A 69,697-nucleotide genomic window follows, 5' to 3' on the forward strand; every position below is an offset into this window, starting at 1 on the left:
TCGTGCCACGCATGATCTTCGTTACAGCTCCTGGGCTTAGCTGCCCCACAGCCCGTGGGATCTTAGTTCCCCGACCAGGGATTGAACCAGTGCCCCATGCACCAAAAGGTGGATTCTAACCACGACCACGAGGGAAGTCCCTCCACCCCTCTGTATGTTGCACAAATCCTCCTGCTAGCTCTGGGTTGGAGGGGGGCACTGCCATTTGTCATCCCAGCTGAGGAAGCCAGGGTCCAGAGGGCCCAGGCCTCAAGACCCCAAGCCCATGGCCCCTCCCCAGACCCACCATGCTGGGCCTCCCTGCCGGGAGGCTCTGACCCACCGCATCCTGCCAGGCAAGCCTGCCCTCTTGTTGCCTGCAAAGGGTGCCCAGAGCCCAAGTGGGGCCAGGAAGATGGGACACAGGCCTGAGGGCGAGGGGGAAAAAGGTGAGGGGCAGAAGAGTGAGGAGGAGGAGACTCGAGCACAAGCGTTGTCTTTTATTTCCTTCCTCGGGTAGTGGCGGCTTCCCACCACCACCACCTGGAAGTGCGGGGAGGAGACAGAGGGGTGGGCATGGGGATGACCCTCGCAGCTCCAGGGCTGGGTCCATCCTGAGAGGTCGGGGCTGCAGGAGGCAGGGGGCTCCCGGTGCGGGGTGGGGGAAAGGAGTCATCCTCTCCCCAGCAGTGAGAGCAAATCACGGTGGCTATGTGGGCCCAGAGCTCAGCCAGGGAGGAAGGTGGAGATGAGGAGACAAGACACCGGCTCCACGACTCAGCTGGCTGGGAGAGGTGGGGCTGGATGCGGACTCCGACCCCTGGCAGCACCCACAGCGAACAGGCCTGCGCCAGAGAGCCTGTGTGTCGGGGTGGAGAAGGGCAGCTCTGGGGGCTTAAATAAAGGGCAGGGGGCGAGGGATGCAGCGAGAACAGAGGGTGACCGTCTGGCCAGTGCGCCTGGCCTCAGGGGCCCCGGAAGCAGTGCTGAGCCTGCGGGGTGGCTGCAGAGTCCTCGGTGGGAGGAAGGAAGGTCTCGCAGCCAGGGTCTCGGGCCCCCTTCTCTCTGGGCTCACACGGCGATCCTTGCTGGAGGGCCTGGCCGGGGGAGAGCGGACGGGGCAGGGAGACGGGCGCCGGGGGCCCCGCGGGGCTTAGCGCAGGTCTTCCTCATCACCCTGGATGGTCTTCTTGATGCGCAAGAGCATGGTGGTGAGCCACTGGTCCAGCCGGGAGATGGAGTCGTACTCCTTCACCTGCGCACCAGCCAACAGGCTCGGGGTGAGTGGCCGCCCTGAGCCTGGCCTCACCTTCCACCCTGTCCCCGGTCCCAGCCCAACGGGCTCTGTTCAGGATCCTCTAGACGGTCCTGTCAGCAGCCCCTCCCTGAACAGGGGTGAGGGGATGCATAGCCCTGACCCTGGACAGAGCCTCTCCCTCCTGTCTTTACTGGCTGACGCATGAGGGCTCCCGCGGGGGGAATAAAGATTTACAGCTGGAAAAACAAAAGCTCCAGCTTTCTTGTTTTAAGGATGGGAAACTGAGGCCTGGAAATGTGGCGCAGGCCTGTTCTGAGCGCTGTGGGCAGGTGGGAGGGGGGTGGGCAGAGAGAACCCCCGCCTGGCGGGCCCCCTCCTCTCCCATCTCCTGTGCTCTGCTGCTGAGCTTCCTGCCATCCACCCCCGGCCAGCTGTCTGGGGAGGGATGGACTGGCCAAACTTGGTCCCTGACATCATTCAGGGGTCCATGATTCGTGAGGGGTGCCTGGGGAGAGTCACACTGGACAGATCCAGATCCACCTGGGCTGCGTTTAACAATTCCAGAATGCCTCACAACAGGGTAAGGACAGGGAGAGCATCTCTGTGGGGAGATTGTTATCAGAGAAGCTGCTGGAAGGGGGCCTCCCAAGGCCACCTCTCCTGCACCCCTAGTGGCACCTGCCTCCAGCTTTCCGGGAGGTGAGGGAAGGGGGACGACATGACTCCCTCCCTGTACCCCCAGGATCACCCAGAGTGCCCGATGTGAGACTCCCTGCACTGCTCATCCGGGGGACTCTGAGGGGTGCAGAGACCTTGGCCTTCAGGAGCACAAAGACACGGGTTTGAATCCCAGCTCATCTCTAAGATGGGGAGACCACTCCCTGCACCTCTTGGGGCTACTTGTGAGGATTCTGGGGTGACGGGAGAAAAGAATCCACAGCCAGGGCCTGGGGCCAGAGACAAAAAGGAGGAAATTCACAGGACTACGTCTGACGGGGGCCGCCAGCCCCGCGGCCACTCACCGCCTCGGTGTAGCTGTCCACGTTCTGCTCCTCGTGGGCTTCTAACAGCTTCTGCAAAACAACAGGGGGTGGGGCTCAGGAGCCAGGCAGGCTGAGGCCTGACCTGGAGGAGCTCCACACACAGTATCTGGGTGGGTGAGCGTCAGGGGTGCCCAGGCTGAGCGGGAGGAAGGGGCTGTGCTCCAGCCTGCCCTCAGCTTGGAAGGTCACCGACACGGAGCATCACCCATGCATGCGTGCCCGTGTGTGGGTGAGAACCCACAGCCTCCCCGCTCTGCCCTGGCTCCATCAACGCTTGAGTCTTGTCTCAGCCAGAAAATGGGGACCCAGATGGCAGATGAGATTGGCAGGGGGTTAAAAAAAGGCCCCTGAGAAACACTGTACAGGTCTCAGTGGCTGTGCTAACCGGAGCCCAAGCCCCCGATATGGGAGAGGAGCGGCCCAAGGCCCCCGCAACATACACTCACTTTCATCAGCTTGCACTCCCGAGAGTCCGAGAATGCGGGGAACAGCTCCTCATACTTCTGAACGGCGAGCTGAGGGTCAGCGAGGACAGAGGAAAGGAAAAAGGGAACAAGCTGATGAAGATCCCCTGGCAGCTGCAGGGACCTGGGGCTGCTCCAGCCCTAAGTCAGCTGTCTGCATCCCCACCCCAACCTCCAGAGACACAGGGCTCTGTGCCTGGTGGAGAGGCTCCCCAGAGCTAAGCTCAGCGCCAGCCTGGCTGCAGACAGCTGTGGTGGGGAGTGGCGGGCAAGGGACAGGGGCCCAGGGAGGGAGGAGGCTTTCTCAGGCCGGTGCTCGGGGCCTCTCCCTGCACCCAGCCCCACCGGGGTAGGTGCACATGCTTTGTGCCACGCCTGACGCCTCTTGTCTAACCCTCATGAGGACCCAAGGAGGGTCAAACGACGGTGACTTCATTCTGCAAGTGGGAACCAGACCCAGAGATGGCGGTGACCCGCACAGGGCTCAGGACACGGGGATCTGAACCGGCCTGACCTCAAAGCCCAAGCTCTCACCTGCCCCAGCAGGCACCCGCAGAGGGAGGGAGGGTGGGGCTCAGGCGCACGATGTGGGTGAGGGCAGACAGCTGGAGACCCCAGGAAACCCCAGATTCCAGCAAAACCCAGCTCCTCTCCAAGCCCTGACCAGGCTTGTGCTGAGAGGCCCTGAGGATGGGTGGGGTGGGCAGGTAGGCTCTGGTTCAAACATCAGCAGTCAGAAAGGTCTGGACTCCCGGGGCAATTTACTAGCCATGTGGCCTTGAACGAGAGACTCTGTGTCTCAGCCTCAGTATCTTCCTCTGTGAAGTGGGATGACCATGGTGCCAACCTCATGGGTTGCAGTAAGGACTCCAAAAATGCTCCCACAAAAGAAAATGTCTGGCACCAAGCAAGCCGGGAGTTGGAAACGCAAAGGGTGCAAGGGTGGAGTGAGTGACATCACGGATAGAAACGCAGTGAGAACAAGAATTTCCTGCTCGAAGGCACTGCCAGGGCCAGAGAGGAGCAAGGGACCTGCCCCTCCCGAGAGGCAGAGAGGTGACTTGGCATAGTGACAGACATGGTGCTCCAGGGGTGGTCACCCCATGTGGGGTAACTCTGGGGGGCCCCGGGGCCTGCCGTTCACCCTGTGTGTATGTGGGGTAACTCTGGGAGGCCCAGGGTCCTGGGCTCACCTTGGCCTTTTACCCTGTGTGGGGGTAACCCTGGGGGGCCCCGTGGCCTGAGCTTACCTTGGCATTGAGCATGTCGATGCAGAAGTGGCAAAGGGCAGCCTTGAAAAAGTAGTCCTTGGCACTATACTTGAGGAGCGGGCTGTCCATGGCGTTGGTCCCCACCTGCAGGCACAAGGCGGTGGGCAGCCAGAGGGCCGGGTCACTGCCAGGCACTTGGGGGCAGCTGGGAACTAGGTCCATGCCCAGTGACGCCCTGTGAACCCAGGACCCCGAGGGCAAGGAAGCCAGAGACCAGCCCCGGTAAAGTCTGGGTCGGGTCTGAGAGACCCAGGACCTGCGTGTGCCGGGGGTGGGCGTGTGGCCCCAGGGCCAAGGCCAGCAGTCTGTGGGCTCCCGGAGATGCCTGAGCGGGTGATGGGGGCGGCAGCCCCGCTGTCGGGCTGACAGGAGGCTGGCACGCTGGTGGGTAGAGGGGCGGCAGACTGCGGAACATGAGAGGCGGCGCCCGCCCCGCGCTCCTCCGAGGCCAGCTGCCTGCCTGTCTCCCAGACAGGCTGAGCCCACCAGGGGGCGAGGCCTCACCCGGGAGGGAGCATGCACATCCAGGGGACGCCCCCTCCTGCCCTCTCTGCAGGCTCCGCAGCTGCCACCGGCCATCCTGGGCTTCGCGATTCTTTCCGCTCTCTCCCCATTTGGGAGTTGGCCTCGCTCTACCCACGGAGGCCCTGGTGAGCAGCGTGGGAAGGACGTGTCTAGGGAGAGCACGATGACACCACACGGGGTCGTGCGTGGAGAGTGCTCAGCCAGGCCGAGTCCAAGCTAAGGGCGTGGGGATGACCGAGGGCGCTGCAGATAAGTCGGGGGAGGGTGGGAGGTGGGGAGAAGGGGCGCCGGCCAGCAGGGTGGGGCGCAGTGCCCGCCCGAGAGCGGGGCTCAGGCCCTGCTGTCCCCACCTGCTCGTAGATGTCGATGGCCTTCTGGTACTGCTCCAGCTGCGCCGCGTAGCCGGCCACCTTCAGGAGACACTTGTTGGCCGAGCTGAGAGGGGCAGAGAGGGGCAGGGGGTCAGTGGTGGCGGGGCCCAGGGCCCTCGCCGGGGGCGGGGACAGGCAGGGGGCGCCTGGGTACCTGTTGGACTCCTCGCCTTTGTAGTAGTCTGCGGACTGCTCGTAGTGGGCGATGGCCTGGGGCACACGGGGCGGGGGAGAGGGCGAGGGGCTCAGGCGGCCTTCGTCGCTGGCGGGCCCAGCAGCTCTGCCACGCCCCAGGCCCCCAGACTGGTCCCAGAGGACTGGCCGCAGCAGCCCTCCCCACCACTGGCCAGGCTGGGCCCCCCGCCGCCCACCTTCTCGATGTCCACCAGCTCCGTCTCGTAGATCTCGGCGATGGAGATGTGGTGCTTGGCTGCAATGGTGAAGCGGCCCTGGGTGAGACGTAAGAAGGGACTGTCAGCGACGAAGGGGTCCCGAGTTCTCTGCCTGGCTCAACCACGTGCCCCTCACCTTGGCCCCCAGTCCCCTGAAACTGGATTCTCAGCCCTTGGCCACCCGTGGGAGGGGGGCCCGCCAAGGAGGGTCCTGAGAGGCACAAGGCTTGCGAGGGAGGCTCCTGCCTGACAGGCCTGCGTCTGAGTGCTGCCCCGACCAGGTGACCACGGGCACGCCCCCCCACACCCAGCCTCCATGGGGACACAGCAGATGGGGCAACATGGGAAATACGGGCACTGGGACTGGCCAGAGGCCACATGGCCCAGGGGGGGCACATGTGACTGGTCCAGAGAGGCGGGAGGAATAGCCCTGGACTCTGGGCCAAATGTCAAGAGTCCCCACAGCCCCAGAGAGGGCCTGCCTCCCGACCTCCCCTCCCCTGTGTGGTCAGATGGCCCTTCTCCCCACCCACGCTGCAGCTTCCCCCGCAGGCGCCCAGGGCCTTCCCCAAGGCGGCCCGGCTCCCAGAGCGGCTGAGCACCTCCTGCCCGCCTCCACCCAGCGGCGGTCCCTGTGCCTGCCGCTCCGGAGACCGAACTGCCCAGCGCAGTGTCTCCTGCAGCGCCCAGCGGGGGTGCTACACGGCGACAGCATCGCAGGGCCCGCAGGGCAGGACGGGCGATCGGCCCCGGGTGGACGTGATGCGATGGGGCCTGGCTTGGAGCCTCAGGCTGGCTCTCTGGGCTCGGACCAGCAGCCAGGGCTCATCTGTCGATGAGGACGCTCCCTGGGGCAGGCGGGGCTGAGCTCACTCTGGGCTGGGGGAGGCTGGGGAAGGGGAAACTCCATGGACACGTGAGGGCCCCAACAGCGGTAATGCCTTTGAGTGAGGACAATGGTGGCCTGTGGGGGGCTGGAGACAGGACCTGGGGAGGGGCCTTCCGCCCCTCTCACGTGCTGGGAGCTGCCACCAGGAGCCAGGCTGGCATGGACCTGTGTGAGGACCCAGCCAGCCCAGCCCGGCTCGGCTCCTGTGGCAGTTCCCTGCCCGCCTCCCCTCCCGTCTCTCGGGGGCAGGGGATGGGAGGGAGGGCGGGGAGGCAATAAGGCAGGGCTTGAAGCGGGGTAAGGGGAGGGAGGGAGCCAGGACACGCGGCGGCCCTTACCATGTCTGTGTAGATCTCAATCGCTCGCATCAAGCAGTTGATGGCCTCTGGAGAGAGAACAAGGGAGGCGAGGAGGAGGAACGAGAAGGTGAAGTCGTTTCAGCAGAGACCGAGGAGAGAAGGGAGGCGCCGGGCCGCTGCGGAGGGCTCAGCGCGCGTGGGGTGCAGGAGACCCCCGAGCCCCAGGAACCTTGGCCTGACTCATTCATGCTGCTGGCTGTGACCTGCTGGGCACGTGCTTTCAGGGGAGCCCTGCCAATACAGCTGCCCTCTGCCCCGGGGTCACCGCGATGTCACCACCTTCCCAGTGACTGTGGGACAGGGTGCAGCTGGCACCGTGTCAGACTTCCTGGGGGTCTGAAGCCAGACCTGCTGAGGGCCTGCACTCGGGGATGAACTGCTGGCAGCCGCAGCCAAGCCTGACACTGGAGGAACAGCCAGGTCCTTCCGCCACCCTTCCACGGCGGGACCCTGAACCAGCCGTGTGCCCTGCCCCTGCCTGGCCTCCACCGTGGCAGGAGGCGGCAGGGTGCTGTGACCCCGAGGCCCCCGCCGTGGGGTCTCTGTCATATCCCCGTGCGCCCATCAGCCCGGCATCGCCACCCACCAGCTCCTCAGACCACGGGTGTCTCCGACCACACACACCCCGGGGTGGCGCTCGGAAGGAAGCACTGGGGCACCTCTGTTGGACTCTCGCACGCGACGTTTTAAATTTGGAACTTTGAGAAAGATTGTTTTTTGTTTTTTTTTGACAACTTATTTGGAGAAGAGAGAAGCATGAGTGGGAGGCATTTTCTAGCAGATAGAGATGAGCTCTCGGGTGGATGTTTTTTTAAACGTCATTTTAATGCATCTTGGAAGGACAGTGTGTTGGGGTAGGTGGGAAGAGGAAGACAGAGAGCCTGGACAGACCACAGCGGGTGGGCTCTGAGCTGGGGCACATCTGAGCGTTCACACAGCCTGGGGCATTGGGAAGGCTCCTGGCCTGCCGCTAGGGCTTCAACGTCAGCAGGGCCCACAGGGCTGAGATGCCACCAGGAAGGCCCAGGCCCAGTGTCTGCTTTCAAGGGGGGCTCAAGGTCTCATCACCCAGGGAGATGCATCAACAGAGGCTCTTAGCCTCAGACCTGTGGTTGGTCCTCCAGGGAGTCCACAAGCCCCACTCCCCCAACTCATAGGCCAAAAGGGGGTGTCTGAGAGCTATTTTGGGGGATGGAGGCTTGGGAGGTTGGGTGCAAAGCCTCAGGGGACCCCCCCCAAAAGATTCAGAGAATGTACACCACGGGGTGAAGGTCATGAGGCTGGGGCAGTGGGGAAGAGGAAAAAGGGGCAGGAGAGAAGGAGAAAAAGGAGAGAACGCCGCGGACAAATACAGCGGAGGAAGCAGTGTTGCTGTCTCTCACGCACACACTCTCTCACATGCTCTGTGACAGAGCATTTCCCGAAGCAACTGATGAGCTAACAGCGCAGTGGTAAGGATGCTCAAAAGCCAGGCGCCAGGGCTGTAGCGCATGGGCTCTGCACACCGCATCCTGCCCTGTCCCCCACCCCGGGGGACTGGATGCGACTGGGGGGCTTCCTCTCCCAGAACACTGCGGCGCATAGCTTGGTCTCCGCAGGCCGAGGGGGCAAAGGCTGCCCCTGGTGAGGTCAGCCCTGGATGCAGAGAGGCTGGAAGCTCCCAGGCAAGACAGGAACCCTCGCCCCACTGCCACCACAGCAGCCGCCCAGGGCCCGCTGGCGCTGGCCTGAGTGCTGTCGGCCAGAGGGCCCCTGCAGCGGGGGAGGACAGCTTAGGTGCAGCCAGCAGCGTGGATTCACACAGGGTTGAGGCCCCTCGCTCCAGGACAGCTGTCTCTGGAAATGCAGGCTGCCAGCTGACACCCCAGCTGGCGCGCTAGCAGACAAGCTGCTGACACGCAGCTGCAACCAGCTTATCTCCAGTCTCTGGGACCCCAGCCGTGGACAGCCCCAGACAAGCATGGCAAACCCAGCAACCTGACCCCCACCATCCACGTGCGGAAACCTGGAACCCGGGGAGGCAGGTGGGGTGAGGGTGGTGCTCAGGCCCAGACGGGGGAAAGCACTGGCCTTAGGTCAGGGTGGACTCTAGAGGGACAGCGAAGGCAGGCGCCAAATCCCGCCGTCCGCCCTGGTGGCCCTGAGGCGCAGGCTCAGCTGCCTGTCCAGGGGCGGGTGGGGGGCTTCCAGGACTCCTGCAGGAAGCACTGACACAGCTGGAGGTGTCTGAGGCAGGTGAGGCCAGCAAGGCCCCAGGGAGCCGGCCACCTGCGTGGGGAAACCCGGCAGGGATCCACGTGGGCCCTCTGGCTCTGACTGACAAGGCAAGTGGCCAGGCCAGACCCCCACCTGACAAAGGCTGGGGGCCACCCCTTCTAGACATTTACCTCACGCTGGTGTAGGGCTGGGCCCGTCTGTGCTTTAGCTCACATGTGATCTCCGCTTTCCTTGACCAGGAAGTGGAGACCCAAAAGACGTTGTTGATGGCCCCAGGTCACGGAGAACAGGCTCCCATGGGCCTCGGAGAGCAGTGAGCCCCACCCTCCTTGAGTGGGGGTTGGTCAGTTATGACGCAGGGGTGCTGGGAGCCCCTTCAACACCTCCCCCTGCTCAGCAACAAGAACCTCTGGCCCCGGCCCTGCCCATGAGGCTCTCCCCTGCGCCACGGGACCTTCCGCTCCCCGAGCCCCGCCTCTAGCGCCAAACCTCCTCCCTCCTGGCCTCTACATCCAGGGCAGAGAAGCGGGCTGGCTGATGCTGAGACAAACCAAGTTGCCCTCTGTGCCCCAAGACGGGCACGTCACACGCAACCACCGCCGCCTGCTCACCAGACACCTCAGCCATCCTCCGTGCTTCTGGAGGCCAGGCACGGGTCACACCCCCACATGGGCCCTAGTGCCCCCCATACACGCTGCAGAGCCCGCTGCCAGCTGAAAAGCCTCAGCTCAAAAGCTGGGAAAGGATGCCACATGCTAGTACCCGCTGGGGCCTGTCCACCAGAAGTGCTGGGGATTGTTTAAACGGCAAATCTGCCCTATGCACTTGCTGAGAAGCCCAGCCTCAGCTTCCACCCCAGGAACCAGTCCTTCCAGTCACTCGGGTGCGGTGGCCCAATGTCTGTCACGGGTGCCTGGGCAGCATCTCCAGGTCGACCAGTTCCCCAGAGAGAAGGCAGGCTGGGGGCAGGGGCGGGACCCTCTGAGGTGGATGCACAGTCTTTCCGGGGTGATTCAAGCTGAAAACCAACCCACGGTCATTCATGGTGTGACCCAAACCCTGGCTCATGGCCACATCACCAGTGGCCTGCTGCACCTCAGCGCCAACCAGCCAGGTGCGCTGAGCTTTGGGCAGTCACCAGGACACACCTGGTCATGAGGTCTCCCCTCGGTTCAAGCCGCGCTGAGTGCGCCACGTGACCACCGAGGCCAACGTCTGAGCGACACCCAGCTACAGAGGAGAGGCCCAGCAAGATTGGGGACAGAGAACAGGTACTTGGCCCTCACAGACATCAAACCCTCGACTGGGAACCAAAATGTGGCGGTGGCGATGATGAATTCGCCACCAATGTCCCCAGAGCTGGCATGTGAACTGGGACTTACAGATCCTTGGAAAGACCCCGGGCACTGGTGCAAACTGCCCTCTCTTGGGAAGGACAAGCCTTTATTCAAGATGATGCGTCTCCTTTTTAAATTAATATTCGCGTATTTCCCATTCTCTTGTGAGTGGACAGTGACAATAGATGGTCATTAGAAAAAAAAGCCTTTTGCTTGTTAAAATTAAAAGTTGGCAACCCATGTCTGGCACCAACATTAAAAAAAAAGCAAAAAACTAAAATTCCAGCCCCCCCAGATCCAACAGCCTGGTACCCGCTGGGCCGTGCACCTACTTTAGATGAGCCCAGCGGGGGACAGACATGGTTTCCTCACAGTGAGTCAGCCCCAAACTGGGCTTCGGTCCCCAACACGCTCTCATCTAAAGGAACTTACTCTCTGGCAACCGCATCTCCGCTCGGTTCTCTCCAATCCCCCCACCCTGGGGGTAAGGGAAGCCAGGTCAGGGGAACTTCCGCTCCTTTTTCGGCAGAGACTCCTACCTGGCTGGTCTCAGAACCCCCTCCCGCCCCCTCCGCATGTTAATTCTGACAGCAGAACAGATTTTCCTCTCTCCTGGGCACGCGGTGGGCCTGAGATGTAACTCCCACTCCCACATGCTCCCGGGCTCCGGGAGGGGCGCCACCAGCTGCAGGCACAGAGCGGGAGGGGGAGGCGGAGGCTGGGAGCCAGAGAGAGGCAGACGGACGCCAGGCAGAAGGCAGCCAACACGCGAGTCACAGCGCGAGCGCCACCGGCGTGGCGGAGAACCTGCGGCCCTCTCTGGACGGCTCAGCGAGGGCGCGGGTCCACCAGGCCCTCACCTTGGGGGTCGGCTTTCTTGAACGCGTTGCCGGCGTCCACGAAGCAGGTGGCTGCGTCGTGCTTGCTCTGCAGCTGCAGGTGCAGCTGGGCCGCCTGGCAGAAAGCGCTTCCGGCAGCTGGAACACAAGACGGTGCACCCTGCCTCAGAGCGGGGCTCCAGGCTCTGGAAGCCGCTCAGATGATGCCTGCGGAGGGGGCTGAGCTCTCCTGAGTCTCTGAGAGAGGAGGAGACTGGCCTGGGGGAACCGAGGTGCAGGCCTGGACCTCAGGCCACCTGATCCCAGCGGTGCCCCCCACCCCTACCCGGAAGCTGTCCTCCAGCCCCGGGGAGCCTGGAACCAGCATTCCAGACAGCATCACGGGCTGGGGCCAGGTGGGGGTGCTGGGGGGGAGAGGGGCAATCAAGACCCAGCTGCACCACACTCCCACCACCTCCCCTTTCCAAGCCTGACTTCATCTCCCCCCACGGCTCCCAGCCCTTCCGGTCTAACTCCCCAGCTCCCAGTCTCCCCTGGGGAGAACTCACAGGGTCCAGGCCCCCAGGAGGTTCACATCCAGAAAGGGAAAGGGGATGTGGATGCCATGAACTTGAGTGTGTACATGGGTTCTCAGTTCCTCAGTCGTGTCTGACTCTTTGCCAACCCATGGACGGTTGCCCACCAGGCTCATCCATCCATGGGATTCTCCAGGAAAGAATACTGGAGTGGGTTGTTACTTCCTTCTCCAGGAAGATCTTCCCGACCCAGAGATCGAACCCACATGTCCTGCGTCTCCTGCACTGGCAGGTGGATTCAGCCACCTGGGAAGCCCCTATGAACTTGAGTGCGTGGGGACAATGCCCACGGGCGAAGGGCAGCTGCAGCGACCACACCTGAAGCCCAGGCTGTGCTGTACTCAGCCGCCCCGTCACCTTCCACAGGTCTGCTCCCGCGTCTCTATCTTCTAATTTGACTTGAGGGAGACAGAGGGAGCCCTCCTCTTCCAGGGGTGGGAGCTGTGCTAACTGGGAGCTCCAATGGCCACATCCAGCTCCGTCCTGAAGCCCCTGCCCTTCCTCTTTCTCCAGCTGAACCCGAACCATGGAATTTCTGAGTTGGAGGAGGACAAGAGGGCCTGGCCCTATACTCTACCTTTAGAGCAGGAAACTAAACTCAGCCACCCAGATTTTCACTGTGTCTGATTTCTTTCCTATTTTTAAGGGCTTCAAACTTGAGCGCAGAATTTCCAGAAAGGTAGTATCATTGGGGGGGGAAAAATGGTTTAAGATTTTTGTTTGACTATTTGGGGGAGGGAGAGAGGTGACGAATGTTAAAAGTAAAGCAACATCCACGTGATTGAAAAAGAAATCTTTCTTTTAACGGTATTGTTTTTGGGGTGAGCATAAAAATACACACAGAATCTGGCTCCAGGCACAGTGTATGCTGTGAAAGCTCAGGAGAAACTCTTCTGATTTTCAGGAAACCAAAAATACTCTCGGAGGAGGAGAGCCCATTTTGCCCACTGCCTCCACACCCGCCTCTGTAGCCCCGTCCCAGGCTTCATTTCCTTTGTGGTCTGAAGTCACAAGTTCCTCCTGGGTTTCAGCACTGTCTCTGCCTGATTTTCTTGACCCAATCTTGCTGTTTCTTTTTAAACTGGAGTATAGTTGATTTACGATGTTGTGATGTTATATGTTAGTTTCAGGAGTACAGCACAGTGGACCAGTGGACCAGTGACGCGTATTATGTATACATATTATTGTTTTTCAGGCGCTCAGTTGTGTCCGACTCTTTGCCACCCCGTGGACTTCAGCACGCAAGGCTTCCCTGTCCTTCACTATCTCCCGAAGTCTGTTCAAATTCACATCCGTTGAATTGATGATGCTACCTAACCATCTCATTCTGTTGCTCCCTTCTCCTCCTGCCCACAATCCTTCCCAGCATCAGGGTCTTTTCCAGTGAGTTGGCTCTTCACATCAGGTGGCCAAAGTATTGGAGCTTCAGCGTATACATACACATACACACTTTTTTTAGATTCTTTTCCCATATAGACCATTAGAGTACTGTGTAGAGTTCCCTGTGCTATACAGTAGGTCCTTACTAGTTACAATCTTTCTGATGTTTGAAGCCTTGTTATGACATCAGCCCCGGAAGGGCTCAAGTACTGGCTTTCTGAACCTCTCCTCCATGCCCTCAGGTAGTTCCCAAACAGATCTCTGGCCCCTCAGACCTCAAGGAGCCCCTCCCCGCCTGCCCGCCTCTCCTCGGGGGACACAGCTCAAGCCGCAGCCTTGCCAGGGTCTGACCTAATCTTCCTGGCCGAATCAGAAGGACTACTCCGCCCACCAACACGGGCCTGAGAGTCTCTGGAGCCACGGGACCTGGGATGCCCTCTTCTGGGTAGAGGCCCTTATGACGCTGTCCGTGTGGGCGGGCATCCTGCTCCAGCTGGAGTGAGCGCACAGATGGCCGGGGACCTGGTCAGCGCTCCTGCAGTTTGCCAATCTGCTGACCGGAGTCCTCAAAGGGCTCTCCTGCCCCCTCCAGAGGGACAGGTGCTGCTGACATGAGTGAGGAGTGGAGTTGCCGCCGTGCCGCGCTTACCGCCCCGCGTGGGGACAGCTGAGCCTGCATCACGGCCCCGCGGGGTCAGGACTGTTACCTCCCCTGCTGTCCTGAGGAGAGTCCAGCAACTTCCCCAAGGTCACGAAGCCCCAGTCTGAGCTGGGACACAAATGCCAGTCACTCTGGATTCCAAAGGTCAGGAAGCCACCGGGAGCTGTTCAGGCTCCAGAGCTGGAGTTCTGGCTTCTGAATTGCTTCAGCCACTCACTCGTGTTGGTGTGCTGGGCAAAGGACTGGGCTGAGCCTCAGTTTTCAAGTCTGTGAAATGGGGATATTAACGATACTGACCCTCATGGTGCTGCTGTGATGGCTGAATTAAACACTGCCTGCTTGGTGCTCAGGGGAGTGCTCAGTTATTGCTGGACCACTTGAATGTCCCTCAGCCCAGATTTCAGACTCTGATGGAAGAATTAGAGAACTGCTTCCGGGGAAACCTGAAATTCTTTTCTATTTTTAAGTAGATGGTGTGTGATTTATAATACTGTCTTAGTTTCAGGTGTACAGCAATGTGGCTCACTTATGTATGTATGCCTTTTCTGATGCTTTTCCATTATATGCTATTATGAGATCATGAGTATAGATCCCTGTGCTACCCAGTCAATCCTTGTTGGAAATCTGACATTCTGAATTTAAGGAGAAACCCCTTAAAGAGTTCACCAATCCACATGGGTCTATCTGAATTCAATAATCTATTACTGATCCTTATCATCTAAGTCTGCTCTCCCGGGTCCTGGGACCCAAGCTGTAAAATGACCCAGCTCAAAACGACCAGACAGCAGGCCAGTGGGTCTGTAGAGCCGGTAATGGCTTTAGAGAATGAGGCCTGCAAGGCTGACCCCTCAGCCAGGCCTTTGGGATGGGGAGCCGAGGGGAAGGAGGAGACAGAGCCACAGATGGGCTCTAGTAGGGATCACGTACCACTCCAGTTTTTGGCCATTTTGAACATGTTCGCTGCCCTGGCGTAGATTTCACATGCTTCCTCTATTTTGGACGAGCCTCTGGGAAAAAGGAAAGGAAAAAAGGGTAAGGAAAAGATCTTATCTGGAACCAAAGAGAAAGCATGCCTTCTGCCCCAGCAACAGTGGAGATGTGCCCTTATGTGTCTGGATGGCGGCCCCCAATTCCCTGTGAAGTCAGCTTTGCGAGTCCAGCTGCAGCTCAGGGCTCTGTGCGGGCTCAAGGGAGATAGAGCCGGCAGCCCCCAGCCCCTCCCACCGTTTGTCCAGGCCCTCCATGGGCCAGTCCGGGCTGCACCCTCATGGTGGGGACCCTTCCTGACCACCCCCAAAAGCCCTGCCTCCGACAGTCTCCTCCACTTTCTGCTCGGGATGCTCGGGGGCTCCCATGCTTTCTGCAAATCCCTTTCCCCATGAGACTGCAAAGCATTCTGGAAGAGCAGTCCAGCCGTGGACGCTGGGTCCCTTCCTCAGTCTCAACCCTGTGCCTTGCACCCTGCAGCTGTTCAGTGAAGGCCTCTCAACCCTAAAAGCATGTCACCACCCATTCATGACTTGGCAGGTATGTAATAATACACACACAGAAAGAAAGACTGTTTTTAAGTAAGTACACAGAAAACTCCCACTTGTGTTAAAACAAAAAAGTGAGACCAGAAACATACGTGTAAACAGCTTATTACTGGGAAAATACACACAGAAAATAATTACTGTATTTTTCTATAAGGTGGGGTCTGTAGAACTGGGTGCCAGGTGTGGGGGACAAACTTATATTCCTTTTTAGTACTGTCTGAATTTTAAAAGCATCTACATATTTCACCTATTTGAGAAAAAAAGTGCATGTATTTAAGTACTAAGGTTTGCATTGGGTCCCGTGGTCCAGGCGTGAATTACAATCCTAGCAACTTATCCTACGAAACTAAGTACAAGGATGCTCAAAACAAGACTGTTAAAAGTGGCAAAATCACGGGGATTCCCTGGCGGCCCGGTAGTCCGGGCCCGGTGCTTCACTGCTGTGGCCAGGATTCAGTTTCTGGTTGGGGAACTAAGATCCTGTATGCCATGTGGCGAGGTCATAAGTAAATAAATAAAATGGGCAAGTAATAACCTTCAAAAAACTTACTGTGAAACAGTAGGAACCTGGAGGGTTCAGGGGAGGTACATTTTTTCAAAAAATAAAGCTCCTCGTATGGGCAGCTTTACCCAGCTTTCTGATTTCCAAGCAGTACAGATGAACCTCTTCCTGAACTGGGGGGCCCTCTGTTAGTACCTCATCCGCAAGGCCCCGCCTTGTCCTTCTGTTGTTTCAGCTTCAATAATCCAGCCAGGCTGAGCCCACGAGCTGTGAGTGTCCATGTTTGAACGCCCACCACCCATATAACTCAGGAGAATGAAACGCACAGGCTCAGGAGTTCCAACAAATGTATTTTACATCTCTCCTCCCTGACATCAAGCAGTGTTGCGTTTTGAAGAGAAGAGGTGGGTATTTTCTGATGAGACGACACAAAATCGTCTTCACTCTCCCATCCCTCATCTCTGTTGCCAACCAGCCCTGGAACCTTGCTGACCCCAGCCACAGAGGGCGAGGGTGTCTGGGGTGATCCTGGGTCCTGTGCGGGGAGCATCCCTGCCCTCCGCACTACCAGTGCGGTGGGGCCAGGCCGCCCATACCTTGGACTCATGTTGGATGTCTGCTGCAATAATCAAGCTGGAGCCGCCCTCCCTGGAGACTCCACTCAGTAGGCCTGGGCTGGGGCCTGGTCCCAGGATTTGCCAGGGTGGCCCCAGATGACTCAGCCAATCGGGCGAGTCTGGGAGGGAAGAAGCTGACCCAGACCCACCACCTGGGAAGCAGTCACCAGTGGCCTGTCCCATCAGCTGATGTCGGAAGGCGACAGCTCCAGGGCGGGCTGGCTGGGACTGGTATCCTGGCCTCCTGGATCCAAGTCGCACCAGCTAAGGGTCTTCTTTAGCTGAAATGTGTCCCCTCTGCCCTCTGGGGCTGGGCAGACACTGCCTCCACCCTCTGCGGTCCCCAGGACGCGCTCCCCCCACTCGCCCTGCTGGGTCCCACTGTCTTCCCCCCTCAGCTGCACCACACACTGGGCCTGGGGCCCGTGTGGAGCGACGTCCTCAGAACCCACTTCTGGGCTTGGAGAGGCGAGAAACTTTGACCAGCTTTGGGTGGAAGAGATTTCAGAATGGTCTCCTGGGGGACCATCCCTGGAAGGTACTCTTGGAAGAACCAGGTGCATTCCCTGAAGTGCTCTCAGGCCTGGCCCCCTCCCATGGATCCCCAAGGGCATCCTTTCCTTCTCAGTGAAGTCCCGTCCAGATCCCACTGTCCTCGGAGAAACCTCAGGCTCCCAGATGAGTAGGAATGGCCCGTCCCACCCTAGCGAGGCCCGAAGCCGGATGATCAGCCACGAGCACAGTCAGCCCGGGCCGGCTCCCCGTGGCTCAGTGAGACGGAGCCGACTCAGACAGAGCCTGTCGGCTGCTGGGCTGAAATTCTATGATCCCAGGCTAAGCTGGGCTGATCCCGTGCTGGGTCAGTCATTCTAACTGTGGGGTGGAAAAGCCAGAGGGATTAACATCTGCTCAGGCCTCTGGGCCGGCCTCCTCAATGCTTGGGTCCCGGCCAGGTCCCTGGCTAGGTGATGACAGGAGACTCTCTGGAGCGCCGGCCTCTTGGAAGTGGAGACGCTGAAGGCAAAAGTCGTTTTGCCTCGGGTCCCTGAGACCCCGGAGAAGCCGTTCGTTCACCGGGGGGACAAACATCTCTGTGTTGAGGATGTGCCAGGCACAGCAGGGGACAGTAGCACACGAAGGGGAAGGCCCTGACCTTGGTGAACAGAACATCAGCAAGACCCTTCCAGGGGGACCGGGGGCGAGGGCTTCTTTGAATGGGCAGGTCAGAGAAAGGCTCGGTGACTGTTGAGATTTTCAGCTTAGTCCTCAAAGATGACTCAGGAGCACCCATATGAAGAGGGAGTGCATGGCAGGCAGAAGTCACGGCATGTGCAAAGGCCCTGAGACACGAACAACCAACCCCGACCAGGTCAAGGAAGAGAAGAGGGTCGGGACGCCTGTGCTGCAGGCAGTGGCAGGCCACAAGGCTGAAGAGGCAGGCGGGGAACCCCAGGCTGGCAGCCAGGAGAAGGGTCCAGGCCCTGCAACAAGGAGGGTTCTGGAAAGGAAAGGAGGGGCAGAAGAAGACCCCAGCTCCTCTGCTTTTCCAAGTTGTCTTCCCACGTGACAAATCTGCATGGCTCACTATAGGACTTCTCTCCTGAGAAGCTAGGCTGTCAAGAGTTAGGTCAGGCCACTTCATGTCACTCATCCAAGGGCAGCCTTCCCAACAAAACCTGCCAATTCCCTGAGGGAAGGAAAGCAGGCCTCCCTCGGACCCCTGCCCAACTACCAGAGAAGCTGGCCGGTCCTGCGTCACTGACGAGCCCGGGGGGGGTGCCTGTGACAGCTGGCTGTCTCTCCCCCTCTGATCCCCCCAAGCTGCCTGTGATCCACGCCTCCCATCCCACGGCTTCTCTGAGCCATGCCGGGAATAGACAGAACCGGTTTGGGCCGGCCTGGAGCAGGGCGGTCTATAATTACCCCCGCTCAGCTTTGCCTTCTCCCCCTTTCCAAGGCGGAGGAAGCGGTCTCAGGTCTCCCAGGCACGGACACCAGCCTCCAGTGACCGCCATATGGAAGGAGGGAACCATGCCAGGAATGCACAGACGGCCGGTGGGACCCGGGCCAGGGGGTCCGCAGGGCAGCATCTCAGCCTCCCTCCTTCTTTCCTCGGTCCCCTGGGCACTTCCTGGAGCCCAGAAACACGTCACACGTCACAACCCACCCACCGCAGTCTCTGGGGGTCCTAAGAAGGCATGCAGATGGAGTCACTCCCACTTGAAGTCCTCACTCAGTCGCGTCCAACTCTTTGTGATTCCATGGAATTCTCCAGGGCAGGATACTGGAGTAGGTAGCCATTCCCTTCTCCAGGTGATCTTCCCAACCCAGGGATCAAACCCAGGTCTCCCGCATTGCAGGAGGAATCTTTACCAGCTGAGGCACAGGGAAGACTTGTCCTTCTGTGGTGCCCAAGCCACCTGCCCTGGGCCCTCTCCTCAGCCTGGAGGTCCCCACCTTGATTCTCAGCCACTGTCCGGGTGGATCATTCTGGCCCTCCCCTCCTTCTCCACTGTCCATCCTCACGACTCCGTACAGCGGCCAGCTGGGCACTGCCTGAAACAGCACAGCGATCCCCACAGTCACGCTCCAGGTCTGAGCCCGGAGACAGAGGCAGCGGAGCTCACAGAAGCTCAGGGGCTGGCCCAAGGCCCAAGCCTCTTGCTCATTCGGCGATCCGGGGGCCTCCTTTCCGTGTCTGAGAGTCTTTTGAAAGAGCAGGGAGCAAGGCCCCTACCTGCTCTGGCCTCGCCTCTTGATTAAACAGCCAGCACTGCTCAGCCTCCCCTCACCTGAGGAGTAGATGCTGCTGTCGGCTGGGGTTGTTCAGTTGCTCCGTCGTGTCCAACTCTTTGAGACCCCACAGAGACTGCAGCACACCAGGCTTTCCTGTCCACCACCAACTCCTATAGCTTGCTCGAACTCATGTCCGTTGAGTCAGTGATGCCATCCAACCACCTCATCCTGTTGCCCCCTTCTCCTCCTGCCTTCAATCTTTCCCAGCATCAGGGGCTTTTCCAGGGAGCCGGCTCTTCGCATCAGGTGGCCAAAGTATTGGGACTTCAGCATCAGTTCTTCCAATGAATATTCAGGGTTGATTTCCTTTAGGACTGACTGGTTTGATCTCTCTGCTGTCCAAGGGACTCTCAAGAGTCTTCTCCAGCACCACAATTGAAAAGCATCAATTCTTTGGCCTTCTTATGGTCCAACTCTCATATCCATACATGACTACTAAAAAAACCACAGTGTTGACTATACGGACCTTTGTCAGCAAACTGATATCTCTGCTTTTTAATGGGAAGGGATTCACTAAGCCAAGCCCCTCCCCATGCTCCAGAGCCTGAGCCATCCTTGCGGTGCAGCAGGTGAAGGAACATCAGACAACGGAGAAGGCACCCCCCCAACCAAGGAGCAGCAGGCGGTCCCAGCCTTGCCCCACTGCTGACTGCATAGGGCTGTCCAGAGCCAGAGCCATGGGGTCTCTGGTCATCCCTCAGCATCTCCACCCACGAGCCCTAAGCCCCTCGCTGGCTCTGCAGTGTGCCAAGATCCCACAGAGCAGGGCCTGGCCCCACTGTGATTGCACAGGCCCCAGGAGGAGGGAAAAATCCAGTGTCTCGCGCTAACTGCCCAGCTTTGAAATGCCTGGCTAGGCAAGGGGGAGAGAGAGAATGGACTTGGGGGACCAGAGACCTGGGCTGAAATCAGCCTCGGGCACTCTGCAAGCTGCGTGACTTGGGCGAGCGATCCCTGAGCCTCAGTTTCTTTATCTGTAAAATGAAGACAATGAGCCCGACCTGGGAGGTGTCTGTGAGGCTCAGAGACGACAGACACGCAGTACCTGGCGCACAGCATAGAGCGCAGCTCAGAGCATGCGCACGACCCGATGCTGTTATAGGAAGGAGCGAGACGCTCCAAGGGCTGCCTGCGGCAGCAGGAAGTCTAGAATCCCTTGGGGTCGGTGGAAAATCTGGGGAGCAGTCAGGCAGGCCTGGATTCCAGGGCTGGCTCGTGGCGCCCCAGCCCCTGCTTCCTCAGGGGGAAGTGGGGAGAAGAGTCCACCCCTGCAGACCTGTTGGAGGCACGAGGAGCCCTGCAGGAGGCACCCAGGAGAGTGCCCCCGACACAGCAGGTGCTGAGCCAACGAGCTCACTCTCACGAGGCTGGGGGAGAGAGCAGATTCCTACTGTTCACTTCCTACTGCATCTCAGCATGGGTTTCATCTCCCCACCCCGGGCTAAGCCAAGGGGCACCCCTCCCCGGCTTTCCAGAGAGCCCGGGACCTTCCACCTACCCCACCCCCAGCACATCCCAGCGCCCTCCTGACCATGACCTCAAAGGCAGGGCCAGGCGCCTTCCTGCGGTTCTTATGCTGATCCCCTCTGCATGTTTCCTTCATCCCAGCCAGAGAGCCCAATGGTTCCCATTCTTAAAAGATGTTTCTGGGGCTTCCCTGGGGGCTCAGTGGTAAAGAGTCCGCCTGCCGATGCAGGAGATTCGGATTTGACCCCTGATCCGGGAAGATCCCACGTGTCGCAGAACAACTCGGCCATGGGTCAGGCCAAGACAATTGAGCCTGTGCTCTAGAGCCCAGAAGACACACCCACTGAGAGCTCGCGCCCTGCAACAGGCAAGTAGTCCCTGCTCGCTGCAACTAGAGATAAGCCTGCACAGCAAGGAAGAAACCAGAACTAATAAATATTTACTTAAAAAAAAAAAAAAAAAACTGTTTCTAAAAGAGCCTTGCCGCTTACTGAAGTGCAGGTCACTCAGTCGTGTCCAACTCTTCGCGACCCCATGGACTGTATAGGCTGAATTCTCCAGGCCAGAATACTGGAGTGAGTAGCCTTTCCCTTCTCCAGGGGATCTTCCCAACCGAGGGATCGAACCCAGGTATCCCAGCTGAGCCACAAGGGAAGCCCTTGCCTCTTAGTAGCCCCAGCCTAAACAGGAGCATCCATACCTCTGTGTGACCACCTCCACGAAGAGAGGCAGAACCCCCAGACTGCAGAGACATAAGGACCGGGTTCCTTGGAAACCTTGGGTCCCTTCAGGAAAGCCTCCACTCGCAAGAGCCGCCGAGTGCTGAGTGGGGGATCCTGGCAGTGGCAGGGATCAGTGAGTCAGTGCCCAATTCACCGGCATCAGAGGTTCTGCCTGCTCTGCAGGCGGAGAGCGGTCTGGAAGCCGTCACTCCCAACCCAGGCTCACCAAGGGCCTGGGGGAAACCCACCTGGACCTTGGCCCCAGTCTCTGGTCAGGCAGGTCTCAGGAAAGCCAGCCTCCAGGGCTCCTGAGGGTTGCTGGTGCCCAAGGACAGCTCAAGCAGGAACTGTGCCACCATGATCTCCTGGCTGCTGTCCGTATACACAGCATGGCACCCTGTTATCTCTAGCTCCCCAAGACTTCAGGTTCAACTTCTAAACACGATACCTAATATTAACAACAGCAGCAAGCACTTAATAAGCACTCTCCAGGATCACAGCACTTTACATGCATAACCTCAGTCTCTCCTTACAACAACCCTAGGGAGTATGTATCACTCTGACTTTCATTTCACACATGAAGAAACTTGCTAAACACACTGGTATCTGAGTGGAAGGAAGTTTTTATTTTGGATGTGGGAGAGGAAGTCAGAGGGAGATGTCAGGGAGGGGAAAGGCCCGGGGAACAGAAGCACTGTCTGAAATCCCGAAGGGGCAGAGCAAGGACGTCTGGGTCCATTGGGAGCTGGAAGGAAGAAAAAGCGCATCTTGCTTTTTCCCTGTCCTCTCTCCTTTTCCACACTTACACCGTGTTTGGGAAATCGCCACCTTTCTGCTTCCAGGGCAGAAGTCAGGGCTGCTCTCCCATCTCCTGTCTGGGAGCTGAGGGAGGGGAAGGCAGCAGGAGGGAAGGAACAGAAGCAGCTTGGATCTGAGAGCCGGCTGGTACCGCCTCCCCCCGAGGCTGCTGGTGCGCCAAAGCCCCCTAGTGTCTGGCGGCCCTGAAACAACAAAGGGCAAAGGGCTTAACATCCCAGGCAACCAGGCTGCCCTGGATCCCAGGCGATTGCAACCCTGCCTGGCCCCCCCTTTTTTTTTTTTAATTGTTTTATTATTTTTTTTATTTTTTATTTTTCTCATCATTATATTCTCTCTTTATTTTTATTATTTTTTTAATTTAATTTTATTTTTTAAACTTTACATAATTGTATTAGTTTTGCCAAATATCAAAATGAATCCACCACAGGTATACATGTGTTCCCCATGCCTGGCCCTTTTGATCTGAGCAGAGACCTCTCAAATTGGAACGCTGCCATCACTGAGGTTCCTGGAAGGGGGAGCTGGAGGAACGAGCTGAGCCCTGACACTCCCTCTTGCATTCCCGGAAAGGGGGCTTGTCAAACGTGGAAGCCAAGCAACCCCAGCTCCAGAGGGCAAGTGTCAGGAGCGGTTCCTGCCCACAAGGCATGTCCTCCTGGGCTGGCCTTTTGGGCAGACAGGCTCTGGCATGCTGGTCTCAGTCTCCGTCTGCAACCCTGCCCTGCACCATTGAGAGTGCTCTTAGAGCTGAAGGCTCTGGGGTGAACACACCTGCTCTTCTTTCTTTCAGACATGTGGATAAAACTGCCATGTGGGTGGGGAAGATGGGGAAATCTGGGGAAGGAAACTCCCTGAGACGCATAGTTTGCCAACATCCTCCTAAACGGAGTGCCCAGAAATGGGCCTGAGCCTCAAAGAAAAACTCTGGATGGCAGCAAGACAGGCATGGGTATGAACACCAATGCCCACTCAGCGGAAGACTGAGCACAAAGACCTGCAACTCTAACCCCTACACGTCCACCTCCAGAAGGACGTTGTGAGGACCACATGAGAGGATGCACGTCGAGTGCCTGGCCCAGGCCTGAGTCAGAGTCAGAGAGAGCCCTTAATAAACGTTATCAGACGTTATTACTGTCACTGCCTTCACCCTCCCCCACGCCAGCTGCTGGAGTCCTTTCTAAACAGGAGGTCTTCAGCACTGGGCCTCCTGTGAACTGAATGCTTGCTTGTGTCCCCTGCCAAAACTCGTGTGTTGAAATCCTAAGCTCCACAGTGATGGTATGAGGAGGTGGGCCCTTTGGGAAGTGACTAGGTCATGAGGGTGGGGCCCTCATGACTGGGATTAGTGCCCTTACAAAAGACACCACAAAGAGCTAGTTCACCCCGTCTCCTGCCCTCCCACAATGTGAGGACACAGTGAAAAGACAGCTGTCTGTGAGGCAGCAGGCCCTCACCAGGAACCAGACCTGTCAGCACCATGACCTTGAACTTCTTGGCATCCAAAAATGTGAGAAATAAGTTTCTGATGGTTATAAGGCACTGAGCTTACGGTATTTTGTTACAGCAGCCTGAACAGCCTAAAACAGGCCATTAAAATCCTCAATGCTCTCCAGCAGCTCTGCAAATCCAAGCCTTTTTTCTCAAAAAGCCCTCCAGAATGGGGCCTGGTTCTTGTTCAGTTTCATCCCCTTCTGCCCTGTCTACCTTTGTGGGCTGACACAGAACCCCCGGAGTAAACCTTCAGATGCTGACCTTCACACATCTGGGCCTTGCTCAAGCTGCCTCTTCTGATGGAAGCAGTGCTCTCCCACCAGAAATGACCCCTGGAACTCCTGCTCATCCTCCCAGGTGGAGGCTTCTCCTCACAGGGAGCCAGCCCTGGTCTCTCTTGGATCTCTGCTCCCCATCATTTCTGGACAAACTTCCCCTCACCCTAGACCTCTGTTCACACAACTCCCACTGCCTGGAACACCCTCTCTAGCCCCCACTCCTGTGGCACGTCCCAGGGTTCCTGGGGGCACAGCTCATTCCTCACCAGGGCGTTCCTTAAGCTCATGCAGCTTCCTCTCAGGTCAGGAACCTCCCACCGATGATAAAATGCAGCCCTTAATCACATGTGACAATTCTGCTTTACTAGTGTGTTAGCAAGTCTTCATCTTGCCTGTCCAGCCAGGTGACAAAGTGTTTCAGGCCCTGACTTGGCTGCTCCTTCCAAGCATGGCCCAACAGTACACTAATCCCCAGGGACCAGACACCCAAAGCCACCCAATAAAACCATGACCTGACCGAAAACTGAGCTCTTGGCCCCACCCCAAAACACTGCACTTGAGTTTCTCCCCTTGTGAAGGAAGCAGAAACACAGACACACTCTCCCCACTCTCAGCCTCTAAAAGAAAACATTCCTCACCTAATCAATACAGTCCATCAGCCGCGGATGTTTTTCCACACTAGGTAGGTCTCAGCCAAGTTACTCAAGTTCTTGTGGTGGATAAGTAAACATTATCCACCACTTGCAACAATGAGCAGTTCCCATCTCCTCTCCTGGGAAGAACCCTCCTCCTCATTTCTTACCAACCTCCTAACACCCTCTCTTCTAAAGCCCCAGTCTTCCCCCGCAAACCCCTTCCCCAGCCTCTGCCTCTCTGCTGCCAGGTTCCATGGCCCCTCCTCACAGTTCCTCCTAACTCTCTACACACCCGCCTGTTCCCCTGCAGCTCTCCTCCCAGTTTCAAGAGCAACACAACCTTCCTCAGTCCTCCCTGGCTCTCTCTCCATTGGAGGTCTCAAGCCCCCTCCCCTAACCCTATCAAGCCCCCATGGCCCGAGTTCCTTCCCGAACCCCTTTCAGCTCCTTACTCATCACACCGTCTCTCCCTGCTCTGACAGCCCCCCACCCCCACTTCTCCCATCAAACCCCCTCCTTGATCCCCATCAGTCCCGAACAGGCTCCATACCTGTTTCCTTCCTGGAAATGACACTGATGGTAGCTAACACCTTCAGAGTGATGACCACACCCCAGGCTCAATTCTACACCCTTTACACGTGCCCTACTTCAATACTAGTGGCAAATGCCTGAGACAGGTTTCTCTAAGACACCACCCCCCATAATTAGGGAAGTTAAACAGCTTGCCCAAGGTTAAGAAATGGCAGAGCCTAGGCTTCTGACCTCAGCTTTTGACCCTCCTCAGCCACTAAAATTCCTCAAACGACAGTCATCAGAACAACTTTTATGAGCCAACATGAACTCACGTGAAATGTCTGCCACAGCATTAGGGGCTGGTTCTATTTCCCAGCCCCCTTCAGCCCTAACCTGGGCATGCCAGTCTCATCCTGCTCACGCTGCATGCCCCATCTTTACTCAAAGATCACACAGCAGCCTCTGGCCCCTTAGGTTTTCTTATCTCCCTCATCTCTCGTTTTTATTCCACCAGTTCCTAAACCAAGCTTCACCCCAACTTAGTCTCCAGCCTCCCAGCCCTCTTCCTTCAGAGGATTCTGAAGGAATCCTCTGAAGGAAAGAATCCCATAGATTCCTCTGTTCAGATCTCACTTGGCAGTCAGATCTCCTTACACTAGTCACCTGTGACCAGGGCCATATTCACCTGAGACACCTCACGCTACTCAGACTGGGTTCATCAATCGTAGGATCATCTTAGCCCTGACGCCCGGGCCAGAGTTCACATAAATCCATCACCCCCAGGTCTCGGAAAGGGGACGCCCTCGGGCATAAGTCCTCAGTCTCAGGCCCCAAGACTGCCGTCTGGGATCTTTCAAATAGGCTCTCCTTGAGCTCCAAAAGGCTTCCTGGCCTGGCTTCCCTCCAGGCTCTCTCGGTCCCCGCAGGCCACATTCCCTTCAAGGCCTGAAGGGCCCGTCTCCAGCCTGGAGCCCCTTCCTGCCTCAAGATGGTTTCGCCTCGGCCCGGGTGTCCTCAGCCCACGGCCCTGCCACAATATCGGACAGTCTCTCCTCAAATCATGCTGTCAGTGCCACAATCCGGCGTCCTGGCCATGGCTTGTGTCCCCTCTGCTGCCTTAGACCATGTCCGTAAGCCCGCAATCACCCGCGTCCTCTAGGCTCGAGCTCTTCGTCTCTACCGCCGCCCCAGAGCATGACTCCTCCGTCCTCTTAGCCGAGGTCCGGGCCGACCCCTGCGCGCGGTTCTTACCCGAAGAGGCCCGAGAAGAAGGACTGCGAGTTCTTCACTTTGCGCTCCGCCTCGGCCAGCAGCGCCATCGCCTCCGCCTCCTTCCCGGAGTTGTCCATAGCAGCCGCAAAAGTACTCAGCAAACCGCCGAAGCCCTGCCCTCGGAGAACTCAGCTACGGCCGGGTCGCAGGAGACAAGTCGGGGGAGCTTAGTGGGCTGCGTTGACGTCGCACCGGCGCGCGCCTCCTGCGGCCAGGAACCACGTGATTCGAGCTGGCCAACCAACGGCCTCGTAGCGCGGCTTGCGCACCGCAGACCACGCCCTCTCCAGCCGATACACGCCGCCCCGTGATTCACGGCCTCCAATCAGCGACCCGATTTTTAACGCATGCGCATGTATCTGCCTGAGGGTACAAGGTGCGCTGGTTGATAGTCCACGTGACTCCGCATAAGCCAATCGCAGCCCTAACCTCCAAGGAGCCGCCTCCGGCTGCGGAATTTAGTCCGTAGTCAGCTGATCACTGATCGTCACGTGATAGCTCCATGCCGGAAGACCCTGCCAATCCTCGCCTGGGTTTGACAGCTCTTTTGCGCAGAGCTTAGTCCCCGCCTCCTCTCTTTACCTCCTGAAGGTCTCTTTCACTTGGAAGGGCGTCAGTGGGTAGGAAGGAAAGCGGTCTCCGTTTTCTTGCGCCCTCTGTCGACCTATGCTGAAATTGGTTTGGGAAGGCCAGAGAAGGCGGCATATCTCATTTTATTGTGCTTTGGTTTCTTGCCCTTCCAAGATAAACTTTTTAAAAAAACAAATTGAAGGTTTGTGGCAATCCTGCATTAAGCAGTTCTCTCAGAGCTGTGCGGTTTCCCAAACAGCATTGGCTCACTTAGTGTCTCAATGTCATGTTTAATAATTCTCACAATATTTTAAAGTTTTTTGTTACTCTTGTTAGGATGACCTGTGATTGGTGACTTTTGATGTTATTATTAGGACTGGCTCAGATAATGATTAGCATTTTTTAGCAATAAATTATTTTTAAATTATACGTTTCTAAAAATAATAATGCTGCTGCTGCTGCACCCTTAATAGACTATAGTAGTCTTGCCTGGTGAGTTACATGGACAGAGGAGCCTGGCCGGCTAAAGTTCTTGGGGTCTCAAAGAGTCGGATGCAACTGAGTGACTGACACACACACACACACACAGACACACACACACACACAGTGTAAACATAACTTACATGCAGTGGGAAACAAAGGGAAAGTCATGTGACTGGCTTTATTTATGAACTGAACCTGCAGTGCCTTAGAGGTATGCAGAGGGGAGCAGAGGTTGTCTAACTCTGGTTTCATTAAAAAAAAAAAAAAAGCTGGTGAAACTGTTTAAAATTTAGGTTCAACCACATCTAGCGCCCAGATCTTAGTTTCTAATACTCTTTGTTCTCCAATAAAAGGAACCAGAGCTCCTTGGATAAAAGGCTGGTTCTAGAACATTGCACAGGATGAGCCTGGAGCATCTTGTAGTTCCAGAAGGGAAGTCTCCTGGCCTCCATCTCTTTATCTCTCTGCCTCCACCCTCCCACACACCCCCCCACATACACCATGAATCTCCTTCTCTCTCCCTCCTTCCCTCCCTCCCTCTCTCTCTCTCTCTCTCTCTCTCTCTCTCACACACACACACACACACACACACGATGAGGTATATCAAAGACACAAGAGCCAACTGAAAGAGCTCCCAATGTCAAAGCTGGAACAATCTGAGAAACAAGCAGCCCTGGATTATAACCCAGTCTATAAAATCTCCATGAGCTCAGAGCTCCCAATAGTCAAAGCTGCAACAATTTGAGCAACAAAGTAGCACCTGATTATAACCCAGTCTATAAAATCTCCATGAGCTCAGATCAGATCAGTCACTCAGTCATGTCCAACTCTTTGCCACCCCATGAATCGCAGCACGCCAGGCCTCCCTGTCCATCACCAACTCCCGGAGTTCACTCAAACTCACGTCCATCGAGTCAGTGATACCATCCAGCCATCTCATCCTCTGTCGTCCCCTTCTCCTCTTGCCCCCAATCCCTCCCAGCATCAGAATCTTTTCCAACTCTTCGCATGAGGTGGCCAAAGTACTGGAGTTACAGCTTTAGCATCATTCCTTCCAAAGAAATCCCAGGGCTGATCTTCAGAATCAGGTTGGACCTCCTTGCAGTCCAAGGGACTCTCAAGAGTCTTCTCCAACACCACAGTTCAAAAGCATCAATTCTTCGGCACTCAGCCTTCTTCACAGTCCAACTCTCACATCCATACATGACCACAGGAAAAACCATAGCCTTGACTAGATGAACCTTTGTTGGCAAAGTAACGCCTCTGCTTTTGAATATGCTATCTAGGTTGGTCATAACTTTCCTTCCAAGGAGTAAGTGTCTTTTAATTTCATGGCTGCAGTCACCATCTGCAGTGATTTTGGAGCCCAGAAAAATAAAGTCTGACACTGTTTCCACTGTTTCCCCATCTATTTCCCATGAAGTGATGGGACCGGATGCCATGATCTTCGTTTTCTGAATGTTGAGCTTTAAGCCAACTTTTTCACTCTCCACTTTCACTTTCATCAAGAGGCTTTTGAGTTCCTCTTCACTTTCTGCCATAAGGGTGGTGTCATCTGCATATCTGAGGTTATTGATATTTCTCCCGGCAATCTTGATTCCAGCTTGTGTTTCTTCCAGTCCAGCATTTCTCATGATGTACTCTGCATAGAAGTTAAATAAACAGGGTGACAATATACAGCCTTGACGTACTCCTTTTCCTATTTGGAACCAGTCTGTTGTTCCATGTCCAGTTCTAACTGTTGCTTCCTGACCTGCATACAAATTTCTCAAGAGGCAGATCAGGTGGTCTGGTGATATAAATGACTGAACAAATAAATGGTGGAGAATAAGCAAATATTCCGTGCATAATTCCAAATAATTTATGTGGATATTCCATTCTCAAGGTGGAACGTGCCTCTTCAGTCCTTCGTGTAGACTGTGCACAGTGACTTTCTTCCAGAGGACAGTGTTGGGGGCGGAGGCGCTACATTTACAGTGGTGAAGCCTGACAAACGTTGTCAATCAGGTGATGGAGGCTAACAGCAACAGTGACAAGTCACGCCGATGCTATGTACTCTTAATAACGTGTGATCACAGTGGCGCTCCACCTCTGCCGTCTTCCTCATGCTCTGATCAGGAGAACAACATCAGACTAACCCTGGTTGAGGCACACTCTCCAAAATACCTGACCACAACTCCTCATAACCATCATCAAAAGCAACGGAAGTCTGAGAAGCTGTCACAACTGAGAGGAACCTAAATGTGGTGTCCTGTCTAGGGAGGATCCTTGCACAGAAGAGGGACGTTATGTAAAAACTAATGAAATCTGAATAAAGAATAGACTTTAGTTAATAAAAACATAGCAATACTGGCTCATTAACTGTAACAAACGTGCCATCCTAATGTCAGATAATAGTAGGGGAGGACTTCTCTGGTGGTCCAGTGGTTAAGAACCTGCCTGCCAGTGAAGGCGACCCGAGTTCAATCCCTGGTCTGGGAAAATTCCACGTGCTGAGAGGCGACAAAGCCCTTGCACTGCAACTAGAGAAAGCCCTTGCAGCAATTAAGGCCCAGCACAGCCAAAGATAAATGAATAAATAAAAATTTTAAAGATAATAATACAGGAAACTGGGTGTGGGGTATATGATGAGTCCCTGTAGCATTTTCCCAATGTTCGTGTAAATCTAAAAATTGTTCTACTAAAAAAGCATCTTTAAAAAATTTTTAAGTCTCAGGGCCCTACCGCCAATGACTGATTATGAAAGTCTGTGGTAGGGCATAAGAATGTGCATTTTTTTCCAGGACCCCCAAATGATCAGGATGGAGATAATTGAGGGTTGAGAAGACCCTCTTTTCTGACGGTGGAGTTTGGCTGAGGGGAGCTAATGCACGGGAAACCTTGCCTGGCTCTCTCCTGAAGTTCAGAGTCTCTTTGGGACCACCACTTGTGGTTGCCACTGCATTCTGACCACAGATAAGATTGGGGGGGCGAGGCAAATCTGGATAACCACAAGCAGTTTGGGTTACCTGCCCCTCTAAGCAGCGCAACTGTAAAAGTTTCCATTTGTTTTAAGCCATTAAGTTTCAGCTTAATTTGTTACGCAGCAATAGATACCTAACATACCACCAGACCATGAAGCCAGACACTTTCATTTCCACAGTCAGTGGGTCACACCTGAGAAGGTGGGACCCACACAGTGACAGCACCAGCACATGCTCTCAATGGGCAGCAGCTGCTCAGGTCACCCCAGGCACCTGCCAATACCTGATTTCCATTTTCTCATCCACAGATACTTGCGGGTGGACATTTTCCAGTTACGGAAGGAGATGACTGAGACCCAAACGGGGGAGGTGAAATTTGCCCAAGGTGACAAAGAGGGACAGGGAGCCAGGCTGTCAATCCCGGATCATCCGATGCCGGGGTCCTTTCCTTTAACTGCAGTATCCACACTGCTTCAAACTCAGCTTCCTCCTCTGCTCTCCTCCCTCCCCCTCTTTGCAGATTTACTGAGCTATGAAGTCTCCTTGGGTGTGTGTGTTAGTCAGTCATGTCCGACTCTTTGTGATCCCACAGACTGTAGCCTGCCAGGCTCCTCTGTCCATGAAACTCTCCAGGCAAGAATACTGGAATGGGTTGTCATTTCCTCCTCCAGAGGATCTTCCCTATCCAGGGACTGAACCCGGGTGTCCTGCACTGGGGGCAGATTCTTTACCATCTGAGCCACCAGGAAGTCTCCTGACACTACCCTTTACCCTGTTCCGCCAGCCAGTCCTTCAGAAGGCACCAGATACAGTCATGCCTGAAGCCGTCAATCCTCTGATGGGTCCCTCTTCCCCATCTCAGTTAACAGCGTCTACTCAGCTGCTCGACCCCGAAACCTGTCGTGCCAGCCTTGGTCCGTCCTTTTCCTTACCAGCTGTCCATGTGATGTGTGACCCGACACCAAGCCTGAGTCTGCTTCTAACACGATCTTTAATGCCTGTGTTCCTGGCTCTCTTCACTGCCACCCCAGCCCAGACCATCATCTCACCCTAGAGCCTTCTGGCTTCCCGACTTGCCCACCACAACCTCCACATGGCAGCTGGAGCTCTGAACCACTTCCCCTGGTTTCCGGGGAAGTCTGTGCTTCACGCTCTGGCCCAGAAGCCAGGTCTCAGCCTCAGTGGCGTCCTCCACGCACCCCTCCCCATCCACTCACCAGTGCCCGCCACACCCTGCCACCCCCTCGGACTTGGCCCCTTTCCTTGTGTCACTTTGGGGCAGACACAAGGTCTGACTCCACGGGAGCCATTCCTGCTTCGTCTTCTTTTCCTGGCAAACGGGATTCCAGTTTTGATTGGGTGACAACTTGAGGCAAAACACTGTTTTTTTTGCAGGCCCAGAGACAGATCCCCAGTGTCCAGGATAACTGTGGCCATTTCCTTTCCTGCTGCCAGGGATCAGTTTAGAAAGAACATGGGCTACAGTCCTGGCCAAGGAGGTACGAGGCGAGTTCTGCTGAGTGCTGCTACAAGGGGTTTGTGTGTGTGTGTGTGTTCATTCATGTCTGACTCTTTGTGACCCCATGGACTGTGCCCCATGGACCCGCCAGGCTCCTCTGTCCATGGAATTTCCCAGGTAAGAATACTGGAGTAGGTTGCCGTTTCCTTCTCCAGGGATCTTCCCAACTCAAGGATCAAAGTTGCCTCTCCCACGTCTTCTGCATTGGCAGGTGGGTTCTTTACCACTGGCGCCACCTGACAATGTCCTAATGTCCCTGGGAAGCCCTGCTACAAGCTTTCCTCCCTCTAAAGAAGAGAAGCAAGGCAGGGCAGGACGTACTCTCTGCCCTGTACCCTCTGAAGGTTGGGGTGCTGGTGGAGGAGGAGGGGATCCTTGCTCTTGCCAATGCTGGTCACCGCTGGCAGGCCTGAACTTCACAAGAGAGCTGCCCGCACCGCTACCACATGTCCTGAGAGCTTAAACCTATGCCAACCCCTCTGTTACTATGGCCAAAACCACATCCACGATCGATATCTAAACTGGTCTCTTTGCTGACTTATCACTGCTACCTTCCGCTCCTAAAGTGTGAGCTCTGTGAGGAGAGGGGCCCTGTCCCTCCGTGTCACCATGTCCCCTTTGTATGGACTGGACACTGTCTGGCCTAACAACAGCAGGTGCTTAATAAATGCTGGCAGGGACTCAGCTTACTCGTCTCCGTGGTTCCTGGGCAGGGACTCAAGTCTTCACGGGATCAACAGGTGAGGAAGCCAGAAGAGAGCTGCTTAAGAACCCAATTTAATAAGATTTACAAGTCGACACGTACAAAAAAAGAAAAACCAAACCTAACAATGTACAAGTCACGTCAAGACTAGGGGCAGAATCTAGAATGCAGAGAGACCCTCCACGAGGGGCCCCGGCGCGGTGGAGATCTGATGGTAATTCCCACTGATTCTCTACATCTTGGCCTATTGAATAAATGTAACCAAAGCCTGAAACGGAGGCTAAGACTGAAGAGCTACCCAGACCTAACCTGTTCCCTCCCCAAGCCTCACTGCTCCAGGAAGAGTGGAACTGAGAAGGGGAGAGACTATGAACCTAAGAGAATGGAGCCTCCGATACAGCGCAGGGCCTTCACGGCGGTCAGATGAGCGTGCATCCCCTGCTCATGACCCAGTGCCCGCCGTGTCTGCAAGCTGGGCTGGCCCCTGGCGACAGGGACAGGTGGGGGAGGCAGAGGGGCATCCTGGGGAGACTTGCTGCTTTGCCCCCGCTGCCACCCCACCCTGAATCACCACTGCAGGGGCCCCACGTCAGCCCCCAGCTCCTCCTCCTCCTCCTCTTCCTCCTTCAGCTGGAAGGGCTTCACCGGCCACTTGACCCTTACGATGGGCTCCACGTGGTCCTGCAGCCGGTGGCGCTTCATGTGGGCATTTCGACTCTTGATCTTATCGAACACCCTGCAGAGGCACCAGAGGACATGGGGATCAGAGCAGGGGAGGCAGGTGGGGGGACCCTGAGAGGATGGAGCGGGGCTGAAGGCAGGCGGTGCCTCCAGGGAGCCCAGTACCTCTCACATTCCCGGCAGGGAAAGGCGCCCTGGCCCTCCACGCTCCCGGGTGCCTCGGGGCTCCGCTTGGGGCCAGCGCTCGGGCTGGAGTTGAGGATGGACTCCCTCCTGTAACTCTTGGTCTTTATCTTTAGTTCGGGGGTTGGACGGTGGCTGGGTCTCTCCCGAGGACTGCAAGTGACCTGCAGGGGTGGGCAGAGATGACAAACCGGGTGCTGAGCCACCCCCTCACACTGCTAAGGGACCAGCACGGACCTGGAGCCCATGTGAACATCGCCCATGGGAAGCCCCTCCTGCTGGGAGCACCCCCATCCCCACCCAGCGCGGATGGGCATCAGGCCTCTGGATCGGGCTGAACTCCAGACCCCCGGCCCTGAAACCCCCTACCTTGGCTTCCGCCCTGTCTACTTCATCTGGCTCCCTCCTGACTCTCTTTTCTGGCCCTGGGGCTCGGCCGCAGTCAAACTTGATCATTTTTTTCCAGATGTAATAATACTCAACACACTGGGCTACGGTCTTTGTCTGGATCTGATGGGGGAAGACAGAAGCTGGCTATGGACAGTGCCTCAGGAGCAGTAGTGAGTGGGGCCTCGATGCCCTAAAGCCCCTCCCCCTCAGGGGGCCAGCTGCCACTTTTTGAAAGCCCTCCTGAACTCTCTCCTGCTATGGCTTGGCGGACCCCTTTGCTAAAGGGGCAGAGAATCACAGACTCCTTCCGAGGGATGAGGGGTTCAGAGAGGAAACCACCAGACCCCACACCAGCTAAGCTCTGTACGCTCTGAGCAACACAGCCAGCCCAGGAACCCTTCCCTCCAGGGATATGCACACGGAGGTACGAGTTCACTGTGACACCATGTGGAGCCATGTGTCTACTGACCAGGACTAATTAAAGCAGAGCACCCTCATGCAGTGGGTACCACATGGCCTCTGTGACAGCTGGGCAGGGCCCTACAGTAAGTACTGAGGGAAGAGGCCCACAGAAGGACATACAATGGGACCTCCTTAGCGATCCAGTGGTTAAGAATCTGCCTGCCAATGCAAGGGATACAGGTTCAATCCCTGGTCCGGGAAGATTCCACATGCTGGGGAGCAACTAAGCCCGTGCACCCTAGAGCCCTAGCTCTACGAGAGAAACCCCTGTAATGAGAAGCCCACAAACTGTAACTGGAGAAAGCCCACGCACAACAAGGAAGACCCAGTGCAGCCCAAAACGAGGTTTATAAAAAGAGAAGGGGGCACACAGTGGGATACTCCTCGGCAAAATGATGAACACTGGCACACCCTGCAGCAGCTCGAACCGTCATGCTGACTGTACGAAGTCAGACAAAGCCAATCACGTGCCGCGTGATTACTCCCTTTCTATAAAACTCTAGAAAATGCAAACTAATTTACAGTGGCAGGAGGCAGGCAGGAGTTGATGGCAGGAAGGAGAGGTTACAAAGGCGCAGGAGGGAACTTTTGACCCCATGGACTGCAGCCCACCAGGCTTCTCCGTCCATGGGATTTTTCAGGTAAGTATACTGGAGTGGTTGCCACTCCCTTCTCCACGGGATTTTCCCGACCCAGGAATCGAACCTGCATTTCCTGTGTCTCCTGCATGGGCAGGCAGGTTCTCTACCAGCTGAGCCACTGGGGATAGATACGTCAAAACATCAAATCTTACACTTCGATTATGTGCAGTTTTGTGGATTAGTTTTTTAAAAAAGAGCAAAATAATCAGCAGGGTATCAAATATACAATCTCATCATTTTTTGAGAAAGTGTACATATGTGTGTAAACTGTACGGACAGTAAAAGCCTGTCAGGTTACAGTCAGAAGCAGGACAGTGGGGTGGGGCCTGGAGGGCTTTATTTTGAACATGGGCTTCTTTTCTGTACTGTTTGGGGCTGTTCCCAGCGATGGCTTTTTAAAGTTGTCAGTCGTTCAGAGCAGGAGCAGAGGGTCGCTCCCAACAGGCCCTGCAGCTCTAGCCCCTCGGAGCGGTGAGGGAACCTCGTCTATGCCAGCCTGCCGTGTGCACCTTACCGTCTTGTGTATCAAGTTAAAGTCCTTCTTGTGGGCACAGAATGCCTTCTTAAAGAGCCTCTTCTCCATGGGGGTCCAGAAGTCTGAACCTAGCAAGAAACAGCAGGGGAGCATTTCTTCCTCTGGGACCACGGTCACGGCCCCTCCTTCTTCAGGCTGCCGTGACCTGGCACCAACTAGATGCCAGGATCTCTGCTAAGCCCCTTTCTTGCTTGGTCTCCTACAATCTTCAAGAACCTTAGCAGGTAGGGGCTACTACCATCCCCACTTGACAGATGCCATAGCTGAGGCAGCCACTGGTTAAGGGACTCGCCCAAGCGCAGGCGGACTCCAGGGCTGAGTGCCTGCCCCCAGCCCTCCCTGGCACCCTCCTCCTGGCCAGGCAGAGCCCAGGAGGGAATGAGTGGACAGAAGGTAGGAACCAGCTAGAAAACAGCGCCCATGGGGTCCCCCGGAGAGAGTACAGGCCCTCCCGGAAATACAGGTGAGACCCTGAGACAACATGGCTCTGCCGTGGAAACTGACTGGCCCTCGGGGGCCTCAGCCAGGCCCACACCATGCCAGCAGTCACACTCCACTCACCTGTGTAGCGGTAGCTGGCAAGAGGATGAGTTCGCGGCTTCTGGGGTCCTCTGAGTAAGAGGGTCTCCAGGGCAACCTGGAACGGGGGCACAGGAGGTGGAGGCCCGCCTTCATCCTTTCATTCATTTGGAACCCCCGGCAGCCTGCCCTAAAGCCACGCCCACCGCAGGGCCGCGCCCACCTGCTCCGCACCCGCCTGCGCCCCGCCTGCGCCCCGCCCGCGCCCCGCCCTCGCCCGCCTGCGCCCCGCCCGCGCCTCACCTGGACGTCGCCCTGGGCCTCGTGCAGGCAGTGCAGTGCCAGCTCCAGGTTGGTGCCCCCGCCGGGCATCACGCTGGAGCAGGCCACGTTGCAGAGCTCCGTTACTGTTCCCAGGAGGGGAGGAAGCGGAGACACAGAGGGTCAGGGGGAGCCAGGGAGGAGGCCTCCCTGAGGGCACCGTCAGGGTGGGAGAGGCTCCTTGTCACCACCTCCCTCTAGTAAAGGCAGGCTGAGGGAAGGGAGGGACCTGGAGGAAGGGCTCAACCCTGCTCCTGGCACCGGGTGAGAGGGGAGGTGGGCCAGGGACCACAGCGGGAGCAGTACTGTGCTGAAGGCACCTCTGTCCACCGCTGACCCCCGCACACTGCTTCTTGGTCAGGGTGGGAACTGGGAGGACAAACTCCCTGGAGATAGAGGAGGGCCCTTGGGACCCTGGCCCCAAGGTCTCGGCCACCTCTGTCCTGCGTTTCCGGGTTGCTCATCACATCTCCCCACGGCTTCCAGACCAGAGAAGCGACATGCTCATCAATCCCAGCCAAAGAGCTGTCCTGGAGGTCTGGAATTTCAGCCTGAAACCGGCTTCCTATGTTGATGTGTCTGAAACGAGGACACACCCACAGGTGCACAAGACTTAACGTACAATGCGTGACAAAGGTGGGAAGTAGAGCAGAGACGCTCCGTGAGTCCTGCTCTTGGGCCATGGCCCTGCTCTGTGGATGCCCTCTGCGGTCTTTCAGACACACGGAGTGTTCATTACCCCGACAGACACACGCAGGCGTTCCAGAAACCTCCCTAGGGACGCTCAACCCCCTCCTCCGATTTCGCCGCCAAGTTTCTGGCCTCAGCCGTCTGGGGTCTAGGACCGGGGAGGTGTGTGCTGACACCTGGCCTGCCTCTACACCCGAGGCCCCTCATCGAGCCGCAGCCCACGGCCCTGCACGAGTGTCCCCGTGCCTCCGGCAGTTCTCCCCAGAGCCCCAGTGTTCTGGGCCTTCTGTCCTCGGGGAGCCAACTACGGTATGTCCGGACAGACAGACTGCTGGGGGTACAGCGGGAGAAGCCCAGCACTTCTCTCCTGGAGAGGCTCAGCACCTAGACCAAGTTCCCCGGGATGAAGGTGCCGACGGCCACACGGGAATGCGCAGAGGGTAAGAGCGTCCCCGTTCTGGAAGGATCCTCAGGTTCTGTCCCAACTCACGGTTCAATGCTGATCTTGGTGTCGTCCTTTACCACACAGATGCCGAAGGAGCCATCCAGGGGATCTGGAAAACACGTAAAGAAGAGCCTCAAAAAGGCTGGCTACAACTGACCTGTGAGGCCCTTTCTGACTGCCTTTCTGGAGCAGCTAATAGACCCACTACTGTATATAAAATAGATAATCAACAAGGACCTCCTGGACTTCCCTGGTGGTCCAGTGGTTAAGAATCCGCCTTGCAAAGCAGGGGACACAGGTTCGATCCCTAATCTGGGAAGATCCCACATGCCACGTGCGCCACAACTACCGAGCCAGCGTGTTGCAATTTCTGAAGTGCGTGTGCCCTGGGGCCGTGCTCCGCAACGAGAGAAGCCACCGCAATGAGAAGCCTGTGCACCACAACTACAGAGCAGACCCCGCGCGCCACTAGAGAAAGCCCGCATGCAGCAAGGAAGGCCCGGAGCAGCCCAACAAACAGAACAGAACCAGAAAAACCCAAGGACCGACTGTACAGCACAGAGAACCATACTCAATGATCTGCAATAGTAACCGTACTCAATGATCTGCAATAGTAACCATACTCAATGATCTTCTCTACAGGAGAAGAATCTGAAAAAGAACAGATAAGTGGATAACTAAACCACTTTTGCTGAACACCTGAAACCAACGCAACATGGTAAATAATTATGCTCCAATATATACACGAGTAAAAAACTACACTCCAATATAAAATAAAAAATTAGAAAAAAAAAAAGACTGCACGGTATGGAATTATCTCAAAAATTAAAAGTAGAACTATCATATGGTCCAGCAATCCCACTTCTGGGTATTCATCCAGAAGAATTGCAGTCAAGATCTCAAAAAGACATCTGAACTCCCATGTCCACTCCAGCACTATTCACAGTAGCCAAGAGGTGGAGACCACCTCAATGTGCCCGATGGGCAACTACACACATACAGGAAACGGGGTGTGTGCCTACGATGGGGCACTGTTCAGTCGTCAGAAAGGAAATTCTGCAGAACGCAACAGGGCAACGAACTCTCATACGGTGCTCGTGGAAGTGTAAAACGACCGTTTTGGAAAACAGTCTGGCGGTTCCTTCAACAGTCAGTTACCCTATGGACCGGCAATGCCACTCTGAGGCGCACACCCAGGAGAAATCAGAACTTGGGTACAACGAAAATTGATGCCTAAGGGCTCTTAACCAGCGCTCTTTGCAATAGCCAAGGGACAAAAACAGCCCAAATGCTCACCAACTGATGAGTGGATAAATAAAAGGTCACCTGTCCAGACAATGGCGTATCACTCATCCATAAAAAGAACGAAGCCCTGACGCATACGACAGGGGTGAACCCTGCAGACGTTACTCCAAGTGAACAAACCACACACAAGCTGTCACGTATCACAGGACACCAATTCGATGAAACGTCTAGAGAAGGCAGACCCATGGAGAGAGAAACTAGACCAGTAGGTGAGTGGTGCCTGGGGCTGAGGAGCTGGGGGGCTATGGGGCCTGTGTGTAACTGCTCGTGGATATAGCACATCTCCTGGGGAGATGAATGTGCTTAGGATCAGACTGTGTGATGGGTGCACAACCCTATGAATATTCTCGCAAACACTGTACACTTTAAATGGGTGGTTCCTGTGATCTGTGAATTATATCTCAGTAAACCTGTTTAAAAATTACTCAAAAGACCGGGCAGAAGAAGGGTGGCTAGGTTAAATGGCCTCTGTTTTCTTTCTGCCTACAAAATTACAAGCAGCTAGAAGGCTGCTGGACCCAGATAGTCCTGGGATAGTTATGAACAGCAACGGGACCGCCAGACCGATGCAGCCACAGGCCAGGGAAAAAGGCTGGACCGCATGCTACCAGAGGGGTGGGTCAGGCCTGCCGCGGTGGCCGGAGGGGTTGGGGATCAGCCTCACTCACTGAGCACCGTGCTGATGAGCCTGTCGGGGCTGGCCTGAGCAGACGTGGAACAGAGGGTGTTGAAATAGAGCCCCGAGCCCTCCCGGATGGGGCTGAGCATGGGCGGCGGCGTGTAGGGCGAGCACTGGAACAGCCCCTTCAGGAGGCGGTCCACCAGGAACACGGGGGAGCGCAGGCGGCTCTGCTGACACCCCCCCGGGCCTGGCTGCCCGAACGTGGGGGGCGGAGGAGGGACGAACAGCGCCTTGAGCTGGGGGCGCTTCTTCCGCTTTCGGTGCTGGCCATTCTCCTTGCTGTTTCTCTCGTCCCCATCCTTCTCCTGTCCCTGGACAAGAAGAGGCTTCAGAACCCCGAGGGGTCACCTGAGGCCACCTGCCCCAAGCTCAGTCCTCAAGACGGCAGGAGAGTAGGACAGGTAGTGACCACAGAGACGCATGCCCAGCCTGACTGTGCCCACAGCCCTCAGCAGAGGCGGCCAGGCAGGGCCACCATGCTTGCGCCAGACCCCAGACCCTGAGCTGGGTGGTGTGCGAAGCTGGAGCCTTCTCGTGCATCCACACCCCCAAGGAGAGGCCCTCCCTCAGACCATTTTGGAAACTCACTGATCTCGCGGCTCAGTATGCTCTCTCTCACCTCCATGCAATCTGCCCCCCTACCCCCATCTTACTCCTTCTCGTCTTCTAGATCTCAGCTCTAACACCCCTTCCTCCAGGAAGTCCTCCCTGGCCTGCTCAGGCTGGTCTCTGGTGCCCCCTTGGGGCTCCCACAGCTCCCTCAGCTCCCCTCCCAGCCCAGCCCAGCCTACTCCAGGCGTCACTGTCTGGGGATGGGGGTTCTCCACTCCACTGGGCCAGGAGCCCCAGGAGATAGGCTGCTGTGGTTGCTGCAGTGTCCCCAGCGCAGGGTCAGACACAGAGGAAGTCCAGTGGAGGGTGAATGAATGAATGGATTTGAAACTAAGCTCTTCCAGAGTCAGGAGTTTGGGGCTTTTCCCACAGCTCCCACTGGCAGGTGGGAAGTGGCGGGATGGAGGTGGACTGATCAGCACCCACCTTGCTCCCTGGGGGGCGGTTTGCTGGGGCCACAGGCACCGACACAGGGACCCCCAAAGAGGCTGTGGTTGGGTTGTCCAGGCACTTTCTGGCTCCCAGGGGACTCTGCCCATCCCCCTCTGGCCTCAGCACCTGTCTTGAGGGCTTGCAAAACTCCATGCCAAACACCTGCACACAGAGAAGAGACAGCCCTTTAAGGGCAAGAGGTTGGGAGCAAGGGCCCCTCCAGAGGAGCACCGCCCTGGCTCCCAGCCCCCAGCCAGGCCCCCACCTCCCCCCAACTCTGGCGAGATGAATGCAGCCTCATGTCCCTTCACCTGTGGATCCTGCTTCCCTCGAGGTGACGGCCACTGGTCGCTGTGAAAACACATGTGGCTGTTCAGCCCCTTCTCTGTATAGAACATCTGGCTGCAGTTCTTGCAAACGTACGTGCTCCTTGGCTCTGCCCAGTCTGTGGAGCCCCTGTTGAGCTGGTGACTGCGGGGAGACGTGTCAGGAGGCAGGAAAGGGAGAATGGGGCTCCATCCCCAAGCCCGGATACCCTGACAGCTCCGGGTGAACTGAAGGAACGGAGACGATGCCCTGATCCCCCACGGCCTGGTGCTTGCCCCTTCAGGAGGGCAGCACCCACAGCTCGCCCCTGGGCGGCAAGTCAGAGCCAGCAGGGGACTCCCGGGAGTGCTGAGCTCCCCAGGCCGGGCAGGGAGGGGCTCCTGCACTTACCAGCCGCTGGCCACGTTCTCCTCCTTCATCGGGTCGGGGAGCCGGTAGATATTTCCACCCTGGAGATGAAAGCACACCTCAGCCGACAGATCAGAGATGAGGTGCAGGAGTGAAAGCTGTGAGGCGCTTAGGGGAAAACATGGCTGTAATTCTTAGTGACCCTGAAGTAGGCCACAGTTCCTTGGGTGACTCCAAAACCAAAGACAGAACAAATGAGCAAAATGTAAACTTTGTTTTTTAAAAATAATTGAAACCTTCTGTGCTTCAAAGGATAGCATCAAGAAGTGAAAAGTCACAGGCTTCAAAAACAAACTTATGATTACCAAAGGGGAAAGGTGGGGAGAGGGAGTTTGGGATTAACAGAAACACACGACTGTATACAAGACAGGTAACCAACAAGGACCTACTGTATAGCACAGAGAACTCTACTCAGCATCCTGCAATAACCTACAAGGGAAAGAATCTGAAAAATAATGGACATGTGTACACGCATGATGACATCACTTTCTGTACACCTGAAACCGACACAACACCATAAGTCAACTAGAATAGAAACTAAAATTCTTTAAAAAGCGAGAAGACAGAATGGGAGAAAAAGAGGCGCAAATCACGTATCTGGTAAGGGTCTTGTATCTGTACTACATAAGGAATTCTCACAGCTCAAGAGTAATAACACAAACCAACTTAAAAATGGGCAAAGTCTCTGAGCAGACACTTAACCAAAGAGGATGTATCAACAGCCAATAAGCACATAAAAAGATGCTCAAGACTGTTAGCCATCAGGGAAATGCAAATCAAACCATCATCAGGTTATCGCTTCCCACCCACTAAGGCGCCTGCATCAGAAGGAAACGGTAACAAGTGTTGGTGAGAAGCTGGAGCCCTCAGACTCTGAGTGGGAAGGTAAGACGGTTTTTGGAAAAGTCTGGCAGTTTCTGAAACAGAGAGGATTACCCTATGATCCAGCAATTCTGGTGTTACCTCCCAAGAGAGATGAAAACATACGTCTAAACGATAACAAACGTTAAGGGCAGCACCATCACAACGGCCAAGTGAACACAACCCAGACGCCCACCAGCTGATAAATGGACAAACACCACACACACGCGTACAACGGACAACTACTGAGCAATACAAAGGAAAGAAGTTCTGATCCACGTTACAGTACGGATGAACTCTGAAAACATCGTACTAAGTGGAAGAAGCAGACGACACAAAAGGCCACACAGCGTATGATTCCAATCATAGGAAGTGTCCAAGACAGGCAAATCCATGGAAGCAGAAGGTGGACTCACGATTGCCAGGGGCTGGGAGGGATGGAGAGACTGCGGTAGACAGCAGGGTACGGGGTGTCTCTTGGGGGTCATGGAAGTATTTAGGCAAAGAGCAGGGAAATGCAAGGGCGCACAGCCATGTAACCATGCTCAAAAGCCACTGGGTGGTGCATTTGTGAGTGGTGAGTCAGGGACTTGCTGGTGGCCCAGTGGTCAAGACCGTATGCTTCCAATGCAGGGGGCACGGGCTCAACCCCTGGTCGGGGAGCTAATATCCCACATGCCGCGCGGCCAAAATAAAATAACCAAATATAAAACTGAAAACTTAATCTCAAAAAATAAACAAGATGGTGAGTGAGACAGCATGTAAATATTAAAGCTGTCAAAAAAAGTTAAAGAAGAGGATGAGATAGCTGCGGCCTCACAGGAAGGATGCTGGACCTCAGAATGTCAGCAGGAGGCGAGGCTGAGCCCTCTACTCCCGGGACCTCGTGGGCGCCACGTGGAGGACCGGCACAGCGCCAGCAGCCGGGGGCCAAGTCAGACCTGTGACCCGTGACTCACAATCAGAAAAGACACGGCATTTCACACGGCAATGTCAGGGCCGAGGAGCGCTACCTTTACATCCTCTGAAGACACGAAGGAGGCAGATCCAAAAGGAAGCGATAAGGAGAAAGGAAGCAAACAGAAAACGTGTAGTGAAGCAACGTGACACCAAGTGTCTCTCCCAACACGAAAGCCCTGTTTCGTGTGTGCGCGGTGGGCTCGCGGTGGAGGGATGATGGGAGGGACCACCTCTTCTCTGAACCCTCCCTCCCCCTCTCTGTACAACTGCATCTGAGGATTCACTGAGATTAAACAAGGTGTCTGGACAAGTCAGAAACCCAGAAGTGGGTAATGACCAGACTCTGCCTCCTGTACAGTTAGGTCCGTGAGACGGCCCTGGTACCTGGATCCTGTTGAATATCGTCAGTTTGGACTTGGAGTCCCTGGAGGGGTCTGCTGGAGGCCCTGCTGACGAGAAGGAGGCCATGGCCACCTGGCTCGGGGACGCTGCACAGCACATATCCATTTTCACCTTCTCCTTCCGGAAGCCTGAAAAGCGCTGTGCTCTGGAGTTGCCGGAGAAGAGCCTGTAGCCTCCACCCCGGGAGCAGGCTGGGCCCTTTTCGGCTTTCGTGGCCCCAGAGGTCATGCCATTCTCAGCCTGGGTCTGCTTCCCCGGGAGGTGGGTTCCAGATGGCTCGTCCCCTCCTAACTGGGTCTGACGCAGGCCCCCGGGAGAGAAGATATCGCCCAGATCCAAGGTCCCTTTTGAGGATCTCAACTGCTTGGCCAGAGAAGAGATGTCTGGGTTCCCGGGAGGGTCCAGGGACGATGCTGTGAGGGCTGGTGGAGCGGCAGCCACTTTTGGTCCACCCCTTGCATCCCGGCTCATGCTGCCAGGTGAGGCCTCCCTAGGGAAAGTGGATGTGGATTTTCTCCGGCGGGCTGGGGAGCCCTCTGGCTCAGCGTTCATGGGGCCAGCATGGAGAGAGTCAACAGTGGGCGTCAGAGACGGGGGCTGCTGTGGCCATGGCCCCTGCAGCGGCTTCAGGGGGCCCTGCTTGACATCGGGAGTGGGGAGCTGGGAGGAAGCGGTGGCCACCTGGGCATGGGAGAAGATCCGCTGAGACTTGGTGATCATCTGGAACACCTGCATCTGCTCATGGCTCACCAGGGACTCCTGCGACTTCAGGAAGAGCTGCCGGAAGAGCGGTGTGGCGTCCGACGAGAGGCTGCTGGGCTTCGAGCCAGGGTCCTGAGAGCCAGGGTCCCCGGGTTTTGGCCACCGGAAGGAGTCGCAGTCAAACTTGCTCTTCTTGGGAGCCCAGCAGTCATCATCCCCACTGGCACTGGCAAATCTGGGGTCCCCCGAGGCCTCCCCAGGAGCCTTGAGGAACATGGGAGGGAAGGGCGGCACGTCCTCTGGGCCAGGCCCCAGGCCAGCCGAGGGCTCCCTGACTGGGGAGGCGCTGCTGAGCCCAGGGCCAGGCTCAGAGGCCTCCCGGGACAGCGGCTTATGGATGACAAACATACCGTTCCCTTTGCTCTTGGGGCAGCCTGACAGGTTCTGCAGCCACTGGCAACTGTGGCTTGATGGCTGGGAACCAGTGGTGGGGACTGTCTGGCCACGGAACAGAGGCAGGCAGGAGGGCAGAGCGGCGCCCTCGGGCCAGCCCTCCAGGGAGGACGAGAGCTGGAGTGGCTCGAGCTCGGCTGGGTCGGGGCCGCTGCTCTCTGCCGCCCGCGAGTGGATGGCCGTGAACACGTCAGCGGCAGGCTCCTTCCGTGAGGGCCTCGGCTCCTCGAGAACGTCAGGGCCCAGGGTCCCCGGGGCGCCGGCTGGGCCGCAGCAGGAGGAGCCCGAGGAGGACGGGCAGGAGCAGGCCACATTCCTCCCCTCACCACTGTCCGCAGGCCCAGCCGGCCCTGGGGAAGGGATCTTGTGGTGGACGATGCTGTTCACGAGGCAGCGCAGGAGGTCTCGGTTGGGCAGGAGGGGACCGGGGGACCTCAGGCCGGATGGTGCGGGCTGGCCTGCCACCTCGTGCATGTGGGGCGAGTCCCCACAGGACTCGTCCTCTGGGTGCACCTCCTTGAGGACGCACAGGCCGTGCTGGACCTCGTAGTGCCGGCGCAGCGAGCGGTAGTCACAGTAGCTCTTGCTGCAGCCCTGCTCGATGCACACGAAGGGCTTGGTCTTCTGGTGGGTGAGCATATGTCCCGTCCTGGAAGCACACGAGGACGGGGTCATGGGGGGTCCTGGTGCGAGTCACCCGTCGCAGGAACCCAAGCACATCCCCAGGGGCCAGCGGGGCAGAAAATGGGCTCAGACCCCACGAGGAAAGACCCCCCACTAAGGTCAAAGTCATCTGGAATGGGGGCTCTTTCCCTCACCCTTAAGCAAACCCCTAATCAGAGAAAAAATCGTGGGAGCCAAGTCAGAGTTCCCCAAAGCAACACCAGTCTCCAGAGTTGCTCCCTGAGGACTTGGGCTCAGCTGGCAAGTGAGTTTTGAAAAAACACTGTTTACTTCTTGGATGTTCATAGTAGCAAAGTGAAAAGCCATGGAGTAGATAAAGCGAACCTGCTTAACTTTCCATGTCTCTCCAAGTTATTTGCCCACAGAATCACCTTTTTTCAAAGAGCCCCTTTTAGCATCCTGAGAACCAGAGTTTGGAGAACGCATGCAAAGAAGTGTTAACTTGGGGGTGCTCCTTCTTTGAACAAAGGAGTCTCTGCCTTCCCGTAGGATTCCTCTAGAGAGCCACCTGCGACCCCCATTGCAAAACAAAAAAAAAAAATTACAGATGCCCAGTCAGTAAAGACTCTCTAGAAAACAGCCAAATTTGCCTATAATTTCTGCAAATATGAATGAATACAAATGTCTTATATTTGTATCACACTTGTATCTACATTAATTTATTATAGAAATAAGCAAATGGGTAAATCACTCTCTGGGTTCCCAGCAGCCCTACTCTGGATGGTTCTAATAAATGTGGCACAATAAATAAAAAAATTCTCCCCCCAAAGGTGAACCCTTAGCTTCCATCTGAGGGGAGCAGCAGAGAAGGGATGAGGAGACCCACTTTCTAGCCCTAACTGTTACCATCCTGTGACATGAGCAAATTGCTTCCCATCCCAAGCGGGGAGGGGGGCGGAGAGGGGGTTAGGCAGCGAGGACAGAATGAAAGTGGGATTCGCTGATGCTCTGTGCAGGCTGTGCTCCTCAGCTGCTCAGTCGTGTTCGACCCTTTGTGACCCCATGGACTGTAGCCCGCCAGGCTCCTCTGTCCATAGGATCTTCCAGGCAAGAATACTGGAGTGGGTAGCCATTCCCTCCTCCAGGGGATCTTCCTGACCCAGGGACTGAACACGCGTCTCTTGCATTGGCAGGTGGATTCTTTACTGCTGTCTCTCCTGGCAAGCCTGGGCATGCTATCAAAAGGTGACGGATCATCCTTCCCACTTACAAGTCTTTCCGTTTGAAAAGTCTTGTCTTTGCTTCCTCAGTAGCAAGAAAACCTTATCATTTCTGAGGTATGAAGAACAAAGGTAATTCTGCTCTTACACTGGGCTTGCTTTTTAAAATCAAGAATTAAAAAAAAAAAAAGGGAGAATGAACATTCTAAGCATTTCATAGCCTCTCATAGTCTCTTATCCCAACGCATACCCCTCACAGAGCACAGATTTGTTCTCTTCAGGCACCTGCTCCAAATCTTTCTGCACAGAGTTAGCCCAATTCCCTCCAGGACAAAACTGCCCCTGGGGTGTGTCTTTAAACCACAGGGGTCCCCTCTGCCAATCACAGCGGCACTCTCCTCACTGGAGTGGATTTGGGGGTGGGGCCGTGTGGGTCTGGCCCCCGGAACCCTGACAGCTCAAGGAGACCACTCTGCATCTGAGCACAGGTTGCACACCCCTGGGAGCCTCAACAGGAGGGCTGTGGGCTGATGGGAGGGGTGCTGAAGCCCAGGCACGCCCCCAGCCCCTACGCTGCGTCTGAGCACAGGTTGGACACCCCTGGGGGCCTCAACAGGGCGGGTGCAGGCTGATGGGAGGGGTGCTGAAGCCCAGGCGCGCCCCCAGCCCCCGGGCAGATGTCGTGACCCGGCCCCTACGCACAGGTGGTCCTGCCGCTTGAAGGCCTTGCTGCAGATCTTGCACACGTGCTTCCTCTCCTGGCTGTGCGTCAGGTAGTGCTTGCTCAGGGAGCTGGCACTGCTGAACACCTTCCCGCAGAGGCTGCAGTCCAGGAGCGTGTTCTGTGGGGAGCTGTGCTGCCGCTTGCCTTTCCGCGCGCTCCCTGAGGTGGCCCGGCCTCCTTCATCCGCCTCTTTGGGCACCTTGAGGGCGCTCAGCCCTAGGTCTAGATGGAGGGAGAAGGCATAGGCTCTAGACCTCCAGGGACCTCCACAGCCCACCAGGCCGGGGCCCCTAGGGCACAACCTCACCTTGTAAGGAAGCCTGAGATTCGGGATCTACATACTCTTCCAGCAGCTTCGTGGAGTCACTGTCCTTCCCTGAGTACAGGGACAGGGTGTCCAGGTTGTCCTCCATCAGCTCACTGGGCGCGTCGGGCGCCGGGAAGCTGGGGTCCAGCTCCAGACTTCTTAGGCTACCATAGAGCAGGTCCCGCGTGCCAGGGCCCAGGTGCCGGTTGACGGCGTCGCTGCAGGTGAGCGCCTGATTCTCGGGAAACGAAGGGAGGTGCATCTCAGAGGGAAGGGCACCCTCGTCCCCCAGGCTGTACTGGTCCATGGCTCTCCACTGCCAGGGCTCGGCCAAGAGCTACTCTCCAGACAAGCAGGGCTGTGTGCAGAGTTAGGGAGGAGAGAGCGGGTCTTGATGGTGGCTAACTCCTGAGAATGAACGAGGAAGAACCACAGTTACGAGAAGCCAACATGCACGGTGGACAGAGTGTGGACTTGGAATTCACACAGACGCATATTGGAGTCTGTTCTCTGCCACTCAGCAGCCATGTGACCTTGGGCAGTCACTCAAGTACCACGAGCCCTAGTTTCCTCATCTGTAAATTCAGCGTAAGAGTATGTCCATCGTGAGACTGTTGTAAGGAATAAATTTAAAAGGTTTTGGCGACATGGTGGACTGAACTGATCCCTTTCTCCAACTATAAACTCATGAGATACAAGACGATTTTTAGTAGAGAGCCAGGCTCAAGAGACAGGTAAGACCCCAGGGGCCAGCAACAATGAAGAAACGCAAAGCCAGAGGTGTGAGTTGGCCCACGAGCGGGCCCAAGGTGAGGTCAGTCTCCTATATGGGGGCTAGGGCTATCCTCCAACACGGCGTCCACCAGTGAGCGACACATGGCGATGAAGCACTTGAGAATGTGGCCCCAAACTGAAACCTGCGATCAGTGTAATTTACATACTGGATGTGGAAGACTCAGTACCAAAAATAACTCATTTTCATATTGATTACACATTGAAATGAAAGCATTTTGGATCTACTGGCTTACATATGATATTAAAACTAATGTAACCTACCTATTTTTATTTTCTAACATGGCTATGAGATTGCTCTAAATTAATTATCTGGCTCATATTATATTTCTATTACAGAACACTATCCTGGAAGCTGTAACAGACAGATGGAAGAGGAAACAGGGCCTTGAGTTCACAGGGAAGAGCTGAGGGAAGAGTCAAGCCATTCACAGGAAAAATAAATAAATTAACAGAAAAACCCTATGCACAAGTCTAGGGAGGCATTCCAAGAACTAGTTAAAAACAGGATGAGAGACAATAAAACCTAGTAGAGAAAAGAAGAAGACACAAGGGGCAGGGGTGCTTTTAAAAAGAAAGAAATGAAACTTCTAGAAATGCAAGGTTCTAACTCAGAACTCGCTCAGAGCAGAGTGGAAATGGAGAAGGTGTCTGTCAACAACATTCAAGGCAAGGAACCAGATACTGCAGCCGGGGGCAAAGGATATTCAACTGAGACTGACCACGGACACTACTGAGACCAGGAGAAAAGGAGAGTGAGATGCTTTGGGGAAAAAGGGCTTTGAAAGACTTCTGCACTAGTGTGCATGCTAACCTACTTCAGTCGTGTCTGACTCTTTGTGACCCCATGGACTGTAGCCCACAAGGCTCCTCTGTCCATGGGATTCTCCAGGCAAGAATACTGGAGAGGGTTGCCATGCCCTTCTCCAGGGGATCTTCCCGACCCAGGGATCGAACCCATGTCTCCTGCGACTCCTGCACTGCAGGTGGATTCTGTACCGCTGAGCCACCAGGGAAGTCCTTCTGCACTGGTAGTTTCTTAGAAAGCCAAACATAAACATGGTCTCACCATACGATCCAGCCATCCCATTCCTAGATATCCACCCCAATGAGCCAAAAACTTAAAGCATCTTTATTCATGACTGCCCCAAACAGGAAGTAACCAAGATGTCTCTCAACAGGGGAGTGCATAAACTGTGGTTAGTCTTATAATGGGATATCATCCACCAATAAAAAGCCAGGAGTGAGTAAGCTACAAAAAGACATGGAAGAAAGAGGCTTAAATGCGTATCACTGAGTGAAAGAAGCCAGTCTGAAAAGACAGTACATCCTATGATTCCAACTACATGATATTCTGGAAGAGGCAGAACCATAAAGAGACGTTAAAATGATCTATGGTGGCCAGGGTTCGGGGGCAGAAAAGAGGGATGAATAGATGAAGCAGGCGAGGAATTTTCAGAGGAGTAAAGTTATTCTGTATGGCACTGTAACGGGAGCTACACGACCTCACATGTAAGTCAGAGCCTACAGAGCTACACAGCACGAGGAGTGGGCCCGAAGGCAAACCGTAGATGTCTGCTGATTTTAAAAAACAAAACAAAACCTTTAACACATTCCATATTCCAGGGAGTCTAGAAGGTGCATGCCCAGGGCGGGCCAGTGCTCAGAAAAGGCCTGAGAAGGCTCTAGCTGTCACCTCTGGCTGACCGGGGTTCTGTGCAAGCAGGAAGTGAAGGCGAAAGCAGAGTTGTGAACTGCCTGCTGAACGTCAAAGGCCCGTCTCAACTCTCACCCAGAGCCCAACTTAAAGACTGTGAGTTGTCTCAGGTGGGGTTGGTTTGGTTGTATTCCCTTTGGACAACTGCAGGGAATCTCTGTCAAATCTCTCAACTAACAGAAGAGAGACTTCACTGACCACACATGACCAAAAAGCCCAGAAAATTCACTAAACAATTACAACACACAGTGGGCATCAGCAAAGCCTGGAACAGGGGATCTGATTACCAGAGTCACCACATTGTAATGTTCAAAATGTCCAGTTTTTCAACAAATAAATTAGGACACATGCCAACAAAGTACAGAGAAGGCCATCTATTGCCTATGAATCGCATCAAACAATATGCAGCCTTTTCTTCCTGGTTTCTTTCACTAAGTAGAGCATTTCTGAGTTTGATCCCCCCCTGCAGCACAAATCATCACGTTCTTCCCGTTTATGGATGAACACTATTGCACTGTCCGGATTTTCTCCATCGATTCATCTGTGGGTGGGTATTTGGGTTGTTCTGAGCGATCAAGAGTAATTCTGTCCATAGAGAGACATTTAATAAACACTTGATGACTCACTGATAACAAATGCAGTGGATCCTAGAGGAACTGGAGCTTGGGTCTAGTTTCCTAGGCCGTAAGTGTCTGCTGGCTTTAAATGTCGCATGATGCAGTATAGCAGAGCAGTTGCACCCTCAGCGTCTGAGTGCCACACTACGCTTCACCCGTGTGTCTGTGTAAGTAGCCTGCTGAGGGCCCTTGAATTAAGGCTCAGTGCAGGTCAGAAACCCTGCACCAGAACTGAGGGACCCAAGTGAGTCTCAGAATTCAGAATCTGGGGCAGGGGTGCGGTTAGAAAGGTAAAGCAATGCATATGCCACATGGTGAGCAACCCCCTGGGGCCCAGGGCGGCACCTGGTGACCAAATCATTCTTTCCTCATCGATACCTTGACCACTCGGGCTTCCCTTGTAGCTCATTTGGTAAAGAATCTGCCTGAAATGCAGGAGACCTGGGTTTGATCCCTGGGTTGGGAAGATCCCCTGGAGAAAAATGGCAACCCACTCCAGTATTCTTGCCTGGAGAATCCCATGGACAGAGGAGCCTGGCGGGCTACAGTCCAGGGGGTCTCAAGAGTTGGATTTGACTTAGCGACTAAACTACCACCCCCACACCCTGACCATTCAGAGTAAATGAAATAAAGACAGTGAAGAGCACCGTGTGAGTTCAGGTATGGCCACCGAATGAGGCTGCAGCCACCTCAGCATTCTCAGAGCTTTTGGGGATTCTAAATTGCAGACAAGAGAATGTGGATTACAGAGGTTTATATTCCAGGACAATTGGGATTTCTCTGCCAGTTCCAAAGTTGCTTCTGCAGGGCTGCTATAAAGTATTCTCAGCACTCCAAGGGGGAAAAAACCCACTGCTTTCACCTCCCATCAATAAAAAACAAGCAAATAATACAAAACATAAACCATCATTTCAGAGAAACAGAAAGCAATATCTTACAAAGTCAAATCGTAAATGTTTTCTTCTTGTTAGACATCACACTAAGTGTTCTACGTTTATGAATTCACTCTCCACAACATCCCAGAGGTCGGTTCTATTATTACTACCCGCTCCCCCCTTTTTTTCCACTTCCATTTAACTGAGAGGAAAATGGATTCTGAGCAAGTAACTCATTTGTCAAAAGTCACACACCTAACTGGGAGTTGAACCAGATCTTAAACCCAGATGTTTGGACTCTAGAGCTTGTGTTCTTACCTGGTACACAATACTGATTCCTTGTAAGTTAAACTATAGATGACACTACACCAATTATACTAGAAAACACGGAAGGTGCAGGACGCGGGCGGGGCGGGAGACAGGCTACATCTCTGACTTCCCCAGCGCCCAGTCGCCTGCCTTCCAACATACTGGTACAGTCCATGTAACAAACTGGTCCGGTTGCAACCTTGGGCAGGCATGCCAGAAGTCCAAAGGCCATGCTTTGCTATCTACATCCTTTTCCAGAGAGTAAAGCAAACCCCCACTCAACCAATATTGAACTTGCTCTTGTTCTGTCAACAGATAATTCAATTCAACAAGTTTTAGCACCTGCTAGGCAGAGAGCTCCCTCCTAGGCCCTGTAGGCAGTGTGTCTTGAACCTTGGAGACATTCCCAAACATCCAACTACTCTTTCCAAGAGTTCTGTTATTTTGTGCGTTTGTTTTGAGAACCTAAAAGAAGAACATCTTTATATATGGATTACTGGATTACTACTTTATCACCTAGGGCGTGTGCAAGAGTGTGCTCAGTCATATCCACCTCTCTGCAACCCCATGGACTGAAGCCTGCCAGGCTCCTCTGTCCATGGGATTCTCCAGGCAAGAATACTGGAGTAGGTTGCCATTTCCTCCTCAAGGGGATCTTCCCAACCCAGGGATGGAACCTGCATCTCCTGCACTGACAGATGGATTCTTTATCACTGGGCCACTTGGGAAGCCACTGATCACCTGTACTACCACCATTTGGTAACAATGCCCCAGGGTAGGTTTATAACTGCACTAAGTCCAGTAATGCCCAATGGGACAACTTTAATTGCTGCAGGCTAATGAGAGGAGGACAGAGGTGGATTTGGCTCATGATAATGCTTTTGGGCTCAACTAAAGCCAACGGACATCATGGTACAAGGGGAGGTTTTGCTGCTGCTGAAACGAGAAAAGGAACAGGAGATCTGAGACACCACAGGGCGTGCTAAACCCAAAAGGGCCCGGTGTGGTAGTCTGCAAAAGTCTTTGTCTCAAGGAAGCAGTTAAGTTTTAGCAAAATAGCATCCCTCTCGTTAAATTAACATTTGTAATATGAGTTACATTAGCTTGGTTGCTTTGTTTGTATTTAATTTGCAAGCTGACTTTGGCTCTACAGTGGCATAAGAGCTGTAAGCTTCAGGAACTTGTACACTTTATCATCACTTAAGCTTTGTTCATTAGTTTAAAAAAAAATTAAAACAACACTGGGGATCCAAGGCAATTTTAAGTTTTGCCTTTTAAAAAGACCCATCATTCCACGACTGGTGGGGGTAAGAAGACAAAGGGAGTCTCCTGTGAAATACTACAACCTCTGGGGAAAGTAACCCACTATAAGATTGGAGACAGCAGCCGTAAATCCACAACTGACTAGGTAAATAACATCCACAGCAGCTCTGTTTGGCAGGGAGGCAGGGAACAATCTGAATATCCACCTGTCTACAAAGATGTTTTATTTAGTCCCCAGTTAATTTCATTATTTTTCAATTATTTATCAGGTTGAAAAATCTGTCAGCGTTCTTTTGGACAGAGTGAAAACGAAATGTGAAGTGTGCTGGTGCTCAGTCGTGTCTGACTCCGCCACCCCATGGACTGTAGCCCGACCGGGCTCCTCTGTCCATGGGATTTCCCCCAAGCAAGAACACTGGAGTGGGTTGCCATTTCCTTCTCCAGGGATCGAACCTGCGTCACTTGCGTCTCCTGCACTGACAGGCGGATTCTTTACCTCTGCGTCACCTAGGTTTCTCTTTGGGCCAGATAATCATGGTCTGAAAGAACTGTCTGCGCCGGTGGCAACGTTCTAAATCTGCACTGTCCAGTGATGAGCCCTGGGCACGTGTAGCTCACAAGCAGCTAGAAATGTAGCTGGTGCAACTGACAGAGTTCTTTGTTTTACTTACTTTTAATTAAATTAGCTACAAGTGGCTGGTGGCTGTCACTTGGGACACTGCATTAAGAGAATGTTTCCAACTTCTACCTAAAAACCTGGGGGGAAAAGTCAGATGCTCTGTCAACGCTGAGTCTACAAAGCAACAACTGGCTGGAGCTGCCTTTCTTTAACTATTTGTTTTCTATTTTTTTGGCTATGCTGTGCAGCATATGAGATTTTAGTTTCCCCGACCAGGGGTCGAACCCATGCCCCCTGCAGTGGGAGTGCGGTCTTAAGCACTGGACCACCAGGGAAGGCCTCACAGTTGCCTTTAGACACAGTGCACTGGCCAGTTTGCCCGAGTCCCCACCACTCCCTGGTGGCTCACAGCCTCCCGCCCCACTCATTTACCTGCCTGCCAGGCTCCTCTACAGAGGGCCTGGCAAGACATCTGTATTTTTTAAAATATTTATTTGTTTGGCTGTGCTGAGTCTTAGTTGCAGCATGCAGGATCTTTTCTTCTTTTTTAGTTGTGGCATTTGAACTCCTAGTTACGGCATGTGGGATCTAGTTCCCTGACCCGGGACTGAACCTGGGCCCCCTGCATTGGGAGCACAGAGTCTTAGCCACTGGACCACCAGGCACTGGACCATTCAGGTGTCCCAAGACACCTGAATTTATAATGGTTGACTTGTGCAGTTTCCCTTGACCACTTTCTCTCCACTCGGCTTTACCAAATGAAATCCTTCAAAATCAGATCGAAACAGCTCCTCCACTTTGGAGAATACTCCCAACATAATTAAGTCAGAGATTATTTCTCCCTCATCAGAACTCTGATAATCCAGTTAACACTTAACTCAAAATACCTTAGAGTTTAATTCTCTCTCAGGTCCCCCCAGACTATAACCTCCAGCATGACTTCCAACTCTGCCTCATGTATCTGTACTTCTCACAGCATCTTGCTGGGCACAGAAGGCTGATCGAAGGAGCTCTCAGCATCCCTTTCCTTGATGAGTGACAGCATTCCATCGTGCCACCTCTTGCCCTCTTTGAAAAGTCCTAACCTGCTAGCATGTCAGCCTTCCCCCTCTCCCCCTGCCCCGCCCAAGCGCCGCTTCCTCTTTCTCTCTCTGGGTCACCAGGGACAGAGTGAGCATGTCTAGGTAACATCAGGTTGTTGGGAGCTGGAAGATAGGAGAGACTTCCAGCTTTTACCCTACCTACACCAATTCTTTCTTATTTTTCCACACCAAACACTGCTGTAAACTCTAGGCCTATTCTATTTGACCTACACAGTGCTTTTAAAAATTAGCAATATTTTTTTTATGTTTCATGGGGAAGACCTCAACTAGATATGTGAATTTCTGGCTTCTCTTGAAGATGGTTAGATTTTATATTCCCTGCTGGTTAACAATAGGATAGAGTGAGGGACAAGAGGCTTCCCAAGTGACTCAGTGGTAAAGAATCCACCTGCCAATGCAGGAGATGCAAGAGACACGAGTTAGATCCCTGGGTCAGGAAGATCCCCTGGACTAGGAAACGGCAACCCACTCCAGTATTCTTGCCTAGAGAATCCCATGATAGAGGAGCCTGGCGGGCTACAGTCCATGGGGTGGCAAGAGTTAGACACGACTGAAGGACTGTGCATGCACACGTGAGGGGCAATGGCCATCTCTGCACTGGGTGATGGCCTCCGGTTCCTGTGGTCCTCACTTATCTTCCTGCCTGGCCCCCACAATCATCAGCGTTATAGTAATAATAATAATAGTAGCACACATTTACTGAAGATTTATCATGTTCCAGGCTCTACTGCAATCACGTATATATCATTTAATTCCCACAGCGCCCCTAGAGGAAAAATAAAGGAAAAATCTTCCTCTAGCCACGTAACCAATATAATTTTAACTATAAAGTTAACTCATTTCCACTGATCACTCGTTGGAAAAGAGAAAGACATCGAGGAATCAGAGGCTATGACTGCACCTGCCAGAGTGAATTCTTACACAGAATTAACTAAACGAAGAAAAGAGACGTCCAAGTTTCTCATTCCACAAGCTGATCCTAGCAGAAAATGCAGATAATCATTAAAATCTAGAACATTTTCACAGTGAGGACAACGAGAGGACCCCTGGGGTCCTCAAGCACCTTTCAGGGAGTCTGTGAGGTCAAAACTATTTTCATAATAATATTTACATGTTATCTGCTTTTCTTATTCTAGTGAAACTTTAGAGGATTTATCTCAAGAGGCTGCATGCAGAAGCAGATATAAGACACCAGATGACTCTAAAAATGTAAAACAATGCCACTTTTCTCACTAAATGTTCTTTTTTGAAATAAAAGTGCCCATTAGGTTAGCATATAATGGGTTTACTATTGCTATTTTTAAATGAATTCATATTTTAAAATTTTATTATTTAAACTCCTAATACAGCAAATATCAGCAGATATAAATTCTTCAGCCACCTGCCGCAAAGAGCCGACTCACTGGAAAAGACCGTGATGCTGGGAAAACTGAAGGCAAAGAAGGGGGTGGCAGAGGATGAGATGGTTGGATGGCATCAATGACTCAATGGACATGCATTTGAGCAAACTCCGGGAGATAGTGTAGGACACAGAAGCCGGGTGTGCTGCAGTCCATAGGGTCACAAAACGCTGGACACAATTTAGCAACTAAACAACCACAGTTCACATGCACAAAAACACCCTGGGTGGGGTCTTCAATAATTTTTAAGTCTAAAGGGCTCTGAAGACAAAAAAGTTTGAGAACTGCTGCTCTGAAGGGAAAAAGTCCAGCACATATGCATGGCCCAAACATGATATATACAAGATACATATCTGTGTATGTGTATCTAACCTAAACCCCAAATTCCAAACTGGTGGCCAGCAAACACGTTTTGCAAGGGCCCCACACTGTATTTAAAAACTTGTTAAATTGGTTCTCAACATTTACCAATCAAAAGATTTCACATAAAGACAGCATTATGGCTTCTTCTCAAAAACAAAAACTTCTGGCAACACTGTTGTGACATTTCTACTTGACCATTTCCACTGGCTGGCATCACTAGATGGGGAACACAATCTCTGTTTCACCACACTCTGGACCTTTACCTGCCCATCCCCGGTAGGCATCTACATTGCTGAGCTAAAGAAGAAAAAGATTCCTTTGCAATAAATACTGAAACAGACATCAATCTAATAAATGTCTGGATTCCTCCAGATCAGTCAAAATGTACAATAAGTGATCCTCTTTCTTATCTCATCTCCTAAAGCAGCAACTTCTGTAATGGTTTCCCCAGTGATACAGAGACCCTTGGACCGATCAGAAACCCTCCTGAGAAAAAGGAATCCATCTGAAAACGGAGACATTCTCCAACAAGTGCAAAGCAAGGAAACTCACCAGGAGAAGGAGTGAGTGAATCAATCCCCAGGGAACAGGGGGGCCCAGTGTAGGCCCCACAGAGAAAGAGGTTCCGGTGACAGTCAGATCATTGGCTATTTCTTCCTGGAACGCTGGACAGTAAATTCAGGACCCTTATTCAACTTCTTCTGCCCTGAAAGCAGGTGGTGGAAAGGAAGGGGCTGTCAGAACCTGGGTCCCCAAAGAAGCAAGGGCACGGGTGTGAAACTGAGGGCGACTGGTAATTTTTGGAAGAAAGAAGAAAGCAATACTAAACTGGGGAGATCTAGGTAGGAAAACGGATTTTGATGTTCAAGGAGTTCTTTTTTCTTTCTTTCCTTATTTTCCTCCCCTTGGGAAGGAACCTGGAGAGCTTTGCTGGGAGAAGTCTAACTGAGGTGGAACAGGTGATGAAAGGGGTTTGTGTTGGGATTTCTGGGGAAGAGAGCTGGAAAGAAAAATATTAGACAAGAGAGAAAACAGAAGGACTGAGTTGGTTTGTTATCCGTGGAAAGATATTCCAAACAGGGGGACTCATGGTGGGAAGAAAGAATTTTTGCTGGAAAGTGATCCTCAATGAAGAAAAAAAAATTTTTTTTTGCTAGAGAAAGTTCCTAAGAGGAGGGGGAGGGGCAAAATCAAGGCGTCTAGGCGGGCTTCTTGGTTTTGCTGGAAGATCCTAAATAGAAACAAATCTGGGTCCTCTGAAGCGGGGATCTTTGGGAGGAAAGCGGATTTTTAGCACCAGGGCCTGGAAAAGCGGAGGGCAAATGCAAGGCCGAGATGCAGAAAGTGGGGAGGTCGGGTAGGGCCCGCGGCGCGAGCTGGGGAGCTGCGAGGGGGCAGTTGGGGCCTGGGGGGTGGGGTAGGAAAGAAAAGGGGGTGCAGCGAGCCAGGGGCCTCTGAGAGTCTTCTCCAAGGGGGAAGGGGCTGCGGGGATGCAGCGGGGCCCGGAGCTGTTGGGGTGCAGAAGGTGCGTGCGTGACGCGGGGTGAGGGGCGCTCGCCGCGCCTGCTGCGCCTCTCGAAAGGGAGCTGGGCCCCCCTAAAAAAGAAACATAAAAACGAATTAGATTTTAAAAGGGGGAGGGGTTGACGAATGAGGAAGGGGCGGGAAAGGGCAGGGTAAGAAGGAAGGGGAGGGGGCAGGGGCAGCAGCAACCGGGTTTTACCCGCCCCGGGGGCTCGCGCGCCGGGCCTCGCGCCTCGCGGGCATCCCAGCGGCCCCCAGCCTGCCCACGCGCCGCCTGCCGGCCGGGCGCGCACGCGCAGCCGGGCCCGCCCCTGGAGAGGCCCGCTCACCCGCGGCGCGGGCGCGCGTACGTGGCCGCGGACCGCCTCGCGCCGCTCAGAGCGGCCTCGCGCCGCCCGGGCTCCCGGCGCGTGCCACCCGGCCGCGCAGTCTCGGCGGCTATTCGGACGTCTCCGAGGGGGCGGGGCCACGCGGGGGCGTGGCCAGGCGCGGTCAGGTGATCTGCGGCAGGCGGGAAAGGAGGCGGTTGGTCGCCATTTTGGGAGGAGGGCGGTTGAAGGCGGGAGAGTGTGAAGGAGCACAGGGAAGGGGGCCGCGGGGGGAGGGGCCGGCGCCCCACGACCCACACCCTGAGGCGGAGAGTCGGGCGTCTCCGGCCATTGTTCCTGGAGGGCGGAGTTAGAACGCAGCATGGGGAACTCCGGCTCTCCGCGGGCCGCTCTAAGCTGCAGCCTCAGGGTGTTGCGGGGTGGGGAGGGGGTGGTCGATGTGAGAGCAAAGGCCCCCTCGCAGCGTCGTGGGACCCTCGAGGCAGCCCCTGTGCTCCCTAGGGGCCACCGAGCTCTGCCTGCCACGGGGTTGGGAAGACGTGGGGCTGGAGAAGCACGAAGCGGGACACGATCTCCTTTGCCTTTTTAAAGCCAAATCCTGAGCCGTGTGTAGATCGGGCTCTGAGCTGAGCTGTGTTTCCGGACCGGGAAAGAGGAGGAAACCGGGAGCAGCACTGGCTTGGGAGTCGGGGTGGTTGATGATGGGTCAAGAATTTTGAACCCTGGAACGACTTAGACGGGGATTTAATTCCTTAGAAATTGTGCGCTGAAAACCTATAGAGACATCAGATTCGTGGTTGCCTGGGTGGTGGGGATGGAGACTGTCTAAACTCTTAAGAGGATCTGCTTGGGATGATGGAAGTATTTTGAAAGTAGGTTGTAGGGGGTGACTGCACAACGTGATGACTTTACTAAAAATCCTTGTGTTGTACACTTTACATGGGTGACTTTCATGTAAATTATAGTAACGTTTTGATGTTTTTAAAAAATGTGATCCCTAGGATAGGTAGAACAGAGAGGAGAGGAAAAGGACTGGTATTCCACCTTTGGATTCTTTCATTCAGCAAATATTTATTGAGCGTCTGTTCTGATATACCGCAGTGTAAGAATCAAACAGCCCTTCTCAGGCTTATGTTCTAGAGAAGCACTGTCTGATAGAAATATAATACAAGCACTAAATGCCAGCCACATAACTTTCTGTTTTCTAGTGGCCATATTTTTCAAAGTTAGAAAAAAGTGGGAAATTAATAATACAATTTAGCCCTAAATGTTATTTCAAAATGTAATCAGTACAAAAAGTTTTGAAAGATAATTTGCCTTGGGGGTGACTCTTTAAAATCTGGCACATGTTTTACATTGACAGGACATCTCGATTAAGACTAACCACGTTTCAAGGGTTCCATGTAGCCAAACTATGGCTTAGGTACCAAACAGCAGGTATATCTTTAGTGGGGGCAGGCAAAGACATTTAGAATACAATGTGGTTATACTTTTTTTTTTTTTAATGTAAGGAAGGACACTACACTGTGTCAGAAGATGCTATTTTGTACAGGTCAGTAAAAGCCTCTCTGGCAAAGTTACACTGAGCAGAAACTGGAAGGCAGTAAGGAAGGGAGGTATAAAAATATGGAAGGGGGGCGGCGCAGAGTACACACCTTCCCTGGTGGTCCAGTGGTTAAGATTCTGAGCTTCCCTGGCAGGGGGCCCAGGTTCAATCACTGGTCGGGAACCAAAATCTAGGATGCTGCATGGTGCAGACAAAGAAAGTAAAACTATCTGGGGGGAGGAGCAAGTGCAAAGGCCCTGAGGTAGGAAGATGTGGGATCCACCTTCAGAGACCACTGTGGTTTGAACCATGTAAGCAAAGAGTAAACTCGGGGCAGGTCATGCAAAGACAGGCATTAAGCATCTGCCTTTAATTTAGGAGGGTTTCTTTGTTTACTTAGCAAACATTAAAAAATACTGAGTTTCAGCAGTATGATCTCTCCTCCTGATGGAAGAAAATGAGTACCCTGGTCGATGAGTAGATGAGAGTTTTAAGAACAAGCCTTAAGGTCCTGAATGAAAATGACATTTTTTTTGTCCTTTGACAAATACCAATCAATTTATGACCAGAGAAGTTCCTTGCAACACACCACCAAAAAGAGCATTCAGAAATTATTTTAAAAGACTGAAAATTAATGTGACAACCCAATTAATAAAGGTATGTGGAGGCATTTCATACAAGAGGAAAAATAGGAAAAATGACCTAACAATAGCAAGATTTTAATGCAAATTAAAGCCACAAATATTAGGTCACACCCACCAGTTCGGCAAAATTAAACATTTTTTTCTGTCAGGCATAGCAAGGGGAACTTGCACAGTGCTGGTCATGGGTAAAATTGGTATTCACATTGGATAACAAGTTGGAGATACTGAATAAAATTTAAAGCATAGGACTTCCCTTGTGCTCCAGTGGTTAAGAATCTATCCTTGCAATGCAGAGGACACAGGTTTGATTCTTGGTCCGGGAAACCCACATGCTGCAGGCAACTGAGCCTATGCACTGCAACTACTGAAGCCCTTATACCTAAAGCTAGAAGCCACTGCAATGAGAAGTCCATGTACTGCAACTAGAGAATAGCCCTCACTCACCCCAACTATAGAAAGCCCACATGCAGTAACAAAGACCCAACACAGCCAAAAAAATGTTAAAGATGTAGTGTGTCCCATGCCCCAGCAATGCAGGAATTGACTGTAGAGAAACTCTTGTTCATATGCATTCGAGATGGACATAAGAATAGTCATAAGCAGTAATGTCTAATAACCAAAAAATAAAAAAGTCAACTTGGATTGGATGATTTCTGGAACAGAAAAAGGACATTAATAGAAAAGCTAGTGAAATCTCAAAAACTGAAAACTGAAATTCAGTTAATAGTAGTGGATTAATGTTGATTTCATGTTTCTGACAAATGTACTCTGATAACTTCAGAGCTGACATTAGAGAAATCTGGGTGAGGGGGTCTATGGAGGTGTATGTCTTTCCAACATTTTGTAAATCTAAAAATCTTTTCAAATTACTCCATAATCAAAAGTTTGGGAAAAAGAAAAAACGTTCTTCTGAATAACTTGTGGTGTAGTATAGTTATTCAATGGAATATTTTATAGCAGTGACAATCATTTTCAATTACTACAGTACAGATGTGCTTCCATTTACTTATAAAGTTTCAAAACATAGGCCAAAATACACAATATACAGTTTGCTGCTGCTGCTGCTAAGCTGCTTTCAGTCATGTCCGACTCTGTGCGACCCCATAGACGGCAGCCCACCAGGCTTCCCGTCCCTGGGATTCTCCTGGCAAGAACACTGGAGTGGGTTGCCATTTCCTTCTCCAATGCATGAAAGTGAAAAGTGACAGTGAAGTCGCTCAGTCGTGTGCGACTCTTAGTGACCCCACGGACTGCAGCCCACCAGGCTCCTCTGTCCATGGAATTGTCCAGGCAAGAGTACTGGAGTGGGGTGCCATACAAATAAAGTGAATTGGGCTTTTTAAAAGCAAAGGAAAGAGAAACACAAAATTTAACAAAGTAGTTACTCCTGAGGGGTGAGGGAGATGAATTGAGATGGAGAAGGGCCCATAAGGGAAGTGCAGAGGAAATGGATTTTTTTCCCTTATGGTGGGCCCACTCATTTTATTCTTTATAATATAGATATATTTGATTTTTAAACTATATTACAATGTTTAAACATTTGTAGCTCAACATTTTTTTTAGATTTGGGGGTGCAGCTGTGGAACCAAGATTTTGGGCTCTGGAACAATTCAAATAATTCCTTTTATTTCCTCTCAATCCTTGACAGTCTTTTGGGTGCTGTGCTTTGAAAGAGGTACCAAAAAAGGGCGAGAGATGGGTTAAGAAAGAAATAACAAGTTAATTCCAAAGGGAGATGAGAGCTGTGAAAGAATTGAACACAATGATGTGATGGAGAGGATCTGGATGCTTGAGAAGCTGGATTTTCAAAGCACAGTCCCCAGACCAGGAGCACCACCAGTTTGTTAGAAATGCAGAAGGCCAGGCCCTATCCCAGTCCTCTTAAGGCAGGTCTTGAATTTAATAGCAAAATTCCCATGGGATTCATGTACACCTTGAATTTTGAGAAGCACTGCCTTAGCATGATCCAGGAAGACTTCTAGGAAGAGGTGGCATTTGAATTGAGACCTCAAAGTTAAGAGTCAGATGGTCAAGGAGAGGTCTAGAGCAAAACTTCCAGGCAAAGGGAGTGTCAGGTACAAAGGTCATGATACCAAGTAGAGGTCTGAGGAGCTCAAAAAGGACTAGAGGACTTCCCTGGCAGTCCAGTGGTTAAGACTCAGTGCTTCCACTGCAGAGGGCACTGGTTCCATCCCCAGTCTGGGGACTAAGATCCCATATGCTGCAAAATGCAGTCAAAAAAGAAGCTGTCAGAGAGGACTAGGCCACAGCAAGCAACGCAGGGGTACTGACGAGGTTAAAGAAGCAGATGAGGTCCACCCATAGCCTGGTGGGCTGTGGGAAGAAGTTTGGGTATTATGTGAAATCATTAGAATCCACTGCAGTGTTATATGCAGGGAGAGACACAATCAGATGGACATTTACAAAAATGTCCCTCTGGGCCTGCAGTGGCTTCATATTGTGACAATTTAGCTAACCTGGAGCCACATTTTTCAGAATTCCCTTCCATATATGGTTCTGGGTTAGGCTTGGCTAGAAGAGAAATCCACAAAACATTGATTTGTTTAGCAATTTTAATCTAATATATAGTCCATATTCCGATTTCCCAATCATCCTCCAAATTCTCACCTTAACAATATTAATATGAATAATATTCCAAGTAACAGTTAGAGCTGTCCTAAGGCTTTGGAGAAGGCAATGGCAACCCACTCCAGTATTCTTGCCTGGAAAATCCCATGGACGGAGGAGCCTGGTAGGCTGCAGTCCATGGGGTTGTGAAGAATCGGACACGACTGAGCGACTTCACTTTCACTTTTCACTTGCATGTATTGGAGAAGGAAATAGCAACCCACTGCAGTGTTCTTGCCTGGAGAATCCCAGGGACGGGGGAGCCTGGTGGGCTGCCGTCTACGGGGTTGCACAGAGTTGGACACGGCTGAAGCGACTTAACAGCAGCAGCAGCAGCAAGTTTGTCCTAAGGGCTTCCCTGGTGGCTCGGATGATAAAGAATCTTCCTGCAATGCAGCAGACCCAGGTTCGATCCCTGGGTCAGGAAGATTCCCTGGAGAAGGGAATGGCTACCCACTCCAGTATTCTTGCCTGGAAAATTCCATAGACAGAGGAGCCTGGTGGGCTCCAGTCCATGAGTTGCAAAGAGTCAGACATAACTGAGTGACTAACGAGGTTGATCACACATAATTGCAAAGAATATACCTGTTAGGGGTGGCACACAGCGTCTTCCAGTAGTTTCTCCCCTTGGTGTGACCCAATTTTACACAACCAGTCCCAAACATGACGGTAAGTGCAGTATCTCATGCCTGGAGATTACGAATTAATTGACAAGCCCGTGATCCAGTCATTGTTCGGTTTTAAAACTTCCCTAGGTGATCACAGTATGCAGCCAAGTTTGGGAATCACTATTGTGACTGTAGGAAAACCTGCCCATCTCAGAAGTCAAATCCTGGGACTTCCCTGGTAGTCCAGTGGCTAAGACTCTGTGTTCCCAATGCAGGCGGCTCAGGTTCGATCACTGGTCAGGGAACTAGATCCCACATGCAGAATCTAAAAGTTCACATGCCACACTACAGATTCTGCATGCTGTAACTAAGACCCACGGCAGCCAAATATATTCAGTAAATATGTTTTTTAAAAAAGAAGTCAAGTCCTCACCACGTTCTTCCTTGGCCATTGATAGATAAAGCTGCCTCTATAGTCCTCTCCGAATCCCATGGACGGAGGAGCCTGGTAGGCTGCAGTCCATGGGGTCGCTAGAGTCGGACATGACTGAGTGACTTCACTTTCACTTTTCACTTTCATGCATTGGAGAAGGAAATGGCAACCCACTCCAGTGTTCTTGCCTGGAGAATCCCAGGGACGGGAAGCCTGGTGGGCTGCCATCTATGGGGTCGCACAGGGTCGGACACGACTAAAGCGATGCAGTAGCAGCAACAGCATAGTCCTCTCCACCTCCCACCACTGCCTGACTTGCATGAAGACCACCGACCTGATCCTTTCAACTGTTCTAAATAGTGCTTCTGATACTGGGATCAGAAATGTTAGCTGGTCACTGAACCTCTGGAAGGCATGAAGATGCTTCGGAAGCCTGGGCAGAAAAGGAGAGTCAAGGTGGGGAAGGGGTGCCTAGATTTACACTCAGAAAAGTGCAGACATTTGAGGAGAAGTAGATCAGTGAGGTTGCTGAAAAAAGAGGAACCAGAGAAGTGGAAGGAAAACCATGAAAAATCAAGCCCCAGTGAAGTGAAGGGAAAAGACGCTTTCTGAGGACTGCCCTCGTGGTCCAGTGGCTAAGATTCCTTGCTCCCAATACAGGGGTAGAGGGCGGGTTTGATCCCCAGTCAGGGAACTAGATGCTGCAACTAAAGATCCCACATGTTGCAAGGAAGATGGAAGATTCCACGTGCCGAAACTAAGACCTGGCGCAGCCAAACAAATAAATATTAAAAAACCAAGATGCTCTCCAGAAGGTGTGAGAGGTCCACCCTGGCCACACGTCTCTCCTTCCTGCCTTCCTCACGTTCCTGTCCTCACATTCATCCCTTGAATTCACTTCCTTTGAGCATTCTTGAAGCCCTTGCCCCTCTCATCCTCTGAAGTACGCACCTGGCCAAACTCCAGCCATCTGCCGTCTCCAAGCCAGCTGAACGATGTAGCAGGAGGAAACTGCCCAGCCAGCCCGGCAGGGTTAACCTGAACCAGGGAAATCACAGACCTCAAGGGGGCGCAGGATGTTCTCTCTGTGTCTCTGGCGAGCTGGCTTTCTGTCCCATTGCAATTCGACCTGTTTCCTTTCAGGCCTTCCACCCAACCAGCCCTCTCATCCAGCTGGTGGCCACTTCCCTCACTTCCCTGTGCAGACTGAAGCTCTCATTTGGGAACCTCTTCATTGCCCAGTACCAGAGCACAAGCCTCTGCAACTTCCCATTCATTACCAGTCCCCCAACCCCTGGGTTCCATCCTGTTCTTTTTTCTTTTTCACCTTCTTTTCTTTCTCCATCATTCCTCTTCTGTTACTTCTACTGCTCCTCCTTCTAATTCTTCTCCCCCTCCTTCTCCCCTCTTCCTGCACAATCTCGTCCCACACCAGCTGCTGCAATCCTTTCTAAAAGGAAAATAGGACCCCTCCACTCTTGGTGGGAAGAAGGGTCATAATATTGCGGACAGATTTAGCTACTACTCTCTTGCCTGAAGGTGTTTAGGGGGTGACTGTTAGCTCCCTCTGTAGTAAAGGCAACTTCTTTGCAGCCAGCAGTCTGAGAGGTGATGCTTTGAGACCTTGTGAGCATCCTGCTTCCCACCAGCCTTCCCCTAGGGATGTTGGTGTCTGATTCTGCCCTTCTCCTGGAAAAATGTTTCCCAGCAGTTGACCATGTCACAGATGACCACAGCCTGGACTCAAATGGTCGGTATGCAGATGGTGAAAAATGACGACTCTGACTTTAATTGTAATAAAATCCCTCACTGTGTAACTAATGACTAAGTATGTGTCTCCTCTGCTCTTTCTGTGAGGATGGGGGCCGTGCTGATTTTGGTCACTGGGTCTTCAGTACCTAACAGGACCTTCTAGTAATAATGTAAAAGCACCAGGGCTTCCCTGGTGGCTCAGTGGTAAAGAATCCACCTGCCAAGCAGGAGACACGAGTTCTATCCCTGAGTCAGGAAGATTACCTGGAGAAGGAAATAGCAACCCACTCCAGTATTTTGGCCTGGCAAATTCCATGGACAGAGGAGCCTGGCAGGCTACTGTCCATGGGGTAGCAAACAGTTGGATACGACTTAAACATACTTTGATTTTCTTTTTTTTCACCAGTGTACTAAGCCCTTCACATTCACTCCCCAGTTGAGCGAGGGTTTGCTGCTATGCCCACTGTACCCACGAGGAACCTGAGGGACAGAGAGGAGACCAACTTGCTCAAGACGCAGAGCCAGCAGGTGGCAGAGCTGGGGTATGAACCTGGAGGCCTCATTCCAGAGCCTGCTCTCTTCAATGTCATGTTCTCTGACTTCAGAAAGAAGCTGCAGTGCCACTATGGTGGAAAACAGTATGGAGGGTCCTCAAAAAACTAAAGCGAGAATTGCCATATGACCTCTCCTGGACATATATTTGGAGAAAGCCATAATTCAGAAAGTGCACCCTAAGACGTGTAAGCAATCGAAATGTCCACTGACAGATGAATGGATAAAGACGATGGGGTAAATATGCACAATGAGATAGTACTCGGCCATAGAAAAAGAATGAAATAATGCCATTTGCAGCACCGTGGGTGGATCTAGAGAGTATCATATAAAAAAGTGAAGTAAGTCAAACAAATATGAATACCATATGATATCACTTTCATGTGGAATCTAAAATATGATGCAATGAACTTGTGAACCTATCTGTGAAACAGAAAAAGACTCATGGACATAGAGAAAGACTTGTGGTTGCCAAGGGGAGGGGAGTGGGAGAGGGAAGGCTTGGGAGTTTGGGGTTAGCAGATGCAAACTATCATATATAGGCTGGATAAACAACAAGGTCCTGCTGTATAGCACAGGGAACTCTATTCAATATCCTGAGATAACTCATAATGAAAAAACAGTATAAAAAGAATGTATAAATGACAGAACCATTTTGCTGTATAGCAGAAACTAACATTGTGAATCAACTTACTCTTTAGTAAAAAGAAGAAATCCTTTAAGACTGTAATGACATTCTCCTGAAAAAAAGAAGCTGCCGTTAAAATCTATTGAATGAGTTAAGACTGCGTGCGGGGAGCGGGGGGGCAAAGGGTGGGCAGGAAGGAGGGTGGGGGATTTAGGAATGTGTTCCAGGTTATCTCAGCTCCCTCTACTTAAAATTCTTTAGGGGTGGATTTTTGTCTTGTTTTTTTTTTTTCTTTCAAACATGAGAAGTGTCCAGGCTTCACAAGATGGGTTTTCTGAGCACAAGCAGCGCCAGCCCAGCCTGGCAGATGGTTCCATGCTCTGTCTCGCCACATCCGTTTGGGACACAAGGCTCCAGGATTCCAAAGTGCAACTTTTTCAATGAAGGAAACAAAATCCAAGTGTGTCCTATGTCTGCAGCCACCCAGGCACCCATTTTTCCTAACAGGAAAATCCAGGCTCACAAATACCATCCCTTCCTTATCTAAGTCCTTGCAGTTTCTCCGAGTGGAGCCCAGAAAAGAAGAAATGACGTAAAAAAAAATAATTTGCCATCTTTGCACAGGTGACATGGGTGGCTTCTTCTCTCATTTCCACCAGTACTTCTCACTTCATTTCCCGAGATTCAACAAGATCACAGTCCCTCTGAAATTCACGCCATTGTTCTTAACTTCAGTGATAAAAGTGGTTCTCAACTAATACATGGCCTCAGTTCCAAAGCTGTTATTCTTTGGCCATGTCATTCTTTCCTTCTTAAAATGTTAACATCATATCCCTGGAAAAGGCATGTTTTGTTATTATTAGTAGCAAGCTGTGAGCTGGATTTGGAATAAGTTTCAAGAGGAAACTTGAAACTTATTTCAAGATAAGAGAGAATTTTGGATTTCCTTTGTCTTTCAATGAACACTAGAATATTCATCGAGGATGCCCACATGTCTATCCTAGCGTTCAGCCTCTCCTTTGTATCAGCTAGCTACAGCTGTGTAAGAAATCATCTTGAAATTTAGTAGCTTAAAAGAACAACTTTTTTTTTTCCTTATTTGTTATCTGGGTCATCTGGACAGTTCTGCTAATCTGGGCCAGGCTCCACTGACCTTGGGTGGGCTCCTTCATAAATCTGCCATCATCTTCTGGCAGGTTAACCAGAGGCTGGCTGGTTTCAAATGACTTCAGCTAGGATGACTCACTTCTTCTTTACCTTTCCCTCACATCCCTCCAGCAAGCTAGCCTAGGCATGTTCTAACAGCAAGGACAGAGAAGAGAAATACTCAGAGCCTCTTAAGGCTTAATCTGCAATCTACTGATGAAAACAAGTTGTATGTTTCAGTTCAGGGGATAGGGAAAAAAACTCTGTCTCTTGATGGGAGGAGCTGCAAAAGCACACGGCAAAGGGCCTGGATACAGGAGGGATGAAGAAGGGCAGCCTCAAAGTAGAGAAGAGTTTGCTGTTGTTGTTCAGTCAGTCATATCTGACTGTTTGTGACCCCATGGACTGCAGCATGCCAGGCTTTCCCGTCCTTCACTGTACTTTGCTCAAACTCATGTCCGTTGAGTCAGTGAGGCCATCCAATCATCTCATCCTCTGTCACCTTCTTCTCTTCCTGCCCTCAATCTTTCCCAGCATCATGGTCTTTTCCAATGAGTCAGTTCTATGCATCAAGTGGCCAAAGTATTGGAGTTTCAGCATCAGTCCTTCCAATGAATATTCAGTGTTGATTTCCTTGAGGATTGACTGGTTTGATCTCCTTGCTGTCCAAGGGACTCTCAAGAGTCTTCTCTAGCACCACAGTTCAAAAGCATCAATTCTTCAGTGCTCAGCCTTCTTTATGGTTCAACACTCACATCTCTTTGTGACCCCGTGGATGGCAGCACACCAGGCTTCCCTGTCTTTCACTGTCTCCTGGAGTTTGCTCAAATTCATGTTCATTGGGTCGGTGATGCCACCTCAACATCTCCTCTCATCTCAGGATGCCATCTTATCCTCTGCCACCCAATTCTTTTGCCTTCAGTCTTTCCCAGCATCAAAGAAGAGCGGTCCCTTCCTGTTTCTGCTTCTTTCCCCATTGGTCAGTGAAAGTCTGATTCCCATTGTCCAGTTGCTTCATATGCCCCACGTTCCTGTTTTCTGATTTTAATCTTCACTTCTTTCTGTGGGTCCCTTTGATCTCTTTCAGGGCTGCTTTATCTCAAGTCCCCAACCCCACCTCCACCCATTATCACTGATGACGCCCCTCTTACTTTAGGATCGGGCTGATTCCTGCTTCCTTGCCTCTTGTTTATTTCTTCCATTTCCTGTGAGGAAGTGTTTCTTCTCCAGTAGTCCACCCCTCCCACTTTCTTAGCCCACCTCCCAGGCGGTCACCCTTCTGCCTCCCTGTGGGTACGTCCTCCTGTCTCTAGAAGCTTCCACCCTGGGCCAGGTGTCACCATTATCTCTTGTCTTAGACTCACAACAACCATATGTATGGGGGCGGTGAGTGGTTGGGCTACCCCCATGGCTCAGTGGTAAAGAATCCACCTGCAATGTAAGAATTACGGCAGATCCAGGTTCGATCCCCAGGTTGGGAAGATCCCCTGGAGGAGGGCATGGCAAACCACTGTAGTC

The 69,697-nt window shown here is 53.3% G+C and overlaps 2 protein-coding genes across 9 annotated transcripts; both read right to left on the reverse strand.

Annotated features, from left to right (window-relative positions):
• Window positions 1–459: 459 nt before the first annotated feature.
• On the reverse strand, window positions 460–26,447 carry NAPA (NSF attachment protein alpha). The gene is made up of 11 exons (XM_006067440.3): window positions 26,187–26,447; window positions 14,488–14,567; window positions 10,966–11,082; window positions 6,531–6,577; window positions 5,283–5,360; window positions 5,066–5,121; window positions 4,891–4,975; window positions 3,995–4,099; window positions 2,727–2,795; window positions 2,260–2,310; window positions 460–1,234 (listed from the first exon to the last, which is right to left on the reverse strand). The coding sequence occupies exons 1-11, from the start codon at window positions 26,282–26,284 to the stop codon at window positions 1,133–1,135; spliced, it is 888 nt and encodes a 295-aa protein (XP_006067502.1). The 5' UTR covers window positions 26,285–26,447; the 3' UTR covers window positions 460–1,132.
• A 6,056-nt stretch (window positions 26,448–32,503) lies between these two features.
• On the reverse strand, window positions 32,504–58,337 carry ZNF541 (zinc finger protein 541). Of its 8 annotated transcripts, none has more exons than XM_044930792.1 (18): window positions 58,243–58,337; window positions 56,942–57,095; window positions 47,332–47,739; window positions 47,003–47,246; window positions 43,284–45,105; window positions 41,061–41,119; window positions 40,655–40,814; window positions 40,338–40,505; window positions 39,286–39,610; window positions 37,910–37,963; window positions 37,358–37,421; window positions 36,614–36,756; window positions 36,160–36,263; window positions 35,899–35,974; window positions 35,317–35,405; window positions 33,679–33,819; window positions 33,292–33,473; window positions 32,504–33,181 (listed from the first exon to the last, which is right to left on the reverse strand). In XM_044930792.1, the coding sequence occupies exons 3-18, from the start codon at window positions 47,636–47,638 to the stop codon at window positions 33,013–33,015; spliced, it is 4,107 nt and encodes a 1,368-aa protein (XP_044786727.1). In that variant the 5' UTR covers window positions 47,639–47,739; window positions 56,942–57,095; window positions 58,243–58,337; the 3' UTR covers window positions 32,504–33,012. The 8 variants fall into 8 exon arrangements, with proteins under 8 accessions (XP_044786727.1, XP_025125187.2, XP_025125190.2 ...); XM_025269402.2 differs by lacking the exon at window positions 58,243–58,337 and adding an exon at window positions 57,219–58,160; XM_025269405.2 differs by lacking the exon at window positions 58,243–58,337 and having other exon boundaries at window positions 40,655–40,694; window positions 56,942–58,161.
• Window positions 58,338–69,697: the final 11,360 nt, after the last annotated feature.

This window comes from Bubalus bubalis, chromosome 18 (genome assembly GCF_019923935.1).
Source record: "Bubalus bubalis isolate 160015118507 breed Murrah chromosome 18, NDDB_SH_1, whole genome shotgun sequence".
NCBI classification, from domain to species: Eukaryota; Metazoa; Chordata; class Mammalia; order Artiodactyla; family Bovidae; genus Bubalus; species Bubalus bubalis.

Bases quoted from the DNA above. Each gene is read 5' to 3' on its own strand.
- NAPA (XM_006067440.3), bottom strand. From the start codon at position 26,284: ATGGACAACTCCGGGAAGGAGGCGGAGGCGATGGCGCTGCTGGCCGAG. The intron at 14,568-26,186 runs GTAAGAACCGCG...CCTTTTTCCCAG, and splicing joins TTCTTCTCGGGCCTCTTCGG to AGGCTCGTCCAAAATAGAGG. The intron at 11,083-14,487 runs GTACGTGATCCC...CTTGTGTTCCAG, and splicing joins AATGGCCAAAAACTGGAGTG to CTGCCGGAAGCGCTTTCTGC.
- ZNF541 (XM_044930792.1), bottom strand. From the start codon at position 47,638: ATGGACCAGTACAGCCTGGGGGACGAGGGTGCCCTTCCCTCTGAGATG. The intron at 36,264-36,613 runs GTGGCCGAGACC...TCCTGGGAACAG, and splicing joins CCCGGAAACGCAGGACAGAG to TAACGGAGCTCTGCAACGTG. The intron at 33,182-33,291 runs GTACTGGGCTCC...GTGCCTCTGCAG, and splicing joins CCCTGCCGGGAATGTGAGAG to GGTGTTCGATAAGATCAAGA.